At 36.6% G+C, this 72089-nt stretch overlaps 3 protein-coding genes, 1 non-coding gene and 2 pseudogenes across 7 annotated transcripts in view; 3 read left to right on the forward strand and 3 right to left on the reverse strand.

Annotated features, from left to right (window-relative positions):
* LOC143579620 (TITAN-like protein) overlaps positions 1 to 1819 on the reverse strand; it is a 5432-nt pseudogene extending 3613 nt beyond the window's left edge. Inside the window, exon 1 of the transcript XR_013143494.1 lies at positions 1715 to 1819. The product of XR_013143494.1 is annotated as a TITAN-like protein (transcript). The remainder of the gene's footprint in view (positions 1 to 1714) is intronic.
* A 4518-nt stretch (positions 1820 to 6337) lies between these two features.
* LOC143579626 (uncharacterized) lies at positions 6338 to 9544 on the forward strand. The gene is made up of 9 exons (XM_077062874.1): positions 6338 to 6550; positions 6852 to 6927; positions 7049 to 7088; positions 7770 to 7828; positions 7913 to 7950; positions 8087 to 8150; positions 8231 to 8284; positions 8387 to 8488; positions 9301 to 9544. The coding sequence occupies exons 1-9, from the start codon at positions 6366 to 6368 to the stop codon at positions 9355 to 9357; spliced, it is 675 nt and encodes a 224-aa protein (XP_076918989.1). The 5' UTR covers positions 6338 to 6365; the 3' UTR covers positions 9358 to 9544.
* Positions 9545 to 32697: 23153 nt separating this feature from the next.
* LOC143579627 (protein LOWER TEMPERATURE 1-like) lies at positions 32698 to 36167 on the forward strand. Its single transcript, XM_077062875.1, has 6 exons — positions 32698 to 32864; positions 33723 to 33768; positions 33975 to 34083; positions 34211 to 34275; positions 34668 to 34768; positions 35849 to 36167. The coding sequence occupies exons 1-6, from the start codon at positions 32757 to 32759 to the stop codon at positions 35915 to 35917; spliced, it is 498 nt and encodes a 165-aa protein (XP_076918990.1). The 5' UTR covers positions 32698 to 32756; the 3' UTR covers positions 35918 to 36167.
* Positions 36168 to 41500: 5333 nt separating this feature from the next.
* Positions 41501 to 41617, reverse strand: LOC143579634 (U5 spliceosomal RNA). The gene has a single exon (XR_013143499.1). It is a non-coding gene; the product is annotated as a U5 spliceosomal RNA (small nuclear RNA).
* A 1659-nt stretch (positions 41618 to 43276) lies between these two features.
* LOC143579621 (putative aspartyl aminopeptidase) lies at positions 43277 to 48335 on the reverse strand (annotated as a pseudogene). Its single transcript, XR_013143495.1, has 10 exons — positions 48328 to 48335; positions 47678 to 47756; positions 47408 to 47613; positions 46439 to 46508; positions 45903 to 46004; positions 45623 to 45778; positions 44601 to 44773; positions 44421 to 44495; positions 44204 to 44344; positions 43277 to 43515 (listed from the first exon to the last, which is right to left on the reverse strand). The product of XR_013143495.1 is annotated as a putative aspartyl aminopeptidase (transcript).
* Positions 48336 to 50396: 2061 nt separating this feature from the next.
* LOC143579628 (mitochondrial pyruvate carrier 1) lies at positions 50397 to 53198 on the forward strand. Of its 2 annotated transcripts, XM_077062876.1 has the most exons (4): positions 50397 to 50704; positions 50783 to 50837; positions 51417 to 51552; positions 53003 to 53198. In XM_077062876.1, the coding sequence occupies exons 1-4, from the start codon at positions 50612 to 50614 to the stop codon at positions 53037 to 53039; spliced, it is 321 nt and encodes a 106-aa protein (XP_076918991.1). In that variant the 5' UTR covers positions 50397 to 50611; the 3' UTR covers positions 53040 to 53198. The 2 variants fall into 2 exon arrangements, with proteins under 2 accessions (XP_076918991.1, XP_076918992.1); XM_077062877.1 differs by lacking the exon at positions 53003 to 53198 and having other exon boundaries at positions 51417 to 51556.
* The last annotated feature ends 18891 nt before the right edge of the window (positions 53199 to 72089 follow it).

Here is a 72089-nt window from a genome sequence, read left to right on the forward strand (position 1 = left end):
AAATAAAAAGCTAGGCCAAACACCCCCATAGTGTTGAGCATTCTGTGTTTTTGCCAATAAGCTAATGCTTTTTAAAAGCCTCAAATGCTTTTAAATAAGCCAATAAACATTTTTCAAACTCAATTCAAACATGCTCTTACTATGAGACAATGAACCACGTTCCAAGGTTTCGGGATCCTTCAATTTGTTTTTGAAAATTTATTTTCTTAACTTATTTAATTGTTTATATTGATTTCTTTTCCTTTTTTTATGTAGTTGTTTGATAAGGGTGTTCTTCTTAAGGTGGCGGGGGTTCAAGTCTCCCCAAAGACGAAAGTTTGCCAAAGCAACCTTTAGTGTGGGGCTCATGGATGTTTGTTATTCAAAAAAATATAATAATAATAATAATAATAATAATAATAATAATGCCTATATTAGTCCTATTTTTTATATAAGCTAGGACCAAGTGAGTTCAAAACCGAATGTATGAATCCAATTTACTTTCAAAGTAAACATTTATTGTCAAGAGGTTTATTAAAAAATTATTGACCAATGGGTTAGTGGTCCATCAGCAAAGCAAAGTCTTTAAACACCTTGGGTTGGAAGAGTTTTTTATTACCATACACAAAATAACACCGAGTTACATGGATAGTTCAGGTGCCGAAACATTAAATTACCATACACAAAATAACACCGAGTTACAGAATCAACTTTCATTACCTAAATAACATTTTTTTGTCACTAATTAACTTGAAATAGCATGACCGACTCGATAGGGTGCTCAATTGTTGTAGTACATTACCAGTCTTGAGTGAAATGGGTTCGAAATGATGCTTATAGTCTCCTTAATAGTAGTTTTATATTCGTTGTTAACAATCACATAATATATTACAAGAAAAGTTACGAAAATAGTCAACTTAACTTTTTATATTATTATTCACCAAAATAGACATAAAAAAGAAAAGCCTCTGGGCTAAATTCTAAAAAAATTTCAAATTATGAAGCAATACTCTTTTATGTGATTTGAGTTTTTTTACTATTAAAATTAAATTTCCAGATATATAAATCAAATTCACGTGAAAAGTGTGATCGAGCAGTTGCGACATGAAATATGCTTGGGACCATACTATATACATGCGATCATAATCGTTCCTTTACACACATTCACGAAAATAGTTTTTTTCTCCCAACTAATCGGACGTTTTTCTTCGATCTGCACTACCACCACCACTCCACTAGTGGAGTCTGTGCGTATGCCGCCTCCGTCCTCTTCGACTCATGTTGGAACTATGCTAATTCTTATTACCTCTCACCGGCGGAGAAATCTGAATGCCGGTGTATTAGATCTATAGGTACCAGTTTTTTTCCCAATAGATTCACCTTTTTTATTGTTAAATTTCCCACGACCAAACGTTTAAATTTGTGGGCCAGTAGGTACGAGACAAGGCGAACTGCATAATAAAATACGATATCATAAAAAAAACTGAGATTGATACAGTGGCTAATATGGGTATTTGAGTATTAAGATGTGCGGACAAATCTTAGTTTGCAAAATCAGGTTTGCTAGTGACTGTTGTTGTAGCTTATGACAGTGTGATTGTAACAATAAAATTATGTATCAAATGGCAGTTTGCAATATTAGGTATTACAAAGCTAAAGTTGCATTTTGGAATATGACAGTTTGTGTATAGAAGTATGAGTTAGAGTTCAGTATGTGTAGCTAAATAGAAATCACCTTAAGCTCGATTATATGTTTAGATCGAAGAAACATCCGAAGCGCCTCGTATTTCATGATACGCAGATCATGATGAACACCAAGAGCTTTATGCTCCAATGCCATTGCTCAAGAAGTTGCCTATTTTCTTGTGTTTAGTATGATCTCCGCGTAAACCTTCATCACCTCCATTTTCTTGCAAAAAAAATCAAATATCACCAAACGATTTTAGATTAAGTCAAAATAAACCTGCAGTTCATCTTCAAAACGACGAATCCTGTTGTCAATTAGCATCTCTGCAACCAGCGGCTGCGTAGGAGTCTGGAAGGCGTCCATGGAAGATGTGGCTCAGATAAAGGCTTCCGTCGGAATATAGCCGACATTATCTGAGGAAGACTCGGGAATATCAGTAGTAGACTAATGCATAGTCGGCGTAGGAATCATGAAGGCATCACTAGCATCCATGGACGATGTTGCTCGGACAAAGGCTTCCGCCGGAAAATAACACGTGAGGGGGGTAAGAATAAATATATGTATTTATATATTTATATATGGTCATCATTATCATCATTTATATAATAACATATCAAAATAATTAAACTATACCTTATTATTATATTAGATAGTTAATTGTTGATTGACCATATTACCATTACTTGCTAATAAATAGTTTCCCCGTATATAAATATATCGAGAGAATACTTAACATCATAACAAAACCCTAAACACACACACGAAACAATTTCCATGTGCCTCTCTCCCAATATTCAATTTTACACAAAACTCTAATCCCCATCATTAACATACATGGGAAACTCGATCAAGCTGACTATCTTATCGTCAGGATCATTCTCATCAACCGTGGTTATTCTCTTTGTTGTAACATGTATGTTTTATTTATATGTTTATCATATTATTCATGTTTTTCAATTACAAACGTGAAGAACTGATCAACAGGTTGTATCAGAGCTATGTTGATTAATAAGTTCTTCACGTTTTCCATAAATATGGATCTAAACCCGAAGACATGGACTAAAACATGATAATCCCTAATTTTGTTATATTATTCTTGAACTTAATAAATTGGTTTTCATATAAATTGTTTAAAATCTTTGAACCTGACTTCATTATTAAGAATATGTTAAGAATGATGGTGTTTTTTTTTTCGGTGATGTTCTTCGTGTTCCTCATGGTTTCCGAATAATAACATGTATGTCGGTTTAAAATTTGGATTAGGATGTGTTTTGTTTCTATTTTTTGCTAAACTTTATCTCTAAGTTATTTCAAATCTGATTAATTAATAAAAGTTAGATTTTTTTAAAAACAACTAAATTTTGGAGATAAAGTTATTCTCTTAGAATTTTGGACTGAAATTTTATCGTCTAAAATTAGTTTTTGGGTTTTTTAATGTTCACCGAGAACTCATAATTTTCAAGATCTCATAACACTGAGAACTCATAATTTTTTAAGATCTCATAAAACCGAGAACTAATACTACCGAAAACACTAAAATTACCTAGAACTCCTAATTTTCGAGATCTCATAAAACAGAGAACTCATAATACCGAAAACACCAAAATTACCGAAAATTCATATTTTATGAAAACTAATTTTTCCGAACACTCTTAAATCTCATAAACAATTTACTAAAAATTTTTTCGGGGCTCTCGCAAACAGTTTACTAACTGTTGATTTGCTAATAACTAATTAAATGTTTTTGTACACTTAAAACTTATAAAATTTATAAAACAAAAAAGGATTCTATCATTTAATCATTATTTCCCGCTCCTAATTTTATTTCGCCCTAAAAAATAATTGCAGTTGGTCGAACTAACAAAAGTCAATTAGTTAGCATGGTAGCTCGTGACGTTATTCTATAGAATGGCCAACTACCTTATTTCACAACTCACAAAGACCGGTCAACTACTTTATCGCCTTCATCACTACCTTCATGAACATGTTCCGCTGACCAAAGGAACTTTTTAGGCGCATTCGCTACGTTGATTACCTCCGGACATCTTGTAACACCCTTGGCAAACACAACATCGTCCCACTCTTAGGCTATCCCACATCGGCCGTGGACAAGAGAGATCATTGGTTCATAAGTAATGTTCTGCCTCTTAACATCACCAACGCGTTTTGGGCAACCAAAAACAAATCCGTGAGCTCTTCGTGGGCAGAAGCGGACAATATTGGTGGTGCAAGAGGCTGGGGTGTTACACATCTATCAGCACTGATCCAATACCAGCGACAACCATTGCTGCTTCAAGAGGTTTTGCTCGTGGACAAGCATTCCCCGATGTTGTGGCTTCTTTACGAGCCGACTTAGCCGGAGGTCTCGATAGCCTTTCTGGCATTTCACATAATTGTCATTAATGTTATATTGAATGTAAAGTTATATTTATGAATTGAATCTTTCAAATGATTATTGTTGTATGAGTTCGTTATTTTTTAGATTTTTTAAGAAAGTTTTTGACTTATGGTAACGATTTGTGTAATTTATATTGATTGTTTTATGTTATTAAATATGATTTTTACATACTCGTTAAATAAGCCTGAACATTAAGAATAGTTTTATATGAGTAGTTAAGCTTTTCAAGTTGAGCTCGAGTGGATTTTAAACTCTCGAGCCAAGCTCGGACTTGTAACATGAAGGCTCGCTGAGCCATTGACCCAAGCTCAAGCCATGTTGACCTTCAACCACCGGATCGGCTCGTTTACAAATCTACTTGGAGATCTTCCAAAAACTATGGTCAACATTACCATGTATCTTTATAAGAAACGAAGATCTTTATGTAATATGTTCTATGTTATGAAAAATTGGCTAAATTCCACAAAGTAAACAAACAACCCACTGCAATTTTTTAAATAGGAAGTGTAAAGATTTAATGTTATGATGTTTGATGGCGGTTCAGTTTTTAGAAGCATTAGTATCAAGTTATCAACTGTTAAATTACTAGCTATATGTTATTATAGGTTAAAACACTATGTGAGAAGGCAAAATAGATACTTATGGGCGAAAACAATGTTCAGGTGTGAGTTATTTATCGCATATGTATTATAAAATATGTTACACAGAGTTTAATAAATATATCTTTTATTTTTTTTCATTTTCTTGTATGGACGAAGATATTATTCATTTGAAACTGTAACGGTAAGTTGAAGCTGAAACATGTTATTTTTATATAATGTTTTATTGTGGGACAATGGGAGTCTAGCTTTATAATGAATCAATGCTATCTAGTTTACACATTGTTTTCTTATCTTCTGATGTTGTGTACTTTCTGAACAATGTTCATAAAAGTCATGCATATTAAATTTATTGGCCTATAAGAACTAAAACTTTCTTTTTAGTAGGATTAAGTTTGCTATCAAAAAGGGGTTGCAGCGCTGTTTTTTGCTCTCTTAGGTTGTTCTATATGGTGGGGGCATCCTCCACAGTGTCACGTGAGCACTGGGGGTTTCGAAACCCTTCTCCATAACACCCACTGTGATTTAAAGTTCCTCCCCCCCCTCCCGAGCGCCCTCCCTGTGGTGTGCAGAGGCTTCGAAGCCCCATGGGAGCCCTCAATAGTGCCCATAGCATCAAGTCTTACGGCTTACCTGTCACTTCATTGTAAATTGTTTGGATATTTTTATTAACAGAATAACGATTAGTTCGATAAAAAAAAGGTTAAGCTGAAAAAAGGAACGAGTCCAACATGTTAAAAGTCGACCAAAGTTTATTTTTAATGGATGAAACCTGTATGCAAGATTTATTCAAAACATTATAATGTTGCCGAAATTATATGGATTTTATATGACCATTTCGACTCATATAAAAGCTCTTTGTTTTAATAAAATTTATATAAAATTCATAAATGATGAAAGTTGAGTGGTTAGAAGACTATATATCCTAAATAAGATATTATACGGTTTTTAGCATTTAGCAAATTATAGATCTAAACTATTAACTACTTTGATCAAAAACCCAAATCTATCCCTAGGTTTCTTTAAAAACTTGCATTTTTATAACAACCCTACATCAATAAGATAAACCAAATAATAAAGAGTTTAATAAGATAACAAAACTAAATAAACTGTTAGGACACAAAAAGAAAAGGCGAAGACGGATTAACCAAATTGATATAACCGTATCCAAAACCATAACCTTTTAGACGGTAGTGTTGTGACTGTGCAGAGCTACACAAACCAGTTTAAAACTCAAAACCCGTTTGGGTTAAAACGTTCGGTTTGGTTAACAAAAGTCAAAACCGGTCTACGAGCGGTTTCGGTTCGGATTGAAACTAGTTTCTTACCATGTTATGATCGGTTTCGGTTCGGATTTTGATCGGGGTTTCAGTTCGGTTAACCGGTTTTGGTGGAGAAAATTATAAACCGGTTCCAAATCGGTTTCCACATAATCAGTTACAAATCAATTCGATTTCACTTCAATTTTCAGATCAGTTCGGTTAACCGGTTTATTTGCCCACCTTTATGACCGTGAAAAATCAAATAACCGAAAAGCCCAAACAAGCCCAATAGCTAACTTATGTAAGAAAAAAAAGGCCCAACACGAATGTCACACTTTTTCCCGCTCTTTTTTCATCCACACCTACCATTTTGGCGGCAAAAGTTCATCTTCAACTGAGGCGCCACCGGTGAAATCCGTCATAATCGTCGAACTCCGGCCATGAATTCAAGAGAACTGACTCTCATATCCACGGCGGCTGTCGCCGGCGCATTGGCCTCTGCAATCGCGATTCGTTTCTTAGTAAACCCTAGCAAGAAGCTGCTTTCCGATACCTCTAATTCAAAAGATGTGTTGCAGAACAATTCATCTTCAAACGATCCTTACGATCCGTCCAAACGAAAGGGGTAAAGTTAATTAACTTCTTCAGATAAAGAATATTTTAATCGTTTGTTCAGGACTGTCTCTGAAAATCGTTAAATAAAATTAGGACGAAGGCGAGACAAAAATTGGGCCTCTTTTAGTAAAAAGAGTTTTATGATTATGATTTGGGTTGTGATTTTATTTTATTTTTTGGTTATAAAAATGGGCTTAAAACATTAAGAACTGACTTTTTTATATAAAAGAAAATTTGTGAATTTGTTTTTAATTGAGAAATTTGAAGGACAGAGAGTTATTAGTGTTGAAATTGTATCGGTTTCGATGCAGGTACTTAACGTGGGATGATTATTTTATGGCGATTGCGTTTTTATCAGCTGAGAGATCCAAGGATCCTAACAGGCAGGTTGAATTTCTGCCCTTTGATTAGTAGTGATTATGGCTACAAAATCAGACGATTATGTTGAAATTCTAATTAGGGTTATGATTTTTGGATGGTTTTTAATGCTGTTAATATTTTATTGTAGGTTGGAGCATGCTTGGTGAGTCAAGATCGTATAATACTTGGTAAGAATTTTTGGACAAATGTTTTTATTCTTATGTTTTCATTAGATATCTATGTAATATATATGTTTTCACTTGAAGTATGATACTTGTGTTAGATTACGTGTGTCCATTATTAAATGAACGGGCCAGCGGGTTGGATAACGGGTCAAGTCTGGACTGAATTAAGCAAGGAATTCATCAAAAAATAATAATAACAAATAACTAAACTGTGAAGATATTGGGAAAATTTGCAAAACTATTATATGCATCATATGAAACACATAATTAAAGCATAAATGAGAATTTATATTAAGTTTGAATTTTTGAAGTTGACTTTTCAGAAATTTTATTTTGAAATATGGACTGTGACTAGTTTTACACAAAGGAATTTGAAATTTTAAAACCCTAAGTTTGTTATAAAAGGGCCTATTCAGGTTATATTTTTACTTCTAACGAGTTAAGCGGGTCAAAAGTTGTTCAAAGTGTAATTCTAACTGCATAAAACTTCCTTATTCGTTTTATTCATCAACTTGTTTTATCGTTATAATTTTTTTATAATCATATTTGACTATTATTATTATTATCATCAAAAAAATTAAAATTTGAGGTTGATCCACCCACCAAGTTTTGACCCGTTTGACCCGTCCATTTAACCATGTCGATGCGATTTTTAACTAATTAATAATTGTGATCTATAAACAGGCATCGGCTACAACGGGTTTCCACGTGGCTGTTCTGATGACAAACTTCCATGGTCAAAAGTCAGTATTATCTAAAATAAATTTTATTATTATCTATTAATAATTTATCATAAGTTCATCACTAATCTCGTTTTATTCTTTCAGAAATCGAAGAATGACAATCCTTTAGAGACAAAATATCCGTAAGTGATGTCAGCTTTCTTATAATAACATGGTTTAAGAAGTTTTATGCGTGAAAAATACACTTTTCTGTTTTACTCGATTCACCCTTTAGAAATAAAACTTGAAACAAATTGACCCGTTATTTTCATGTTGCAGTTATGTTTGTCATGCTGAAGTTAATTGCATACTGAACACAAATCATGCATCTGCTGCAGGGCAGGTTGGTCCAACCTTTTTTTGTGAAAATATTTTGTTAGAGTATGAGTTTTTTATTAGTTATTGTTTTTTATAAATGTGTAGAGGCTCTATGTAACAATGTTTCCATGTAACGAGTGTGCAAAAGTTATCATTCAGGTGAGTTTGAAGCCCTTTTCTTAGCATGCATTTTTTTTTCCTATCTTTTGTTTTTTGTTGCATTTTTACCAATTTACCCTTTTGACTTTTTGTTTATTGCAGTCAGGGGTTTCTGAAGTTATTTATTTTGTGGAAAAGAGTTTGGAGAATTCTGATGTTATTTATGCTGCTTCTCACAAACTTTTATCTCTAGCAGGCATAAAAGTAAGCTATCCTTAATTACTTATATAGTTCAGCTGTTTAACTCATTTATTTTTATATTTTTTAAATGTCATATCATCATCATCATCGTACTCAGTATATCCCACCAATAGCAATGCTATGGTAGGGTCTGAGGAGGGTAAGATGTAGACAACCTTACCTCTATCCCATAGGGATAGAGAGGCTGCTTCCGGTGAGAGTGTGAGACCCCCGGCTCGATAGTAGTTTTGCATCAAGCCTTGGACATAAGGCACATAGCACTCAATCATCGGGACACCGGCTGATTGGTGCATGTGCCCTTGTCTTTCGGCTATCAACGCCACCACATGATGCCTGATTAACCTTCCGCCACTTTTAACGTTATTTTCATGAGATTAGTAAAATAATGTCAAAATTAGTGCAATTTTACTTTTGCCCACCCGAGGGTTCACACATAACATACATTTTTTAGATGTATGTTATGTAATAAACTAATAACTTAACTATTTTGGTCTTTTATGTCAACATGTGAAAGTTCAAAAATAAATTGACATAATTCAAAATAATTGCTTAAATAAATAAAATTGTATGTGAATTATTAATTTTAAAGTATTAATATGTAAAAAAAAATATTAAATACATGTTTTTTTGTAAACGGGCCATGTCCGTGTCAACCGGCAAATACAGGCGTCATGTTTAGGTTCATCTGTGACATGTTTTTCAGGTTCGTGTCGGGTTTGACCCGACAATCTACAAAAATAACCCGTTTACTTGTTTAGCAGCTAATTATTTAACGGCTTGTATTAGTTGCTGACAATTATTTTTTTGAATTGCAGGTTAGAAAACATCAGCCGAAGATGGATCAGATTTTACTAAGATTTCTCGAGACTTAGAATATCGTTTTACCTGTATGCTTGTCTTTTGTTGGTGTTTTTTTATACCATTAAATGAAGTAATAATACTTGAACTGTTAGGTTTTCAAGTGATTTTAGTACTTTTATAGTGATGTGTTGTACTCATGTTAAATGTGTGTTAAAATATTTTAACTGTGTTCATTGAATCGTGTTAGAGAGCATAAAAAACGTATTTTTTTCCCAATGGTGTTCAAGCTCAACTATTCATGCCGCCAATTCGACTAACACCTTTAACTTAAACTGATTAACTATATAAATCAAAAGGCCAAAATATAAGTAATAAGCTTGATTTCAACCAATAACTGAACCAAACCGACTCATGCTCACTAACCTATTTGAGCGGCGATATGTTTATAATAAAATACACATTTATAAATCATCAATCATCTTTCATGAAACTTGACAGAAAAAATGTAAATTATCTTACTTTCAATGTTTATTAACAAGATGTATATAAAACAACATAAAACCTTAAACCACAAACATACACCACAAGGATTTAAACATTTTCAAAGACGAACAGACTACATCTAACAAGCCTACCCACACAGATTACTCATTCCCAAACCACCCGACAAAGATTAAGAATTAGAACAATAATACTACTACAAGGTAGCAATTTCAGCACACACATTTTCAAATGTCTCAATTTTGAGCTAACACGGCTCACCCTTGCCAAATCAGTTCCACAAACCGACTCTAAAATCTTGAGCTAGACATCATCTTACAGCACAGGAATGCACCCGTAAACTCTGCAATACCTTTGTCCTAGGATTGTTAGTCCTAAAAGCATGGGCTTAGTGACGGTTCACCCAAGGATTCTAGAAGACTCTCCATCATCTTCTGAACGGGAGTTGCAGGAATCAACCATTTTCCCCTTTTCAGAACTAGTGTTTCGGGCTCTGTCAAATGCATAGCACCGAATCTACAAAAAACCATGAACGGAATAAATACCATAACAACTTTATAGTTTAAATAAATTTCTAAGCTAATTAATATGCAGCAGTATACTTTCATTAATTTTTAATATCCAAAAACCATATGAGTTTTCGTTACGTTGTTGTAGCTTGCATTTAGATCCTAATCAGGCGAACTTTGTGACAGTGATTAGCTATTCAACATATGAACCATGTAACGATAAATCTTAAATAAATCTTAAATTTAAGATGTATAGTTACGGGGTTGATATGATGAATTGGTAATCACAGTCACAAAGTTTGTCCAGTTATGGTTTCAATGATCGCCATATTGTATATACACGAAGATTGATTAATATTAAGAGTTGGAGAGTAAAAAGAGTTCAGAAAAATCACCTGAGTTATACGACCCGTGGGATCCGAAGCACTTGGCCGTCCGAAATGGACGACCAATGCCCATAAGGACTAACATTAGAATTTTCTTTAAAGACTTTGCTGGCCACAAAAAGATCATTTGGAGGTGTAAGATCATCCGGGAAGAGTAAATAGTTGTCGAATGCGGTAAATATTCCCATTAAAGAGAAATATGTAAGCATGACTAGAAATCATGGGGAACTATGTTTGACAAATAGTCAAGAAACTATTGTCAGGAAAACGAACAAGGGAAGAAGATAGACAACCGAGGTGAGGAGAGAAGACGAAGTGCCGTTTTAAATAAGTTAATATCTTTAACGTTAACCAACGGCTAATTTTTGAAATTCAAACTAGAATACGTTATTTTCAAAAAAAAAAAATCAAAATATGATCATTGTATGCATAATTAATTACAAATTTTAAATAAGTTGATATCTTTGCCATTAATAGGCCAACGGCTATATGTTAGAAATATAAACAAAATATGTTACTAATTCAAATTGCTTAGGTTATTCAAACATCATATAGGTTATTTGGACACCAGTCACACCTATATGACTCGTATAGGGGCTATACGAGTCGTATATGTGCAAATGTATGTTTGTGTCTGAGTATGTCAGATGTTGTCCCCTTGTATCGTATAGCCCATATACGAGCCGTATATGGCTATATGACTCGTATAACACTTATTTGACTCGTTTAGTTTTTTTTTTTAAATTACTTTAAAGATACAAAATATTGAAAATAACAGCCGAGTTGATTATAAAAAAAAAACCTACGAACAACATGAGTGTTTCGGGGTATCGGCTTTTTAGATGTCGTCATACAATCCCATCTGGTTGACACCTATACGAGTTATCTAAGCTTTTGAACTATAGTTGTTATACGGGTCGTATAGACCCTATACAACTCTATCTATACGGGTCGTATAGACCCTATACGACTTGTATAGGCCATATGTGATTAGTGAGCTCGTATAGGGGTTATACGACCCGTATAGACCGAATGTCACACCCCGACCAAAGGCGGCGGAACATGCCGGGGTGCAACGATTGCTCATAAGCGTATGACACTATTTAAAGCGACAATATTTAACAAACTCATTTCATTTCACAACATCGAAAATGTCACATAACCAAATATTCATAACTCAAAATACAACAAAATATAACAAAATATAGCAAATCAAATATTGTTCATTTTTGCTAATATCCTAACGGTATTTGGGATGTTTTCTTCACTGAACTCCATAATCAACCTAGATGCAAACCTGTAACATTTCATAAAATAAAGTTTATCAACACAAATGTTGGTGAGCAATTCATAAGTTTGAACAATAGATATATAGTATGAAAAGCCACAAAACTAGTATACAAAACCATAAATAATAGCTATAAACTTGGATAAATAGTTATCGCTAACAAGTTAGCGACACCCAACTATAAGGGGTTGCCAAATAGTTTAGGATTTTATAGTTATCGTTAATTGCATTACGTTAACGACACCTTGCCATGAGGGGTTGCCAAATGGTCTAGGATTTATAGTTCCACCATCCAAAAGCGATAAACACATAGTCAAATAAGCATAGAACACCAAATCGAGCAATTATTCAAATAAGGTATACAACAACGTTTGTGGTTTAAGACCCAAGTATAAAACATTTAGTTTAGATAAGTTGAAATGTCACCCCCAAAATAAGAGATAGAAAACGGGGTATGAAGTTACTCACGTTCAAGTAATAAACTTGAAAGATTGATTATTTGGAGATTTGCCGGAACCACGAGTTTAACGTATGAAGCCTAAATAAAAGAAAGTCTTGGATTTAGAAAGGTTGTCTTGAAGATCTTTAAATAAAATAATTGTTGCAAAAACTAATCAATTAAAGTTCAAGGTTTAAAATGTAACTATTTAAGAATTTATAATAATAACCCTTTTAAAAAATGTAAGTTTGCTCAAAACCGGGTTAAGTATCTAACCTTAATATTTACTTAACCAATGTTAAGTAATAAGGTGGGGAAAATGCTAAAATGCAAGTTCCATTAGGCTAAAGATACTAAAACGGGTTTTTAACGAGTGTTCGGGTTGTCGGTTCGGGTCTTCACAAATGGTCAAACCCAAAGTCAACTTTCCAAAATATTAATTGTTATGAGATAACTCATTAAAACATACTAACACTTAACCAAGTATGTAGATCTATTGTTTAGAACTAACAACGCACGCTAAGCGAGTGTTCGGTTTTGTCGGTCCAAACTATGTTATGAGATCAAGTTGGATCCAACTATTCCAAGTACTTAAGAAAATAATTAAAATCAGTTTGTAAACTATTTTTTAAAGAAATATATAAGTCTTGATAGCTAAAAACACACTTGTGTGTCTTAAGCGAGTAAAAGTCGGTATAGTTCGGTTTGGTTCGGTCTCCATCTCACAAATAGTTCATAGATGGTTTCTACATGCCCAAATATCATAGAACTTGTATATTGGTTTATAAATGAAGAAAACTTAAATTTTACAACAAAAAAAGTTAACTACAAGTCTTTTAAGCAAAAGTTTCGGTTTAGTTCGGTTTCCATCTCCCAACGAGTTCAAAGATGGATTCCATATGCTTAATATCAAAGAACTTGTAAAAATGATTTTTTGAAACTCAAATCTAGCAATAAACATGTTTAAACAACTATTTTAACAAAACTAGTAAACAAAAGTTCGGTTTCCGGTTTGGACTAGTTTCGGTTAAACCGAGGTTAGTCTTATACAAACCCACACCATGGAACTTGTAAATAAGATGAACAAACTAAAGGGTTAGAAGTTAGTCATAAGTGATATGTATAATAAGTTATGTGTGTGTAAATATATATCAAGAACACGAAGTCCTCCATGAAGCCTTGCCTTATGACATTCGAAACTTAACCAACCAGAGTCGGTGAAGTAACAAATAAAGGAAACAAGGGGTGTGTATTATATATATGTTGTACTACCATATTCAAGAGTTATTAATGTTAGATGAACAAGTTAGAATGAAAGACTATAGTTAGTTTGACTTGAGAAGTCAAAACTTCAAGAATACATAAGAAATAACAACCTTGAATCTATGGAGTTTTGAGAGAGTTTTTGGAGATGTAGCAAGAGTAAAATGAAGAAGATGGGTGTGTATATATAGGGAAGGAGTGAAGAGTTGGGTATAAAGATTCTTTTATGGTTTGCATAAAAATGGGTATGTTTAAATGGTCAAACAATGCATAATATAAAAAAAACCAATATTTTATATATTTTAAATGACAAGATCCAATATTTTATATATTTGAAATGTTCGGGTTACAAACGGGTCGGGTTTACATAACAAAAGTGACCCGAAATTGACGAATGTCACACCGAAAAAGTTGTCACAATGTCCCATTCGTACATCTGTCAAGCATGTGAGGGCTACACGAGCTGTATAGAGTTACTAACATACCATGGGCTATAAGGGACATATAATATTCAAAATATGACCGTTGTATATTTTGTCCTCGTCAAAAATTTATAGTTTTCTGTATGACGAGGTAGCCGACATATTTAGCAAGTACATGAAATACTAGGTGTTCGGTTAATAGAACAAACTATCTTCATTAGATTATACTTTGGGAAATTATAATCTTATCTTACTATACTAATAAAAAAAGTAATGATGCTTAGTTGTCCTAACCACATTCAATCGTAGCATAAATCTTCTAACCTCTCTACTTCTTAATCCATGTTATCCACGAGTAATGGGTGAAAATAGTTTGACCCATAACTTACCACATTTTCAATATATTTGAAGATATTATGTACACATTAATGACCATTTATAACAATTTAATATCTAAAATATAATTAAACTTAATGTATGAAGTTTTAATTATGCTATTTTATTTAAATTTTCAATTATGTGATTATTTAAATTTGAATCTTTAATTTAATATTCTAAACATAATCATTTAAAATAAAACTTTTAAACATTAAAACCATGATTATTTATAACTAAAAAATTTGAAGTCCTACAATTCATGTTTTTTGCTCAAAAGTTACAAAACCGAGTTAGATGCCGTCAATTCCTTCTTTTTTTTACTTCATAAACACCAATCACATAATCAATTTCAATAAAAGAAATATGATCGCATACAAAAACAACTTTTTATAGTAGTTACTTTCATATGACATGTATCAATCATTCTATGTACTTCTAATTTTTTGGTTTTAATATTGTTGTGAATCTGTTTGGATTTGTTTTATTGCTTCTTCGAACTCATAGTGGTATTAAACTCATAGCATTATTTAATTCGTGTTTATGTTTCCATACGAATGTAAATTTGAGATTCTAGCATTTTTATTGTTTGTACTTTGTACTACATATTTCATTTTTTTATCTTCAATTTCCCGTCTATATTTAAAATTATGAACCTTACTAATTTTGTCATTTGACAATTCCCGTGTAATATACGGATTTTAAAACTTGTTTCTTTATATGATAAAAGCCTATCACTAGCCATTTTCATTACAAAAATAGTTTAGGAAAATTACAATTTTGTCCATGGTGAAACAAAGTCATAAAATCGAGTAGTTCTAGTACTGCCTGACTTAATCTAAAAACTTGTTAATGAAGATAAAAATTAATCGATGATGAGCATGATAGTATTTACACAAATTCTTTAGATTTATTTGCAAATTAACATATATGGATTGGACCAAAGCATTATACATATAAAAAGTAATCGATATGAACCAAAAATACAAGTAACAGTTTAGCCTCAGCAATCTCTTAAGGAAAGTGCATATATATAATATACTATGAAGAAATAAAGTTGAAAGGAATACTATTTATTAGTGAAAGGATAAATAAATAAATAGATGTGTTTAACAAACCAAAGATCAAGGAGCATATGAAACTTTAAAGCATAAACAAAAATGCACCGAAGCCTAGATATCTCGAAAAGCATATAATCCATATATAACACCTAAGATCATCTCCTATAGGAGATTATTGGTCATTCTTTATGCCTACTTAGCATTCTTTCTCCCACGTATTTATTGGAGTGTTAGATTCTTGAGCTACAAATTCTTCCACACGAATTTAAAAGAACGAGTTCTTTATAGGAAGTGTCAAATGGGTAGGAATATGGGTTGGGGCCATGGTTGGATTTTATTTATATAAAAAATAAAAACTGTATTCAATAATCTTTGTTTAAAATACGTAGATATTATATAGATTTATATATATGTACACATTAGTAATGATATTATAAAATATATAAATACTTTATAAATTATAAAAGTAAATATTATAAACGAAAATAATTGATTATCTTATATTTATTTTAGTATAATTTATTAATTTTTTTTACCATCGAACACGCTTTCTACTCTAAACCTACTAAATATCTACATATAGTTTATTACTTTCAGTATTTAAGTTTTAAAATATATTTTTTATTATTTTATTCAACCCCCCCCCCCCCTCCTACCCAACGACTATATTTTCAAACTCCCCGTAAAACACTATATTTTCTATATATATACAACCGTATATTATTCATTATTCCAACATCTTCATTTTTTTTCTAATTTCATCCCCCGATATGTCTTTTATCTCTTTTTTGCTTTCTACACAAAAATGAGTTCAACTGGTAATGGAAGTTTGCCCATTCACCTTCCGATTAGCCATTTATAGATGTTGTGAATGTGGCTTTTAAAGAAATGATGAATGATGATGTCGACAAATAATTTATGGAAGTAACGAAGGCTCATGTTGCTAAAAGTTCTCAAAGCACGAAGAGAAAACGTAGAACTACACAAAGGGATCGTGAAGATGTGGATATGCGTCTTTGGAACGACTACTCTTAGATCGGTGTATCCTGAAAGTTAAGTTAGACAACGGTTTCGAATGAGCAAACAACTTTTCAGTCGAATTGTTGAAGGCGTATCCAATCATTCCCCCTATTTTCAACAAAGATATGATTGTATAGACAGAAAAGGTCTTTCGCATATACAAACATGCATTGTTGTCATACGTCAAATGGCACAACAACTCAACAACTGACCTATGTGATGAATACATACGAATTGGTGAAACTACCGCTTGCCGAATTGTAACAACTTGGGTTTTCAAATTTATAATTTAAATTCGTAAACCAACCCGTATTTTTAGGCTTTATTTTTTTTATTAGTTTATGTTAATAATATAATTAGTTTTAATAAATGATAATTTAATAATTAGATATAAATAAGCAATATCTTATGAAAACCGAAAACATTAAGCTGCGTCTTTTGTCAAAGGTCGTTGAAAGCTTTCGTTTACGTGTGTGTATATATATATAAGTATATTTAAAAAGTAATAAATCATCATTATTTTATTAAAACCCGACACCATTATTGGTGTTTTCTCGTCGTCAAACTTATTTATAAATTTGCTTTTATTAATGTTATATATGTGTGTATCATACTTTAAAAAATTGTAACAATCGTATTTTAAACGTATTAATTATATTTATAAAATTAGATTTTTGTTAGATATCCCAAGATACATATTGTATTATAAATATATATTTTAACGTTGGTATTAAACTATTTAATATAGTACAAGTTTTATTTTTAATGTTGTGTTTTCGTTAAAGATTCTAAATTATCAAACTTATTATAAGTAAATAATTAAACGTTTATTATTATATTATATCATAACTCATACTAGTTTAAATTAATTATACATAACTTAGATTATATGATAAGCAAACAATTATTTTAATTTAAACAATGACTAATACTATTGTTTTTATAACAACAATTACAGAAGGAATCAATCGTCTGATCTATACTAATTACAACATACCCTAAATAACATAGAAACCTTAAATCTATTATACGCATTATCTCATTTGTTAATAACTCATAATATTAAATTATGTTATATCATTTATAATTAATTTATATTACCATTATTAACTAGGAATTCCTGACAGTATTTTTCGAAGGATTTATCCTTCTCACATCATAATCATTTGTCTTTTGTTCATCTGATCATGTGAGTAATCACTCCCTTTTTTACTTATTTTTAACCTTTTTGGGGACATATGCGTATCATATCATATTTATCTATTATCTAGTATTTAAAATCGCAACTATTTAATCCTTCTGTGGGTATCAATTTATGCCTAACTTGCTATTTGCATATTTGCTTTATTTGAACCGCATTCGGAGAGGTCCAACATATTCTCAGTCTAGTATGATTATACGACCGTCGTAGTGGCCGGCGCCCGACGCATTGACAATAGTTTCACCGACACCTCATTTTTGGTAACCAATGCCCATTCGCATGGCAACGGTTTAGCTCTTTCTTTATGTTTGATTGTTTGTGTATATGCTATGGATTAACTGTTTATCTCACAGGAACGGTTTGCATCTTTCTTTATATATTATATATATTATTACTGTTGTGTCTTAAACTGGTGTTTTACTCACTCAACATGTGTTGTTGACAAAAATATTTTTTATACGCATTTGCAAGTTATCAGCTTTGTTGTTGGTACATGTTTGTCAGTAGTTCATAGTCTTGTAATTGTAATCGAGTCTGTATTGTAATTGTGTATTTGATTATGTTTTTGTTTGTGTAACTAGCGAAGTTGTCAACAAGTTCGCTCAGGCGAACTTGTTGAATATGCGAAGTTACAGACAACTTCGCCTGTGGCGAAGTTGTCGTGTATATATTGATTGTTACAGCCGAATCGTCGGGTGGAGGAGTTTAGGGTTTCAGTCAAGTGTTCGAAGTCTGTTGGTACATGTTTGTCAGTAGTTCATAGTCTTGTAATTGTAATCGAGTCTGTATTGTAATTGTGTATTTGATTATGTTTTTGTTTGTGTAACTAGCGAAGTTGTCAACAAGTTCGCTCAGGCGAACTTGTTGAACAAGCGAAGTTGTCAACAAGTTCGCTCAGGCGAACTTGTTGAATATGCGTGTGGCGAAGTTGTCGTGTATATATTGATTGTTACAGCCGAATCGTCGAGGGGAAGGAGTTTAGGGTTTCAGTCAAGTGTTCGAGTTTAAGCAGACGTGTTTGCTAGTTCCAGTGTCTGTAATAGTGACTACGAGTCACGTGTTCGGTTAATAATATTACGTGTTTGATTCATTGCTTGTGTTATTCTATATCTACACTCGTAACCTACTTACGCAGGGATTCCGCACCTGCGTTGTTAGAGAACATCCCGTGTACGATCCGTCCAGGAACCTACAATTGGTATCAGAGCCATCGGCTCGATTGTGAGGTTCGGGATTTCACGCGGGTGTAGTTTCGTCTCGTTTGACCTATTCGCGAGACGTATTTTTGTTGGGATTGTGTTCTACTAGTGCTTGACAGTCTTTTTCAAGCCTTAGCATTGATCGGGAGCTTCTGGTTTGAAGAAAACAGATCTGGAAAAACTTCCAGGTTCATCGGGCGAACTTGCTGATCTTCAGGCGAAGTTGTTGAATTCAGGCGAAGTTGCCGTCACTGGAATTAGGGTTTTTGGCGAAGATATAAAGTTTGGCGAAGTTAACCACAACTTCGCTCAACTCATAAGTTCGCCTTAGCGAAGTTATCCGCAACTTCGCTTCACACTTAAGTTCGCAGATTTCATAAGTTCGCCTTAGCGAAGTTATCCACAACTTCGCTTACTACCCAAGTTCGCTCAACTCATAAGTTCGCCAGAGCTAAGCGAAGTTAACTTTAACTTCGCCAATTCAAGCGAATTAAAGACCTCAGCGAAGTTCTCTGTTCAGCGAAGTTGACCTTCAAGCGAAGTTATCCTTAACTTCGCCTACTGAGCTGTTTTAATATTTTCTTTTTTTTTTCAGGTTTTTCAGGTTTTACAAGGATGTCATCGATCAACATCTCCGATTTGGTCAAGATGGAAGTTGAGGCAGGGTCAGCAACTAAGGCCCCGAGGTTGATGAAGGGAACAGACTTCGTGGCATGGAAGGATAGATTCATCCAGTACATTAAATATCAGGATGCCAAAATGTGGGTGTGCATTCAAGATGGATACGTCCCTCCAACCATGCAATACGAAGGACGTGACGTGGTGAAGAAGTACAGTAAAATGGAGGACGAAGAAAAGAAAATGTATGAGGCCGAGAGCAAGGCCCATGCAGCGATAACAATGGCACTTCCTCAAGAAGTTCTCCATACGTTCCGAAAGTACACTTCTGCAAGAGAGCTTTGGGATGCTCTGGAAAACAGATTCGAGGGGAACGTAGGTATCCGTGCCTCAAAGATTAAACTCTTGAAGACCCAGTTCTCCGTCTTCAAATATTTGAAGAATGAATCTTTGGATGATATTATCACCAGATACTATCATCTAATGACAGAGCTTAGCAATTATTCGATTGCCTACCGAGAAGAAGAGATCGTCGAAAAGCTTCTCGATGCTCTCCCACCGAAGTGGGAAATGTACACCGTCCTTATGAGGGAAGACAGAGACTTTCCTAACTGTGATTTGGAAACTGCAGTAAACAAGCTCAGAACTTATGAGCTCAATATGGTTCGAAAAGAAACACCAACAGACCAGATACAAGACCCTGGTATGTATGGTGCAAAGATTAACTCAGGCTCAAGTTCGAGACCTGAATCTGCAGCTTTTTACTCAAAAGGGGAGTCAGGTCCCGACTTTCCTCATGATGGAAACGTTTCTGTAAACACGAATGGTGATGTATGTTTCGTTGCTGGAGGATCTAGTACTTCAAAGCCTCAAGCATCCACAAGTAGTTTTTCTGTAAATGCATCAAGCAATAATTATACCAAGATGCCTATGAGTGTAAAATCTGCTGAAGAGCAGTTTGCAGTCTATGCTTCATTTATTGCTTCCTACGAAAACTACATCCAGGGGAAGATTGTGGACCCTGCTGTTCTGGATGAGGATTATGACCAGATCGATGCTGATGATCTGGAGGAGATGGACTTGCAATGGCAAATGGCCATGATAGTGAGGCGAGTCAAGCGTTTCATGAATAAAACGGGGAGAAAGTTCGTTGGTGGTCGGCCCGGGTTCGACAAGTCCAAGGTAAGGTGCTACAATTGTCAACAGTACGGGCACTTTGCCAAGGAATGCAGAAATGAGAGGGTTGAACGTGGACAAGGTCGACCTACACAACACTCAGGAGTTAACAGAGAGATAAATGCCATGTTGACCAGAGAGGCAGGAGAGTACAACTGGAATCAACGCCCAAGTGGTTCTGGTGAGCAAGCAAACATGGCTGAGTCTGAAGCTGAAGAATGTGAGAAGGTTGAAGAAATTGAGAAAACAAATGAAGAAGAAACCGCTTTCATGGCAAATGACAAAGATAATCGCTCCGAGGTAAGTCCTACAACTATTTGTACTAGTTGTGAGAATTTGTCTGAGCAACTTAAAACAATAACTGATCAGTATGTCCATTTAGATGCTGACTTTAAAACTATCAAAGAAGATCACCATTTTACAAAAGCAAGAGAAACAAGTTATAAAATTAAAATAAAAGCATGTGAAAAAGACATTCAAAGCTTAAAGCTTAAACTTGCTGAGAAAATTGAAATAATTGATCTTAGTTATGAAGTTTTGGAAGAAAAAACTAAAGTGATTGCTGATCGGGATAAACAGATTGCTGACCACCAGGTAAAGGTGGTGGAACTGAACCGCAAACTTGAGCAGTTCAGGAATTCCTCGGCCATCCTTGATCACCTCGTGAGTGATCCAGGTACCTCTGCAAAGAGGGGAGGAATCGGATATCACGAAGTTCCACCACCCTTTAACCACAATTATACTTATAATCCAAGTGTTCAGAAATCTGTTGATTTCGAAGTTCCTCAGACAACTACTATCAAAATTACTAGTGTCGAACCAAGTGTTAGCTGTGGCGAAACAAGTTCGCCTGTTTCTAGTGTGAATTTTTCTGTATCAAGTCCAGTCTCATCAGATTCGGATATGTTGTCCGAATCTGGTCAGACAAAAGAGAAGGTAGGTTTACCCACCGATGGAGATAAAAATGAAGTTTCTAAAAAGAGTTCTCCACTCAATCCGTACGTCCCACCTTATGTGAGACGAACGGCTGGTAACACTGCCTCTACATCCAAACCAACATTTGACAAGAAAATGGAGAGTAGATGTTGCTTTAGATGTAACAAGTTAGGACATCTAGTTGCAGATTGTCCTTTGAAACCGAGATTTAGAGATGTGAAGCCAAATAAAAATGAGAATAAGCGTCATTTTGTTCCTGCTAAAAATGAAAACTTTAAAAAATGCCAAAATGTAACGAATTCAAGTTTTCATAAAAACCAACCTCATTTTTACAACCAAACCACAAGAAATAACACTTTCTATTCTCAAAGGTTTGGAAGGCATTACACTCAATCTGCAGGGAGATTCCCTAACAGGACGTACAGAAATTATCCTGATGCTAACTTGAGAAAGCCAGGATACGGGATGTATCGATCCAAGACCAATTGGTCTTGGGTCTCAAGATTCTAACTCTTTGTTTTATGGTGCAGGAACAGTTGAACAGGGCTGCAAACAATCTTTGGATTGTAGATAGCGGCTGTTCCAGGCACATGACAGGCAACAAACACTTGTTGCAAGACTTAAAACCTGTTCAGGGAGCTAGAGTTAGTTTTGCTGGTGAAAGCGGAGGAAGAATAACTGGGAGAGGAACTGTGTCGAATGGGAGAATGACACTTGAAAATGTAAACTTTGTGGAGGAATTAAAGCACAATCTGCTGAGTGTGTCGCAGATCTGTGATAAAGAATACACTGTCCATTTCACTAAGAATGAAGCGATTGTATTGAAGCCTGGTTTTCATATACCAGAAGAATGGATAGTAATGAAAGCTCCACGTGAAACGAATACATACGTGATGGATATGAGGTCTACTGAAATGGCCACCGGAGAATCATGCTTAATGACAAAGGCAAGCGAATCTGAATCAGAATTATGGCACAGGAGAATGGGACATATTCATCTTCGTAAGATGAACTACATTGTCAAAAATGGGCTTGTGATGGGCGTTCCCTTAAAGAGTTTTAACTTTGAAGATAAATGCATAGCGTGCAAGAAGGGAAAACAACACAAGAAAAGCCATCTCACCAAGACGATCAACTCAATTGCTGGTACTCTAGAACTACTTCATATGGATCTCTTCGGTCCGGTGAATGTACAAAGTCTAGGCGGTACTTCTTACTGCTTGGTGATAACTGATGATTACTCGCGATACTCGTGGGTATATTTTCTGAAAACGAAAGACGAGACGACTCAGATGGTAAAGAATCTCATTACAAAAGTCGAGAATGTCATGAGTAAATCAGTTAAATTCATCAGAAGCGACAATGGGACAGAGTTCAAGAACTTTGAGATGGAAATCTTTTGTCTACAGAAGGGTATTGAGCATCAATACAGCGCTCCGTATACGCCACAACAGAACGGAGTAGCTGAAAGGAAGAACCGAACGTTGATTGAAGGAGCCAGAACTATGCTGGCAGACTCAAAGCTTCCTGTGATGTTCTGGGCTGAAGCAGTGGCTACAGCCTGCTATGTTCTGAATCGGGTGTTAACTGTTAAGAGACTTGGAAAAACTTGTTACGAGCTTATGCACGGTAGGAAGCCCAACTTGTGCGGTCTTGAACCATTTGGTTCTCCTTGTTCGATTTTGAAGACTAACTCGAAATTTGGTGAAGTAGCCGATGAGGGAATCCTAGTCGGTTATGTTGTTGGGACTCCCAACAGACGGGTCTTCAATACAACAACTTGCAAGGTGGAGGTGGTTTGTAACACCGACATTACTAGTTATCAACCGCCAAAACCAAGCAATGGACCTGCTGAGCTTTTTGACTATGTTAAACTGTTTAAGTCGTTTAACGTACCTAATTTGGAAATTGCTGAAGAAGACGAAAGAGTTGTGACGAAGATGATATTTGATGAGGAAGAGGAGCTAGTGCAACATCAGATGACAGAAAAATCTCAGCCTTCCACATCAAACTCTATCGATACCCCTGCATCCTCAGCTGGAGATGAGTTTATTAATCCTTTTCACTCTCAGCCTGAAACAACCATTGATGAGATCTCTTCAAACTTGGAAGACAATTTGCATGTCAGTGCTGTTCCGACCACTAGAATTCACAAAGATCACCCACTGGAAAATGTTATAGGTGATGTGTCCTCTAGTGTACAAACCAGAAGTAGCTTGAATGAGCACACCTGTGTTTATACAAGCATTAAAGATACAGGTATTATGAATGAATGTTTGTACTCTTGCTTCATAAGCCAAATTGAACCGAAGAATTATCAAATGGCTTTGAAGGACAGTTCGTGGGTCGAAGCTATGCAAGAAGAGTTGGCTCAGTTCGAGAAAATGGAAGTTTGGACTTTGGTCGAAAAACCAAAGAATGTGCATGCTATAGGCACGAAATGGGTGTTCAAGTGCAAGAGAGATGAAAAGGGGATTATTGTGAGAAATAAGGCGAGGCTGGTTGTTAAAGGTTTTAATCAGCAAGAGGGTATTGACTACAATGAGGTTTTCGCTCCTGTTGCCCGGTTAGAAGCGATTCGATTGTTTTTGGCGTTTGCTGCTTTCAAAAAGATGAAGGTGTTTCAGTTGGATGTAAAGAGTGCGTTTCTTAACGGGAAAGTTGACGAGGTTGTGTATGTTGAGCAACCACCGGGTTTTCCTGACCCAGACTTTCCTGATCATGTATACAGGTTGAGCAAGGCGTTATATGGTTTACATCAGGCACCTCGTGCCTGGTATTCAACGTTATCGGACTACTTGCTGGAAAATGGTTTTGAAAGGGGTTTGATCGACAGTACGCTGTTTGTGAAGAGAGAAGGATGTGACTTCTTACTGGTTCAAGTCTACGTGGATGACATCATTTTTGCTGCATCAAGAGTATCCATGTGTCAAGATTTTGAGGCTGTCATGAAGAAACGATTCGAGATGAGTGCTATGGGTGAACTAACTTTCTTTCTAGGATTGCAGGTTGATCAGAAGAAAGATGGGATGTTCATTCATCAAACAAAGTATGTTCATGATGTGCTGAAAAGATTCAAGATGGAGGACAGTTCTCCATATGACACTCCAATCTGCATCAATCACAAATTGGGAGCTGAATCAGATGGTGACACAGATGTGGACCCTACTCTGTATCGGGCGATAATAGGTTCTTTAATGTATTTAACTGCTTCTAGGCCTGATATAATGTTTTCTGTTTGTCTTTGTGCTCGCTTTCAGGCAAACCCAAAGGAATCTCACATGAAAGGTGTGAAGAGGATTTTGCGGTATCTCAAGGGCAAGCCGAAACTAGGATTGTGGTACCCAAAGGGAGGAGACGTTGAACTGGTGGCATATACTGATTCTGATTATGGAGGTTGTAATCAGAGTCGGAAGTCAACAACAGGAGGCTGTCAGTTTCTTGGAGGAAGATTAGTTTCCTGGCAGTGCAAGAAACAGACATCAGTTGCAATTTCAACTTGCGAAGCTGAATACATGGCAGCATCCAACTGCTGCTCTCAGGTTTTATGGATTCAGCAACAATTGCGCGACTATGGTCTGAATTTCTTACTCACTCCTATTTTAATTGATAACACTGCCGCCATCTCAGTAATTAACAATCCCGTGAAGCACAGTAAAACTAAGCATATTGACATTCGTCATCACTTCATACGGGATTGTGCTGAGAAGAAACTGATCAAGATCGAAAAAGTTGATACACTTGAAAATTTTGCTGACTTGTTTACAAAAGCGTTTGATAAATCCAGATTTCAAAACCTAATTGAGCTAAATGGGATGATCAATCCCGAGTAACCATGTCTTTGTTTTTGATTAAAAAAAAAAAAAAAAAAAAAAAAAAAAAAAAATGTGTGTCTTTATTGCTTAAAATTAGTCGGTTACCTCAGTTTGATGGACATCTCCTCGGATATGTTTTGGTCCTTGTTTTCGACTTAGGAAATGAGGATAGCCATTAACCGGAAGACTGAAAGTAACTGGGGCAGTGTTGACATGTTTTTCTTTCAGTTGCTGAAAATTAGTCGGTCATTCTTAGTAAGAAGGACACATACTTGTATGTGGTCGGTCCAGCTGATCCAATGGATCTTCAGGATAGCCGTTTACCTGATGACTTTGACATGATTGGGGCGATTGAATTCAAAATTTTTTTAGGGAAATGAAATTACTTTTCAAGTCTATTACTTCGTAAGAAGTTCTTTGCTGTGTTTAAAAGAAAATTGATCCAACCTTGGAAAATGATATATATACTGACTATGTGTGCCTAACTAGTGAAGTTAATAAGCTTAAAAGGCTTTAGAACAGTCATTGTATGTCATGGTAATTTTAATGGTGCGTAAAAGTAGATGTGATACTAACTTAAATTTACTCGAATTTATGTGGAAACCTCTTAAGAGTTTTGTATGTCTTCATACATATCTTTTCGAAGGATAGGCAGAAAAGCAACTACCCAGTCATACACGAGCCCGTGAGTGTTCTGATTCCCGTGAAGAAAGCATTTAAAGACACTGCAGTGATCCAGATTCGGGACTTGCAGTAGTTTAGTACTCCGATGAAAATTCTTAGGTTTGATTAAAAAAAAAAAAAAAAAAAAAAAAAAAAAAAAAAAAACATGTATAATTTTTGTACTTATGAGAAATAGTGACAATAAACACGAGAACCGAAACTTCTCAAGATTTCTCAAGTTTGGAGTAAGAAGAAAACGGGAAGCAGACAACGAGTATCTACAAGTTAATCAGACACTATGGGTCGAAGTCAATTCGGGGTGACTTGGGTATAGCCAAATACGCTTTGAGAATAGATAGAAGGCATCATTACCTCTGAGTTGTTGCCAACTTAAATTTTTGAGCTTAACTGAACCTTAATCCGTATCACAGAAACAATGAAAACCATTTAAGTTATTACATGCTTACAACCTGTTTCTCTATGTCATAATACAGCCAAACACGGATCCAAGTGACAGTCACATAGTTAGTATGATTCCTGTTCGGATCTTTTCTAAAACGTAGTGGTCCCTGACTAGACTGAAATTTGATCCCTTATTTCGTTAAAATTTTATAAGTATTTTCTGTTTTTGTAGTTATATTTTTATTGTTGGTTACTGGGTCTTGATCATTTTTGTTTAACTCTTTTTGGTAACTTATAAGGATATATTCAAGATTTTTTCAAACTGAAAGGGCTGTTTTTGTAAATATCGGGCGAAGTTGTTGAATCGGCGAAGTTGTACTTAACTTCGCTTAGGCGAAGTTAAGAATAACTTCGCCTGAACCAACTCAGCCCTATAAAAGGGGTTTTCAACAGTGAAATTTTTTTTATTAACTTTTTTCCGGCGAACTTATCCTTAATTCCGGTTAACCTTTTTTTTATACACTTTCGATTTCGATCTTTTGTTCCTTGTTTCTACTATACTGAGTGGTATGTGTTGTCGATTTCATTCTTTCATTCACTTTATACTTTTACCCGGTTAGAGACCTCGGGTCGTCTAACCCTCGAAACCAAGTTTTTTCGACCTCTCGTTACGTGTTCATGGACGATCTTTTCATCCATACACCTTTGAAATATGTTGTTCTTCATGTTTCTATCGTTTAATCGGTCCGAAAACATCGGATTTCGACCTCAGAATCCGAACAGTCGCCGATTCTGTTTCAGGCGAAGTTATGGTATTGGCGAAGTTAATCTCAACTTCGCCAGACGCTTAAGTTCGCCTAGGGCGAAGTTATCCACAACTTCGCCTGGGCGAAGTTAACCACAACTTCGCCGTGGCGAAGTTATCATCAACTTCGCCTTGACAAAGTTATCCACAACTTCGCCCTGGCGAACTTAACTGTAACTTCGCCGTGGCGAAGTTATCCTTATCTTCGCCTATATCCTTTTCTTTTAACTGTTTTTTTTTAGACGAATTTACTGATGATGCGAAGTTGTCTCCAACTTCGCCTCAACTTTAATTTCGCCTGTGTATCTTACATCACAACTTCGCACTTGCTACACTGCGAACTTGTGAGTTACGTAAAACGTCTCTAACTTGATTTGTTTTGTGCAGATATGGCTGCTGTTGGAGGTGCTGGAGGTGATGATGGTGATGAGCAACGACAATTCTTCCCAGCTCATAACCAATACATCACTTTGGATCCAGACGCACGAGGCGTTGAAGACTATAGGGAGATTATCACATTTCTCCAACGATCACGAGTTTTTCACGCGATCACTAATACACTACCCATATCTCTGCCCAACATTCAAGATTTCTGGCAGACGGTGTATTATGATTGCAGACCGGAGCCTCCAGTGATGCGAGCAACTGTCAATGGTCATGCCATACAGTTTTCCTCGGAAGACATACGGTTGGCTCTGCAGTTCGGTGTAGAAACGAGAGACGACCCAACGGAATTCGTAGCTCCTTTCCGTGACGGAGCATACTTGAGAATGGGTTATTCGGGTCCGCTGGGGGACTCGCAGAGGAGGAAAGGCTTTCTGCTGGACCAATGGCGCTTTCTGATGCACGTGTTAATTGTGTGCATGTCCGGCAGGAAAGCAGGAACAGACGGGATGGGTGCGACGATGCAATCTGCCATGACGGCCCTGACTTACAATCGTCGTTACTCTTTTAGTCAGATGATTTTCTATGAGATTGATCGTCAGAGACGGGCGACGGCGCGAGAACGATTTATCATGTATCCGCGATTTCTTCAAATGATTATCAATCATGTCGCTCCGTCTGTACCGCAAAGACGCCCTATCAGATACGTTGAGTGCGTAACAAAACGTATCTTTGCTCAGTGCAGAACGTCGAGCACTCGAAGCAACCCTGAGCGGCGTCCCAGGCATACTCCACTTTTCGGGTATCTCATTAACCCGGAGTATGTTCCTGCAGGAGGGGACGAGTTCAGGGATCCGCAACCACATCAGGCGGCAGCACCTCATGCTGTATCAGCTGCGCCTGTTGTATCTTCTGCTGCTGTGCCAGCTACTATATCTCAGGCTGTGTCCACTGCTGAAAACGTTGATCTAGATGCTGCTTTTAGTGGACATGGTTTGTTTGATATGGATGTCTCGGGTCCTCAGTTTATGGATGTTACCAGAGCAGCTACTTCGGTAGCTGACTCTGATCTAGACGAGACGTTTGCTGAGGCAAGAAGACTTATGGTGTCTCGTGAACGGACTACGGGAAAGAGGCCGAGAACGGTGGGGGAGGATGAGGATGAAGTGGATGAAGAGGAGGCAGTACAGATTGTGCTAAGACGCTCAAGAAGAGAACAGAGAGGGATAGGTTCGGGAGCTGGAGAATCTTCAAGACTAGTACGTTTTGCTCCACCTGCCTTATCTGGTATGTCTCTTATTCCTACAACTGCACAGGTTTCAGCGATCGAGACGTCGGCACCAACAATTGTGTCCCTACCACCTCAACCGCTTAATCCACCGGTGGTAGTTGCACGGTTTGTGGAGTCGACAATCACCTCTACTGCAGGGTTACCAAGTGTACCACCTGCGGTCACTTCTGCTGATGTTCCACCAACTCCATTGCCTACTTCAGATACCGAGAGGATTCTTTCGCTAGAGCGGATTGTTGCTGAACAGTCAAAGACTATTGACCGCCTAGTGGAATCCAATCAACTACAAGCTGCCCTCCTGGTAGAACATGGACGAATAATAGATGCCTTCAAGGATTACTTGGCATCTCAGGGGGAGAAGACGTGTAGGGGCGATGAGTTGAGAACGAAAAGACGAGAAGATCATGACGATGATCCCAATGCACCTTCAGGTGCAGGTGATGAGCTGCCAAGAACCTCTCAGGCTCTTGGAGCTTCCACAACTGAGGGGGAGTCTACAAATGCAGATGATGATGATGTTGGAGTTATGGGTGATGATGCTGATGTTGAGGACGTTATCGATGCTTTAAAGGAGTTGGATGATGAGGAAGACGATGAGTTTATGGATGATGACGACGTGTTGCCCGTGGATGAGATTGAGAGGATTGGGGAAAAGATTAATGTGGAAAATGTGTTAGAAGAAGGTGAGATAATGGATGATGATGTTGAGCATGACATTCCCGAAGTGGAAAAGTCGGGTGTTGGTGATGAAACGGTGTTGGATGAGACGGTGTGGGAAGAGCAGCCTAGATGGAAGGAAGAATATGCTCATTGGTTTGTCAAGACCAAGAAGCCTGCTGTTCCAACCATGTTCAGAAAGAGCTACAACATTAAAGGGTATGCAGAGGCGAAAAAGGGGATTATTTGTTGGATCTATGATGAACAGCTCAAGTTGTTTGTGGTGAAGCGTTATGATGGCGTTCAATATTTCAAGAGAATGTTGAGATCGTTCAACACATTGCCTGAATGCGAAGTAAAAGATTTGGCCAGGTTGGGCCTGATAAACCGAAACAACGACAATATGGCTAGAATGATTGAGAAGATAATGTGGAAAGAAGGAGTAAAAGAAAAGAAGTTTGAGTTGCTAAAGCCACAAAAGGGAAAATTAGTGAAGGATACAGAGAGAGGTATGAGAGCAGATGGTAAACCGTGGATGGTGATGAAGTACAAACCAGTCCGATGTATCAAGGAGGTACCCATGAAAGCTATGCCTCGAGATGTGCTGAAAGATTTGAAATGGTGGTTTGTGGACTGTGAGACTGCAGAGGCAGTAATGGAGGACGAGGATGAACAAGAACTGCTTCGGGTTTACGACCCGATGCATCTTGTTAACCTGTCGCAAGCTGATCTGGAAGTACTCAACAACAAGAAGATCTTCTACATTCCTGCTTGGAAGGATCAAGCTAGGAGATATCAAAGTGTAGTGACAGTATGTGTGAAAGAAGGGGCGCACGCTTAGAGATGCAGATTACAAGACTCGAGTTTTGAAGAATCAAGATATGAAGCTACTGCCAAGGGGGAGTCTGTTGGTACATGTTTGTCAGTAGTTCATAGTCTTGTAATTGTAATCGAGTCTGTATTGTAATTGTGTATTTGATTATGTTTTTGTTTGTGTAACTAGCGAAGTTGTCAACAAGTTCGCTCAGGCGAACTTGTTGAATATGCGAAGTTACAGACAACTTCGCCTGTGGCGAAGTTGTCGTGTATATATTGATTGTTACAGCCGAATCGTCGGGTGAAGGAGTTTAGGGTTTTAGTCAAGTGTTCGAGTTTAAGCAGACGTGTTTGCTAGTTCCAGTGTCTGTAATAGTGACTACGAGTCACGTGTTCGGTTAATAATATTACGTGTTTGATTCATTGCTTGTGTTATTCTATATCTACACTCGTAACCTACTTACGCAGGGATTCCGCACCTGCGTTGTTAGAGAACATCCCGTGTACGATCCGTCCAGGAACCTACATTTGTTGTTTAGCAAGATGAAGATAACGTAGAGATGCTTTTTAGGATACAAACTTAATTAATTATTGTTGTAATTTCGTTATACCTGATGTACTTAACTGTAAATGTTTTATTTGAAATTATTAAATAGATATGGAAACTTATAATTTTGCATGATAGTAACCTTTGAAAGCTGTGACAATCAGCTCACGCCCCCGCACTTCCGCCGTAGGTTGGGGTGTGACACGAATGTCTTCAAAATTTTTGTTAATGTGTTATCGAATTTTGCTCAAATGAGTATCCGAGAAGACCAAATGCTTCCGGCATACAACATTTACTAGAAGCACGTTCATTAAAGCACGGATTTCCCGAAATGCTAGGAAACATTGATTGTATGCATTGGGCTTGGAAAAAATGTCCAGTGGCATGGAAATGTCAATACATGGCATGGAAATGTCAATACACATGAGGTCTTAAATTTTATAATCTAAAAGTCGAAGTCAATCAAGCAAGGCAAATGAGCAATCACTAGCGATTCATATTTAGCTCGTACTCAACTCATCTACTACTATTCTTAAATGTTTGGGAAATGTCAATACACAACTCATCTACACACCGAATCAATTTTATTCTTAAATTTTATGAGATAGCATCAAGTCACAAGCTATTTGAACTCTCAGACCAAACAACTCTCAATAACAGTTTAAAATTTGTTTATTAACTTCATCAATTTCCCAAACACATATTGTCAAAATAAAATAATTTTTAAATAAAAAGAAATTGTAATAATAATTAAACTAAACTCTCTAAACAAACATCATATATAATTCCCTCTTCCTCGGCACTTGTGTAGTCATGTATCCTCTTTCACTATTCGACGACGCAATATAAAAAGGATGTTTCATACTATATTAAATGATACAATCTCATGTGAACTCAATTCGGATTACAAATTATTATAAAACTTATAGAATCATTACATAACATTGCATGGTGAGCCACGTAAGCCTTAAGCTGCGAGTTAGTTGGACGAGCCCGGGAAGGAAACTTAGTCACGAGAATCAGGAACTTAGGACAAGTAACAATCAATTAGATTTTATAATCTACATAGCAATCTTCGAACTTTGTCAAGTCCCTAAGTTGTGAGTTAGTTGGACGAGTCCAGGAAGGTAACTAAGCCACAAGAATCAGAAACTCATGACAAGTAACAATCTCTTAGACTTTATAATCCACATTGCAATCTTCAGACTTTGCCTAATCTAGTCCATAAGTTGCGGGTCTATAAGATGATATATGATCACATGAGTAAATGAACTAACGAAGACCAATCGGAATTAGTCAATACTCTCTCTTTTCTCTTTTAAGTTGATTTAAAAGTTAAAACACGGAAAAAAAAGAACGACACGAATCAAATTTAAAAACATTGAAAGTCTTGTAGCTTAATATAAACTATAAATATTACAATCTAGAAACTAGAGTTAATTCGATTCATTTACAAACCAAACCAATTGCATATTGAACTCAACAAATTATTCTCAACAACATTTTTACAATTTGTTTGCTAACTTCATTCATCAATTTTTCAAACACATATTGTCTAAATTAATAAAATTTGTAAATAAAAAAAAACCTACTACTTAACCTAAATAAACATCATATGAATTCCATCTTCCCGGGCACTTTGTAGTCAAACAATTTCATCTCCACCGTCCGCCGGCGCTAAATCAAACCCGGCGCCATGGACGGACCTGCAACTCTCTCCAAGAACCCCAACGGCGCCTCAAAGTTCCTCATCGATCTTCCTTCCAAAGACCTCTTCTCATCACCCGTCATTTCTTCCAATTTGGTACTTCAAAAACCCTAATTTTTTTCATTTTTTTAAATTATCGCAATTCAATCGGACCCTTTTTACTTCCGATGGCGTAGAATCCGAATCCAGCTTCGGATTTGATCGATGACGCTTGGGTAGTTTGAATTTGATGAAATGCAACTCAATTTTTGATAAAAACCCTATTTTTTCTCAGTTTATTTTCATTTCTTTAAATTATTACAATTCAGTCGGACCCTTTTCACTTCCGACGGTATAGAATGCGAATCGTGCTTTGGATTTGATCAATGATGTTTGGGTAATTTGAATTTGATGAAATGTAACTCAATTTTCTGCAATTAGGCTTTTTTTATTACGATCATTGTTAATTCCGTTTTAATCGATAAACCCCAAATTTTCTCTATTTTTTTTTCATTTCTTTAAATTATCGCAATTCAATCGGGACCCTTTTCACTTCCGTTGGTATAGAACTCGAAGCTAGCTTCAGATTTGATAAATGGCGTTAAGTTAAGTTGAATTTTATGAAATGTAACTCAATTTTTGTAATTATGTTTGAAATCGTGATTCAAATGAAATTCGGGTTTGATTAATTGCATTAGATTAAATTGAATTTGACGAAATGTAAATTGTTTTCAATTAGGGTTTTTTAAGCACCCTCCAAATTGTTGTAATTTTTTAACTTGTTAAGATTATTAAGTTTTTGTTTGACAAGAAATGAACTTGATTGTTAAAGATCTATTGTTTTAAACTTGTTATTATCAGTCATAAACACCTGCCAAATTGATACACATAAATTTAAAAATGTGTGAAGTTTTAAATTTGTGGGACATTTGATATGTATTTATTTTTGGTTGTTGAATATATGTGATTACGCAGGGCACAATGAAGGTCTATGTACCTGTGAAGGACACATCACCTCCAGGTCAGTATCAAAAATCTTATCTTTTTACCATATATTCAAATGACACAATTCTGACTCTCATTTGATTTGCTGTATTAAAATTGCGATGCACTTTTACGTCACGTGTGGATAGTGAATTGTGAATGTGATAAGGATAATGACAATAAAGAAATATTGAATGTGGCATGTTTAACGGTAAGAGTTGACTCGATGTTTTGTTTTCTCAGAAAGCCAACTTATAAAGACGGATCAAGTGAACATACTGATTAGATCGCTTGTGCTTAAGCAACAAAGTTCAAAGGGGTCAAAGAGTACTGGTGAAAACTCAAGAAAGAGGTATTTTATATATGTTACATGTAATCTTGAATTTTAATGTTTGACACACGTCTTCAAGATGTTAAGTATTTAGTTATTTGTGTTTATTGCTTATTGGTTGATAATCATATTACTATTCTACTTATAGGGCCCCGGAAAAAGCAGCTGATGGCAGGGCTTCAGCTAAGAGGACGGCATCTACAAGCCAAAACGGTACGTGTTAAGATTCAGGTCAAAACTAGTAATTTTATAAGTACGAGTCAAAACTGATCCGAAACACAATTTCCATAAATTGTTAGCGTTTCTACAAAATCATATTACTCCATTAATAGTTGATAACTTTTTTAATAGCATGATTTTGGAGGGTTATGCATTAAAAAACACTTTGGGTAACATTTCAATTTTGGTACGCTTGACCTTTTTCTCTCAAGCTAGGTGTTTTTTATTTTGCTTGTTTGACCAAATAACCGGAATTGACCCGTTCATAAGTAATGAGTTGAATTGCAACTGTTACGTAAAATTAAATTAATTGATCTATTCATTTGGTAATATGGTGGCAAAAGTTTTCATTATGATGCATTTAGTGACATTTCTTCATCATGTAGACGGGTCAAGAACAAAGTTACCTGAAAATCTTCAAAGTTTGACCGTTGAGAGGCTTCGAGCGCTTTTGAAGGAGAGAGGTCTCTCCGTCAGAGGTAAGAAGGTATGTATAACTTGCATTATACAATTTTTCTTCACACTGAAAGATTTAAGATTCTTTACTGCATTTAAACATCACATGAATTATCTATCATTTTATTGCATACAATAATCACTTGAATTTTTTATTCGTATTATTCAAATCATGGAATTGATAAACATAATCTTGTCTTGACACATAAGATTTAGAACTTTGGTATTATGTTATGTTATAGTTACTTTATTTTGAATCACCAGTTTCATAATTGTAATAGATCGGTAATGCTCCCTCCAAATTAAGAAACATTGATCAATGTACAGTTGAAAACAAGTCGAGTAAAGTCGCATTTAATTTCAAGGATTAAATGCTTCATTATGCCAGAAAATAACCTAATTTAACATTTTGAGATAGTGACTTACATGCTATTATACCCACGGGTGTGCATATATCGGCCCATCATATTAAAAAGATCCAAACTGTATTTTTATATTGGTTTTCAAAATATTGGAACTGATGATAACTGGGTTTGGATTTGGACCGGACTGGACACCTTTTTTCAGATCATGGGCAGAGAACTGGACCATACAAGTTTTCGGTTCGGTTATGTAACCACTTCTTTTTCTAGGGGTGTGCAGGAAACCGAAATAACCAACTTAAACAAAGAACCCAATTAAAAACCGAGAGTTTGTTTTATTTTTTTAAAAAACGATTTTTTGGTTGTATTTTGGTTTTGCTATCAACTGAAAAACTGAATAGGCTGCAACCAAACCGGAAAAAAAAAACAAACGATTTTAAGTCGTTTATTAGAAATTATTAAATGTCAGTAGTCCAAAAGTTTGAAGTCCAAATGTGCAAAAATTAATCAACCAATCATGTTAGTCAACAAAAATAGTTAGGCCCAAACTTTCAAACTCAATCATTATAATGGACCTTTTTTCTTTTGGCCCACAATTTTCGAGCCCAACTGGTAAAACTGAAAAACTGAAACCGAACGAAACCCTCAAGTCTGTATTTGGTTCTAAGTCTTCTTTTCGGTTCCCTTATTTTCTATTCTTCATTTGATCTCGCAATTAGATTAATATGATATGGTGTTTGTGGTGATAGGATGAGCTGATCGGACGGCTGAGATCAAGTGCTGCTTCAGCAAGCTCATCTGCAGCCAACTCGTTGTAAGGTTGTGAGTCAGTATGTAATAACATATATACCTATATTTATATATTAAGTGCACCCTCAAGACTCTTACTGGTCCCAAATTACTTGTGTTTTTTGGTTGCATCAGTGAAATTAGTTGTCACTTTAACTGTTATTTAATTAGAAGTTTTGTGCATGTGGATTCTGGATGTGACCTACTACTGGCACATGGGGTGTACTGTACTGTTGTTATCTTTCTAGTTCATTTTGGTAATACAGTTATTTTGATTCTCGTGTGATGTTAAGTTTAGCCTTCTTAGACCGCGGGGACTCAGTTCAGAGTAGATGTCAATCAAAGCTCGGGCTCGTTTATTATTTAATAATCAAATTAAATACATTTATAATGATAGTTATTATATAAATACACATAATTTTTATTCTGGTTTTAGTATTTGTTACATGGCATCTTTAATTTAGCTATTTTTATCGTAGCACTATATATAATAGTAGTTAATATATAAATACACATATAATTTATAAAATAAGAATTATATAAATCATAGACTCGTTTAGGATTGCGAACTAGCTCTAGAGTGGACTGTTTATTAAACAAGCTTAGGCTTGAGCTTGGGATAGTTTACGCTCAGCTTAGCTCAAGCTTTTTTATAGTCACTCTCAGTTAGCGGCGTGGATCGTCTGGTCATAAACGTACAAGGTATTGTAAAAATAACATAACCTAGGGGCGTCAATATATGACACGACTTCAAACAATAAGGTTTTCGGTTTGTCATGTCTAACCCATTGTGTTCGGGTTGACTTCTTTTAACCATTTAGTTAAAACATCTTTGCCCAACAATTCATTTATTTACAAATTGATAAACAAATTTAAAACATTTAACCCTGTGATGGTTCGAGTTGTACGGCTCTAAGTGTGTGCAGGTTAGGATTGTTTTGTTCACATGGATAAAACTATAGGCCGTATTTGATATTTCTGCTAAACTTGTCAATCGGGTACTATTGATACGACAAGGAAAACACTAGTGTTTTTATACCGATTTGTTGCTTTGACAAGGGTATTGTATTTTATTTGGATTACCGATAAAGTAGTTTAAATATATGCTTGAAGTTAATAAAAGATTAGTTTGAACCTTAGTCACTTTCACGTATATTATCATATTAACATATGGTCTACTTTTTTAAGTGTATAATGTGTTAGGCAGGATTAAAAAATCTAAACAAATACTATTCAATTTGCTATCTAGTTCTTGGGTGGTGTGTGTTTGGTAGTAAGTTTTAAAATTTAATAAATAAATGAAAATATTCAAATATAAATTTTTTTTGGTATTATAATAACTAAATGTATAAATTGTATCTTATATTTAAATGAACAACGAAAACTGATTCATACACTACTACTTATGTAATAGAATATAAAATTAAGGTGGTTTTGTTTTATGAATGTTATTCTTAGTTGATACTTTTAGTGGATTAGCAAACGAAAAGTAAAACAAAATCACTTATGTCCTGGGACCAGTGATTAAGTGGCAGAGATAAAATTTCTTAAATATTCAAAGATTCTTAGTTCAAGCTTACCACGTGATGGAGCACCCATCACGCGTGATGGGTTTATCAACACCGCCACCACTGCCTTATCAAGCTTGATGGAGGAGCTTTGCGTGATGGGCATCACGCGTGTGATGGGGTGAAAACCAAGGAATCTAGCCGTTGGGGTGACCGTTGGATGAGGGTTGGGAAAATTAAAAAAAAACATATTTTACCTATATAAATAACTACAATATATCTTCAAAACATACACAAATCCAACTCAAAAACTTCCCCTTCATTCACAACAAAAAAATATGGCATTTCCGAATTACTCACATCCCTTAGACACCGATAGCTCTTCGTATTCGGACGATGACATTCTCGAATGGTTCCCGTTGCTATATAACGAACTTGAAGGCCCGAGCCGTCCAAAGAAAAAACCCACGATCTCTAGCTACGTGTATGCATGCATCATATTACACAATATGTTAATAAAAGAAGATGGAAATGCAATTTCTCCAGATTGGGTACCGGATCCTCCGACTCAAGTTCCCGTTCCCGATGATGTCCAATTAGACTTGCGGGATGAAGATATTCATCATCGGTTGAGATGGGATATAGTTGAGCTTAAGGTTCTTTAGGTTTGGAATTTCCGGATTCAAACGAGGAGTAGACGTTAATTGTAACTTTTATTTTTTATTTCTAATTTTTAAGTTGAATTATGTTCTATTAAACTATTGTTTTTATTTTTTAAGTTTTAGTAAAATATATATATTTTTTTAAGTCGCAAAAAAAAAACAAAACAAAAACAAAAAAAATTCCATCACACACCACCACACCACACCACCACCCTTAGTAAAAAAGTAGTAAAAAACCATCAGATGTGATGAATTTGGGGTTGGTGATGAGGCACCATTTGATTGGGTGGAGTGTGTGATGAGAAACTTCATCACATCCACCACTCCTCCCCCCTTAGAAGTACAAAAAATTCGTCTTTCAAAGAAAAACAAAAACACAATTCACTTATTGAAACAAAAATGGCATTTGTAAATCATTGAAGCCTCCCTAGCATAGATATAGCCGGTTTAAGATATTGTGTTTCCGTTTATTGTTTAAAAATTTGGGTTTAACTATTTAGATGACGGTTTAGAGCTTCAAATTAACAAGTTGTGTAAACTGAACTTGCCATTTAATATTTATCGTTTCTTGTATGTATAATGTGTTTAAACCATATCATATAAATAAAAGTAGTTCAATCTGAACCTATCAACCGACACAATTGATAACCTTAATAAAACACACCAATAATTTTTTGCAAAGAATCTTTGTTTCTTACAAGGTAATTGTAGATATTGGGAAACACAATGCTTAATTGGGTTACCAATAAATTGTAATTTTAACATATTCGTGAACTTGATAAAAAAAATTAGTCTGTACACGAGTCATTTTCACATGTATTATCCTATTATTCTAAGGTTTACTATTTTACTCTGCAATTGTATAATGTATTAGCCATGTTTCAAAACTCAAAACAAATACTATTCAATTTATGATCTTTATTCTTATTGTTAGGTAGTGTGTGTTTGGTAACAGTAAGTTAGTTGACCTTATCCAATGACACATGATGGTTAAAATCTTAAGCTCTTAAGTTCGAAACCTAATTCAAATGGGTTTTCCTACGGTGGTAGATTTCTTCCTTGATGGTGTTCTTGGGTGAATCATGCCTGGAGCGTCAATCAATATAAACGGTTAACATCCCGTATTGAAAGGCTCAACCGGGAATTAGGGGTGGTTTCAAAAAGCTTAAAAGAACAGTAAGCTTTAAAGTTAAAAGAAAGAGTAAATTGCGGTTTTCGTTCTTGTGTTTTGTCCAAATATGCTATTTTAGTTCAATAGTTTCAAATTTGCGATTTTCGTCCCTGTGATTTCATTTCACTTGCAATTAAACCCGAACACACTAACGCCGTTAAATTTGATCGTTAAACTCATCAGTGTGCCCCTTACGTGAGGGGCAATATTGTCCTTTTTTTCCCGAATACAACCCACCCCCTCCCGTGATGTGCTTGCGAATTAGGGTTGAGGTTTATTTAGAGAGGAAATGACAAAACTGCCCCTCACGTGAGGGGCACGTTGATGGATTTGACGATCAGGCTTAACAGGGTTAGTGGGGAAGAGTTTAATTGCATGTGAAATGAATCCACATAGACAAAAATCGCAAATTTGAAACTATTGAACTAAAACCGTAAATTTAGACACTGTTAATAAAAAAATGAACGAAAATATAATTCACATGTCAATTTTACAGTTACATATCAGAAACAACTATTTTGTTGTTTACCTTTGTCAAACGAAAATATAATTCACATGTCAATTTTAGACACTGTTGTTTACCTTGGGCTAAAATTTTGCTTAATAATACATTAAATGAATGTTTAAATACATGAAATGAATGCATAACTATATGAAATGAAGGTTTAAATATATAAAATTGAGATATTAGTACATGAAATGGAGATATAAATACATAAAAATGATATTATTAAACTATTAATGCATATAATACATGAAATAGAAGGAAAAAGGCTTGAAAATATTAAAATATGAAGAGTTCAGTTTGGTCCGGTTAATTTCGGTTAATTCAGTTTTCGGTTATATTGGTTCAGTTTTCATCAGTTTTTGGCTCGGTTTCGTTTAACGATTCGGTTATTGCTCACCCAGTCACCACTATCCAATAGGCAACATAATCATACTTGGACCAACTGGACAAAAGAAAATAAGCTAGAAAATATTCCGAACTATAAATGACATAAGTTACAGTTTAGAACCAATCCAATGTTTTCATGGCCGACATCGAACTGGTGGTCTTACCAGTTCACTGGTCTGACCGGTTAGGTTGTTTTGACCGGTTTTAAAAAATGCATAAAACTGTAATTATTTAAAATTATTGAGTATTGAAAATATAAGACTTATATTTAAGTTAAATATAAATTTAATAACTACAAAAAAAGTATTATCTTCGCTTACCTAAAATAATAACACTGTAAAATCCAAATGACAAGATCATTTAATAAAACAAAGAAAGCGTATTCAGAGTAAAAGTAAATTGTATATGAAATAAAATAAAAATCAAGCTTAGTAAAACGAGTAAACCAATCATATTTTAGTATCTTTTAACTTGGTTTGGTCTCAATATCCAAACTGGGCCTTCGGTTAGTGAATGGTGGGCCTGGGTACAAGAAACTTATGCATGACATTGGTATGCAGTTATGCACTTCGGAATTCGGATAATGTTTTGTATTTAATTTCTCCCTATTTATATGAGTTTTAAGGGCTGAGTTTAACTGCAAATGTCATGAATTATATATGGTTGTCTACATCTTTAGGAAAAAAAACTATTAAATAAATTCAGTTTTTTATAACATAATGAAAATCCTAGAATTTGGTTGTGTATGTTTGCAGATAATTCATATATGAGGTCTATAAAAATTTATGGATATGTTTACATCAAAAGGGGACTAGTGTCATCTAGACCCATCGCTGATCGCTTTCGCTACATGTGAAGTTATTGATGAAGACTTTTGATTCAAGAGCTGTCATGGGCTTTGGCATACTGAATGTGACATTCATCGGTGAAATATAAATAAACAATTATATATGTAACAATTTAATAAAAGAAAATAAAAAGAAACAAGAGGGAAATGCGTGCAACCACCTCAACCTTTTTGCACTAACAGAATGACATTGCTTAGCAAGTCCATTTCCTGTATAACCAACTATTAGATGAGATTGACCTAAGTATATGAAGAGCATAATGGACAAAAATCTGATTTGAACTCAATTCTGTAACTCGAGTTGACGAGTCTTTATATATAATGCATATTAAAGTTTGTTAGAACACAATTCAAACTTGAATAATTTAAAAAAATATGCTTTAATTTCAAAACTTTACGTTATGTTTAATTAAGCAAACACAAACTGCAAACTTTAATTTGAGAGCAAGTACATAAAAAGCTTAAACCGAGTTTGAAAAAATAATGATTTTGGAGGTATAAACTTTATACTGAAAATTGGTTAAAGCCCTTCCATAACAAAAGATGCTCTCCAAAAATATATATATATGTCATTCAATGTAATGAGCACACGATATTATTTAGTGAAAAGCAAAAGAATAGTTCACTCTGTGCTCACCACATGGCTGCATACCTTTAAACATAAGTTAACTGCCCTTTTTATGACCATCTTCTTTTACCTTTGTTTTTCTTACCCACCCTACGTGGGATCAATAAACCTTTAATCAGCTTGCGTTTTGTTCATCTTTGCCAACTTTCAAACATATGTAATTGGTTTTCAAGCATATGGACACCTTTAGTCTATCATATTCTAGTTTGTAAGTAACATGAACACCACAATATTTCATCTCTTGAATGATGGTTCTCAAGATTGCTCCAAACACGAATCCATCATGATTCATGAACAATTAGAAGAGTTGGCCCAAGGTCATAAAATAAAGACTAGCGTGGAAAGATATTCAAATTAACAACATAAAGAAAGGATGAAATAATAGTACCTTTCTAAAGGATCAATGATATATTTTATAGAGGTGGCAAATGAGTTGGGTTGGGTGGAAACGGGTTAGGGTCAACAGGTTCGGGTTAGAACGGGTCAAGGTTGGAACGTGTCAAAACGGGTTTGGGCCAAAACTCGTTTAAGTGATTTTTCATTTCTTTTCATCGCGTAACAGCTCGTTTAAGCGATTTTTCAGTTCGTTTCATCGCGTAACAGCTCGTTTAGGAGATTTTTCAGTTCGTTTCATCGCGTAATAGCTCGTTTAAGCGATTTTCCAGTTCGTTTCAGCAAGTAACAGCTCGTTTAAGCGATTTTTCAGTTCGTTTCAGCATGTAACAGCTCTTTTAAGCGATTTTTCAGTTCCTTTCAGCACGTAACAGCTCGTTTAAGCGATTTTTCAGTTCGTTTCAGCACGTAACAGCTTGTTTAAGCGATTTTTCAGTTCGTTTTAGCAATTAATAGCTCGTTTAAGCGATTTTCTAATTCGTTTCAGCACTTAACAGCTTGCTTAAGCGATTTTTCAGTTCGTTTTATCACTTAACAGCTTGTTTCAGCATGTTTTTGTTTTGTTTTTGTCGACTTTTCAGTTTCGGTTAATTTGTCGATTTTTTTTAACGAGGACAATGAACGAAACTTTTTAGTTTTTTTACATTTTTTTTTTGTTTTATTTTTTGAGTTATGATTTTTTTATTAATTTTTTTGAATTTTTTTTGATGGTTTCTATTAAGATCAAAGTTCCTTAAAAAAAAATTCAAAAAAAACAATAAAAAAATCATAACTCAAAATATAAACGAATAACGAAAAAAGTAAAAAAACTAAAATATTTTTGCCGTTGTCCTCGTTCATAAAAAAAACGACAATATAACCGAAACCGAAATGTCGACGAAAATGAATCAAAAACCAAAATCGACCCGTCTAGTGCGAAAACTCGAAAGAAACCGAAACCCAACCCGTCCAGTGCTAAAACTCGTGTCAGCACGAAAGCTGATCCGAGCCGAAATCTAAACCGATATTGTTCCAATCTAAAACCCGTTTCAACCCAAACATGTCACTTTTCCTTAAGACACTAACCCACATCGACCCATGTAGTTAAATTTGTCAACCCATTTTGACCCAAAAATAAGAATGTGAAATTTCAAGTGACTCATTTTGACCCATTTAATTAAAACCAATGACCCAAATCAACCCATTTGAATTCTAAAACAACCCAAATTGACCCATTTAGAATGGTTTGGGTCAAGGTTGCCACCCCTAATATTTTAGTATGAAAAGTTTATCAAGTAGAATAATAAACCACTTCGATGAACCTAAATGTCAACTGCAACCTTGGCATCAAGACATGTGAACTCTTCATAAAATCTATTCAAATGTTCATATGAATGCTTCACATCATCAACCGCACACATCTCTCTTATGCTATGCATTGACAATTGTGGGGCCCCAACATCAACGGTTCGAATCCCAATTCCACTAGCCAGGATCGGCCCGATGGTTGAACCACACGCCATGTCGTTCCGTACCACAAAGTCCTGTTTTACATAAAACCTTTTGTTCAAGTGTGTGCGTGCGCGCATTATTAGAATAATAATAAATGTACAAACTTATTGGTTATTTCATCTTGATCTTCAATAGAGGTGGCATTAGTTGATACGAGCCAGGTTGGGTCATAAACTAGTTGTGTTCGGGTTGACATGTTTAACCCATTTAGTTAGATAGGTCGACCCACCAACCTGTTTAGTAAACATGTCAACCACCAGCTCGTTTACCGATTAACACATTTACAACTTGTGTATTAACCGCCAACCCGTTTGACACGTTTAGATAAATGGGTTAAACGAGTCGGGTTTGGGTTGACCTATTTAACCCGTTTAATTAAACAAGTCTACCCGCTAACTTGTTTAGTTTAACACGTTTACAACTTGATTATTGCCCGTCAACCCGTTTGATATGTTTAGATAAACAAGTTAAACCGGTCGTGTTTGGGCTACACGATTTTAAGTGTGTGCACGTTAGGGTTGAGGTTTTTGACACAAATAAACGAGTCATGTTCAGGTTAAACAATTCAACTTGTCAACCCACCAACCAGACTTAAACGTGTGAAAGCCGCCCAAAGAGTATTCAAATGCTTACAACACCATAATCGCTTATTAAAAAACAAATTATTAATTTACATACTCTTTATAATCTTATTAAAGTTTAAAAGGTTAACGGGCCTACCTGAACAGGAAGACTGTGTTTGGCTGCTATTTCTCTAAATATAAAAGCAGTAACCGCATTCGTGGCGTATCGTTGATTTGCATTGTGTTTAATCACAAGCCCAGAATGTAACTTTGGTTGATGATTATCTTCATGTTTATCCTGAGAGAAAAAAAAAGATAATACATGAATTAATCTTTGTATAAAAAGAATAATAATGTAATAAATACACACAAACCATATAATTTGGATGCAAGGCATGTGCCATGTCAGCAGACACCAGGAAGCTTCTTTGGATGGCTTTTTCTAGTAACTGCATATCATTACCGATGGATTTATATTATGTGATTGGTTATAAAGTCGAATTACAGATTAAAAAGAAAGAATTAGGGTATGAAATTATTATTATTATTGTTACCTGTGAATTTGAAGAAAAGAAAGTTGTAATGCGGGAAAGAGCATCAAACATAACTGGAGATCCAGCTCCTTGTGCTGAATTAGATCCAACTTCCTCATGATCAAACAATGCCACCATTCTTATACCATCTCATCTTCAAGACTTTTTTCTGACTCTGTGGCGTCTATTAACGCCTAAAATTTATAAACAATTTATTACAAACCCAAAACCGTAGTACACAATTACGTGTGTCTGCTGTGTGTGTGTAGAAGATCAAATACAAAGTGTTTTTGATGTAAAACGTGTAAGTGACCCCCGCCTTCGATCATACTAATAAATGGTAGAGACGTTAGAGGTGTGACATGGGTACAAGGAATTTTATGGCTAGGACAAAATAGGAAAAGCCTCCATTGTTGGCTTTTAATCTAGTTCCACCATTCTTTTAAACGCAAAAACTTTTATATACTTTGTTAACTTTTTTTTACATTATACCATAAAATCGAGCATCTTATTCTCTTTAATTTAAGTACGGTATTTCATTACCTTAAAAAAAATCAACTTATTTTTAAAACGTTGTGTATTGTGCATATGAGGTGTGTAATTATGTCAATTGTTATTATAAGCATATGTTTCATAATTATAAACATGGGTTGCGTAATTATAAGCAAACGTAGTGTGAACATAATATATGTCGTGTAAATATTTTTATACGCTATGCAATATGTTGTGTAATAAATTTATGTATGTTGTGTACTATTGTGCGTAATTAGCTATATATGATTGTGCAATTATTTAATATTTATGAGTAATTGTTGCAGATGCATATACCCCTCACCCACGCGTCATGTGTCCGATGTTGGTGGCTTTGTACCTTCACACGTTAATTTCGCTTTGTACATTAACTAACCTCTCTCTCTCTATTCATATATATATATATATATATGAGTGTGTGTATATGTATATGTATATGTATATGCACATACACACATGTACATACATGTTTCTTATGGAAACATGCACTAGACAAAAACAGTAATTCTTACCTTCAAAGAGCAAAAAGACATACAAAGATTGTCAAGCCTTCCAGAAAATACAAATTCCTTCATTGCACCAGCAATTACACTTGGTTGAGTGTCACATGCTTGTAATTCAAAATCACAAATGTCATCTGGTTTACACCCAACTTCAGCTGCAAGCAGCTACATTTAAGAAAATCCAGCAATTAGTATATTCAAATAAATAAACTTGTAACAAATCTCAATGAGTGTTTGAATGCCTGTGTTAAAACTGATTATGTGAAATTAAATAAATAAAGTGAATTACCTGCAAAAGAAGAGAATGATGCTTCTGGTTACCAGAAGTATTTGGGCTTTCATTGGGCTTCCCGTCTGGCCCATTATCAGTAACCACTTTATTGAGCTCAGCCTAATAAATATCATCATCATCATCATCGTACTCAGTATATCCCACCAATAGCAATGCTATGGTAGGGTCTGAGGAGGGTAAGATGTAGACAGCCTTACCTCTATCCCATAGGGATAGAGAGGCTGCTTCCGGTGAGACCCCCGGCTCGATAGTAGTTTTGCATCAAGCCTTGGACATAAGGCACATAGCACTCAATCATCGGGACACCGGCTAATTGGTGCATGTGCCCTTGTCTTTCGGCTATCAACGCCACCACATGATGCCTGATTAACCTTCCGCCACTTTTAACGTTATTTTCACGAGATTAGTAAAATAACGTCAAAATTAGTGCAATTTTACTTTTGCCCACCCGAGCTCAGCCTAATAAACATATACCAATTATTTGACAGAATGTGTCACTAATATATATCAAATAAAATAATTAAAATGATTACCTTAACAGAGGTTGCTAACATGGGGGCCAGATGACTTTGTGTATTCACCTTAAATCCATCATTAACGCTCCTACCCAACAAAAGCCAATACAACAATTACAGTTTAAAATTTTTGACCCATTTACAATTTACTTGAAATTTATGAATGCGTAGATTGGGTTAGAGGTATGAGCGGGCCAAGCCGCTCATGAGCTACTTGAGATCGGCTCAATGTAAGCTCCAATCGAGCCGAGCTTTAATGAGCTCAAGCCTAAAAAACAACTTGTTTAATAAACAAGCCAAAGCCAGGGCTTCACTTATTGAGCTTGAGCTGGCTTGTGTCACAAGCCTTAACGAGCCTATTATAAATATTATTTATGAAACTTTTAATTTAATATGATAGATATATATAAATTAATATACTTATTATGATATATAAAATGATGATATATCTAACTAAAATATAAAACTTGTAATAAAAATGTATATAAGTTTTGCTACCGATAGCCTTACTACAAGTGAGATTTTACCAAGTACGTTTGTTTGTTTGTAATTAAAATACATACAAAAAAAATAATTATAAATGTATATAAATTAAAAAACAAATGAGCCGAGCTTGAGCTTGAAAAAACTACTCACAAGCCAAGCTCGAGCTTTAGAAATTGAGCTCGAATCTAGCCGAGTTCGAGCTCTCATATGTTAAACGAGCCGAGCTCAAGCTCAAGCTCTCGTAGGTTAAAAGATCCGAACTCGAGCCTAGTCAGGTCGGCTCGGCTCGTTTACACCACTAGCTCAAGTTAAGTTTGTGTTAAAAGGTAAAATATAGCTGCTAAGAAAACAGGGTCAAACAGGATGAAATTTAGCTGAGTTGCATCATAAGTAATTTTCTGCAATCATGTTTAGCAGTTAACACACTAATCATTTTAATTTCAGTACAAAAAGTGTTTCGGGTCAATCACCCGGCCCATATCGATTCATACGAAATATTACCTGTCCGCCAGGTGGATTACTAGGTTTGGAATTCGCATAATAGGCTCGTTAATTCTAACAAGCTTATGCGAGTATGATGCACCGTCACCTTTTCCTTCTTTAATAATCATTCTTCCAGCAATGGTCAAATCACGGTCAAACCATGTATGCCACATACCACTTGCATATGTCTGAACACCAACTTCCAAATAACCGCCTTTTGATACCTAATCAAGATATAATAAATATCACATCATACCTCTTAACTTCTGTCAAAATTAAAGAAATTACCTTTGAAACAGGCTTTAACTTAAGACAAGGACTGTCGGTATGTGCACCAACTATGTGGAACCCGTTTCCAGCAACATACCTAAACACAAAGATGAAAATTAATATTCTAAAAAAAGTTGATGCACATATAGTGTCTTCCAAAGGCCTTTGATTGAACTATGGTAAACTACAGTTATGAAACCATGGCAATAATTTAATACGTATATGTCCCAAAATGAAGAAACCCAAAGATTTACAGTAACAGGAAAATTAGTATCCAAAACATCGAAAATGTTTTGACGTGCATCTTGTGAGTTATTATGTATAAGCATGTTTATTAATCAAGTTTAGCCTAAATATAAGCATGTTTATTAATCGAGCATGAGCCCAAGCCCGAGCTAGCTCGTGAGCCTAAACAAGCCTATTATTTATATATAATATTTATCTAGTATACTAAATATATATTTATATCGTAATCATTGTTATGTACAAAATTATGATAAAAATAAATAAACAATATATATATTATGTAATATAAAAACTATAAGTAAAATAACAGTTAATTCAAGGCATCAGTTAATATAATCAATAGAATAGAAAGGATGTTACCGACGGCGTGGAAGGCTGTGGGAGAAGCGTTTAAGAAGTCGATCAGATCATCAGCGACTGACTTCGCCATGGATTTGATCTCGGTCCTTGACTGATGAGTGACTGTGTGCTATTTGTCATTTCTCACCAGTGCTTTATACCGGTTTGAACTAGCTACCTGTTTTTAGGGGTGTTTGGATGAGTTTATAATTTTGTTGTTTTTCGAGAAGAAAAAACAATTTTTAAAGAGCTTCATTTTGAAGTTTTGGAGCTCTTGTTATTTGTGGGACCTGTATATTTAAAAATGACTGATAAAATTAAAATGAGTAAACCTGTAAACGATGTGATAAACCTATTTCACACTTTTGTTTTTTAAAAACTTTGTTTAAAAAATCAAGTACTTTTGTATTATTTTTTATTATGGATTAGCTTTTAGATTATTTTTTATTATAGTTCATGTAATTTTGAACTTTTTTTTAATTAAGTTGCATTTATATGAAATTACATGGTAAGTTATTCAACCCGGTTGAACCTACCGGTACAACCCAATTCAACTAACTGTACCATTTTTTAAGCTAAGCGGTATAAGTAAAATGTCAGTTTTTAATACATTGCTTCTTACACAAACATAAATAGATCTTTTCATAAAAAGAAATTTTATGGGAAGGAATTTTGCCTTTAGGGTCTGGATTGAATTTGATCCTCACAAATGCAAAAGTCCATAAATAGGATAAGCATTGGTGTAAGGGTGGGCGAACTTTTAAAAATTGCTTATTTGTTTTTTCTAAAAACAAAAGATGTTTGGTAAAACTTCCGTTTAAAACTTTAAAACTTCAAATTGGAGCCTTTTAAATTGTTTTAGCTTTTCAAAATACACATAAGCAATTTTAATAAGCTCAGCCAAACACATCCTAAGAGAAATCAAATTCGGGTAAAGAGACTACGCCGAACTAGCGGTAAACAAGTGAGTCATTGTTTTTTAAAAGATAGCAAAAAGTAATTTTGGGGTTGAGTATACCCACACCATTAGACCAGACCAACGATAAGTCTCCATGACTCGTAGTCTCGTATGCTTAGGGTTATACGCAGAGTCAATACTATTTTGGACGTCGGGTTTGTTACCGCGTTTACCTTAAAAAGACCTTTTGAGCATTGTAAATTTGCAGGTCTATTACCACACTTATTTGAGTTGTGTAGGGGCTGTATTTGTACAAATAAAACTTGTTAGGGGGTTCACACAAACATATTTAACCGGATGAAAAATTGTGAATCCCAGTCAGTGGTCTTCGAGCTTTCCTGGCATTGCTTTTGTCGGCGGCTGACGGTAAGCATTTGTTTTATTATTCTCCGGTCATATTTATTCACTCGATTCTATATTTCACTTTTGTTATTATTATTATTCGATTATCAGTTGTTTTGGAAATTAGGGCACACTATCAACAATCCTTTTAGTTATTTTACTCCGATTGCAACTTGTTCCTATACCATTCATTGATTAGGTTTGTGTTAATGTATTTACTGTTGAAATTAGTGTGGAAACTATGTTTTATAGGGTTTTGTTGGCGATGATATGCTGCTGTAGTATTTTGCTAGGGTTTAATCTGCAAATAACCATCCAATTAATTAATTGCAGTTTTTTTAGGACTGTATTAAGATTGTGTTTTTTTTTTACAATTGGAGATGTTAGTAGGAAGTATGTAAGCTATGAATGATTTTATATATGAAACTAGGAAGTATGTTTTTGTTTTTATTTTGAAGGTTTTAACTAGTTTTATATTATTAGTATCACATAAATGGCTCATGGTAAGAATCTCATTGTATGTCAAGTATGTAACACAATACCTTATATTCTTTAACAAGTACTTTCATATTTTAATCATAAGTGATTGGAACTCAGCGTTTCTTTAATATAGTGTACGGTTAAGTTGCGTGTTGCTACTTGAATAAAATAGAAACAGAAGTCACAAAAGATCATTTACTCAAGTTGGACTTCATGTCTTTTGTGTTGTTTTTAATGGTACATGATTTGTATATTGAAAAAGTATAAATTTTTGTCTTTTATATCAACAATTGTTGCTGTCTGTTTTTTTTGTAGACTTCTTGAAAAAGTTTGAAATTTTTAGCCTTTCATAATTTCAATCTTCTTATTCCAGCAACTGTTGCATTATGTGACATACAGTTGTAGACTTTTAGTCATGTTAGTGGCCATCATTTTTTCTTTTCTTTTTGCAGTTTTCAATATCTGTATGATGTTACCGTATGCTCATATCCAGTTTCATCACACGCATTAGAACTAATGAACTATTTATAATTTGTTTTAAATTGATCGTTTCAGTGGTGCTTAAAGTTTTATAAGCAAGACTATATATGGCTTCTTTTCGAGCATTCTTGAACAGTCCTGTTGGGCCAAAAACCACTCATTTTTGGGGTCCTGTAGCCAACTGGGGATTTGTTGCTGCGGTACGTTCATTACTATATCATTAATAATATTATCACAGAATTTTTCATTATTATTTTTTGATTGGTTAAATATGACAGGGGCTAGTGGACATGCAGAAACCTCCAGAGATGATATCTGGCAACATGACTGCAGGTTCACTTGACTTAATAGTTTATCTCTATTTGGTCAAACATGTAAAACAAAAGAATTTTAAAAGAAAACAAGTGAAATGGTCAAACAGGTTGAAAGTTATTGGTCAAATTGGCTGAATGAGCCGAAACCAGACCAACGTGTATTATTTTTAATGCATAAAACCTTCTAAATCATTTTATTTAAAAAATAGGTTATCGTTGAATTAATATATAGTTTTCTATCTTTTTTGAGAACACTTATCAGTCATTAACAAAATTAATTGGCTAAAAAGTCCAGGCAGATAAAGATTAAATGAATGTGGTTATAAAGATTAAGCTTTTTATTTATCTGTCAGGGTATAAAATAATTAAAGAAAAAGGTGAAAATAAAAGGGTCAACTTGGTCAAACAGTTGAAACTTGAAAGTAAGTTAGGTTGCTATGAAACAATATAAGTTTCTTAATCTTATTTGACACACAAACTACCCATACAATTATATATTCGGATAAAAAGTGGCATTTTAACTTGTTATTCAACGTGCCTGACAAGCCTATTTAGTAAGATAACTAATTAACGAACTACCCTCACATTTTTTGTGCAGCGATGTGTGTGTATTCTGGATTATTCATGAGGTTTGCATGGATGGTGCAGCCTCGTAATTATCTGCTTTTAGGATGTCATGCTTCAAATGAAACGGTTCAGTTGTATCAACTTTCACGTTGGGCAAAACATCAAGGGTAAGCTACTTTGATGAAACAACCATTGTATTTTTTTAGATTATTTTTGTGCATAATGATATTACAATGCTTGAGTACTCTTTAAAATGCCTTTCCAGTGTATTAAAAACGGTTTGGTTTCACCAAAAATTGTGCTAGACATAGCCGGTAAGGGTGTAAACAAGCGGAGCTGGAACTCGTTTAGTTTAAGAAAGCTCGTGTTAGAGCATTCACATTGGAATCCCTATATTATCTCCTACCATATAATTTAAGAAATAGTTTAGGGTTTTTATCAAAGTTTGCACTCCATCCGATCTCCTAAAATATGGCATAGAATTATGGATCGAATAGTGATTTCTATGGATTATTATTCACTCCATATAGTCATTCCATATATTTTTTGTTAGTGGAAGAAAGAGAAAGCATAATATAATTGGTATTATTTACTTGAACAGAGAGATGTATAAGAAATCGGATGTAAGGTTTTCTTAAAGATGAACATATTGTATGGTTAAGATGTTTTTTAGTTAAATATATGGATGAAAATAAGGATTCCAACTATAAGTATTTAGTTAGTTTATCTATAGACATATATAATTGTTTTTTATGTATTTATAATTATAATTTAGTATATTTCAGAGTATATATTATTTAGTTATTTTTATCATAGTGTTATGCATATTAATATTTACTATTTAATTATGTACTTTACATATATAATACAAATAGTTATATTTGTAGTATAACAATTAGTTTGTTTTGACTCATGGGCCTGGACTCCTAGTCAAATTTGATATGTGAAGCTCGGGCTCGAGTAGAAACGGGTCGCGCAGCGGGTTGGCAGGTTGAACTCAAAACACAACACTAACCTAAAAAGCGTGTTACACACATGAACTTGAAGATGTTTATTTGTGGGTTGACATGAATACAGCTTGTTTAACCTGGAAAGAAAGTTATTTGACTTATTTCACATGTTTGTATTCTAAAATTCTAAGTTCACATGGTATATTTATTTGTTTGAAGAATTTATGTTTAAACTATGTCATTTGAATTTAACGTTTAGATTTTGGTATAAAAAATACCCAGATAGTTTAAGACTTAAGTTATTACACAAGACACATTTTTAAAAAATTCAAAAAAATAAATAATGGGCCAACCTGCGACGCCGGCTGACACGAACACGACACCTTTGGCTAAACATGTTTGCTAGTTCGACTCGAAACTGGCCTGAACCTGTTTAGACTATATCGAAACTCTCGAATTTCATGTTAGGTTCATGTCGTGTCAGAAATTCACACCTCTCGTTTATTAAACGAGCTCTAATCTAGGCTCATGATTTTGAGAATCTCATGGATGGCTCAGCTTGTTTACACCTCTAATAGCCGGTCCTGGCTCGGTTTTTGGTTTTAGTGGCTCTACGGCTTCAACTCACTTCTACTTACATCTCTCTCTTTGTTTGTTTTTACTAAAGGTATTTGCAAAATCAAGACAAGTCTGCATCAACTTGAACAGAAGCTTTTATTTTTGTGTGATAATTTTTACTTTTGTTCTGTTTACTTCTTTGAAGTTTAATGTAATGGTTGGTTTGAAAAATTTAAGCTGGTTTGACAGCTGCATTACTGTCATTCTGTGTTTTATTTAATAAAAAGCAATATTTCTTGAATTAAAATCAATAAAAAGCAAACATGTTAAGTGAACCATTTCTTTAATCTGTTGTTTTCCCTTTAACTTGTTCAAAATGCAAGAAAAAGAGGGAGGCCATTTAAAATACGACCGTTTGGGTTTATAGAAATGGTATTTAAGAGTTTTCTCAAACCTTATCTAGAAAGGGAGAGCCTTTCACGTTACTGTTTGAATATATGTATCTCGAGTACGTAAAGGATGTTTAAATAACGTCATAGTCCATTCATTTGACATTCGGTGACAAAAGTGAGGCTTAGCTTAACATCAAGTAAATCACATATGTGAAAGAGAAGTGAGGTCGATTTGAATGTAATTGCTGGGCGTACTATCAATTCCTAGAGTTTTCACATAACCAAGCTAGTGTTCCATGATCATTATTGGACATGATAATGAGGAGATGGCCCGACTAGGAAGAAGTCTTGTGTAAACATGCATTGTCATCTATGCTTACAATAGTCAATTCAAGGACATTAGTCTACTGATGGTTGGAAACTCAGTATATTTTACAATGGAAAGTTCAAAGTGAATAATTGTCTATCCTATGCAAGATTCAACCAACGAGGTTATATCATGAATTTTGGGCATTTAGATCGATCTCCATTTATAAGGAAAAATTAATAGTGAAAATGAGTTTTCACTATATTTGGACATTAATAATAATTATATTTATATACTAGTTTTTATCTCCCGTATTATGGAGGTTGTTTTATATTGTTTGTTCTAATATTTATTTATTTTTTGAATTTATATTTTTTTATTATATAAAAGTTAATAATATACTTATGGTTTGATGATAAATTGTTTCATAAATAAATGAGATATAACCCGGTTTAAAAGCTATATGGTTTTGATAAGACCCAAGACCCGTTTATTTTTTGTTACTATAAAATTGGTTTTTTTAATTATAAATAATATTTATGAAAGTTAATAATATACTTATGGTTTGATGAGACCCAAAACCCGTTTATTTTTTTTACTATAAAATTAATTTTTTAATTTAGATAATCTATAATATATATATATAAATGAAGACATAAAAATCCTATGTGTCGCGATGTGGTCGCTCCCCCCCTTTTTTGGAGTCACCAGATTTGCTTGATTTTTAAATGGAGACTTCTCATGCATTTGACCCTATTTCATGGATACGAGTCTTACCAAACCCAGATATTTCTTAAACGGGTTATAACATCTCATTAAATTAAAAATTATTCTCACCAAATTATTGATGTAAAAATCCTATAAAATAGGATATAATAATAACTAATATCTTATTTCTTTTAAAAGAGATATATATGTATATATATTATTTACATTAAAAAACCAATTTGATAGTAAAAAAAATAAACGGGTCTTGAGTCTCATCAAACTATAAGTATATTATTAACTTTCATAAATATTATTTATAATTAAAAAACTAATTTTATAGTAAAAAAATAAACGGGTATTGGGTCTCATCAAAACCATATAGCTTTTAAACCAGGTTATAACATCTCATATATTTGTGAAACAATTTATAATCAAACCATAAGTATATTATTAACTTTCATACAATAAAAAAAATATAAATTCAAAAAATAAATAAATATTAGAATAAACAATATAAAACAACCTCCGTAATACGGGGATAAAAACTAGTATATATATATATATAATATATATATATCTTTTTTAAATAAATAAGATATTAATTTTTAGTATATCCTATTTTATAGGATTTTTACATCAATAATTTGGTGAGAAAATTTTTTTATTTAATGAGATGTTATAACCCGTTTAAAAAATATATGGGTTTGGTAAGACCCATACTCATGAATTCGGGTCAAATGCATGAGAAGACTCCATTTAAAAATTAAATAAATCTAGTGACTCCAAAAAAAAGGGGAGCGACCACATCACGACACGTAAGATTTTTATGTTTTCATTTATATATATTATAGATGAGTTAAGACAAATATAATTAAAATAATCTCACATTTTTTGTATTGGCTAATAATAGTCCTACATCAGTTATTTCCCTCTAGTAGTCCCATATTTTCCATCTTTTTGGTTTATAGTCCCCCGTTAAAAATAGGTAACGACGCTATTATAATGCTGATGTCGCTTGATGTGTTGGCCTGTGACGTGGTTTTTCTAATTTCGTTTTTGCCTTTTGTCATATTACGTGGATTCCCTCATTTTAACCCCAAATGGGAGATTGGAGCCCTAATTCCACATCTGCAACAAAATTGAGAGCATAAAACCCTAAGATTGGATCCCAAATGAGTTCATCCTCTTCGTATGCCACATATCAAGCCGAGAACCCTAAGATTTTTAGACTTGGCACCAATGGACATGTTTCCTGTAACCATGAACTGGTTGCAACACGAAGAGATCGTGACTGTTGCTTTATTGGAGATTGACTTCCTCATTCATTTCAGGCTTTTAGAGGATATAATTTTGGGTTCATTCTTCCGGTTGGAAATATGAAGGGATTTATGAGTTATATGGGTTAAATGCTCAAAAAAGATGAAAAATGTGGGACTACCGGTGGGAAATAACTAAGGTGATATTATTGTTGTTCAATACATAAAAAGTGAGATTATTTTAATCTAATTTGCCTTAAATTAATAACTATTTCTGAGTTTGTGTTCTACTTAGTGATAGCATCACAACGGTCCAAACCCCATCCAAAATGTAGCTATGATGGATGAATATCAATGTTCGAAGACATATTGTTGACACAAGCAAAGATGATACATTTTTGAAGAAACTAATTAAGCTTTTGTCATTCTATCCCACATTAGTGGGATGACAAAACTTGAAGTGACTTATAAGGAGAGGCTTTACCTATATATTGTTTTCTTAACATGAGACATACGTCGACAACCCAAATAGCTTATGAACTTTTTTATCTTCAATAACTTAAAGAGAGTAGTAATCTCAAATATCATTTTGTTATGATTTGTTTTTTCATGAATCAAGAACACCGTCAAGTGCGGTACTCTCTTGGGTGAGAGAGCCATATTCGGTTATACATCTACTGTTTCGCTTGTTGTATCTTGACAGTCAAACATGTTCGTCTAAAAAGAGACGCAAAATCAATTTAAATGAACCCTTGTTGAACACGAATCCTCATCCAATGCTAACAGATTTAGTTTGTTAAAGTATTGCAATCAAGAACAAACCCACAAACTCCATTAGGAGAAGATAATTAATAGGTTGAATCATCTTACGTGTATGTAATTTTTATTTTCTTATATTCAATTCATTCGTTTATGTACGTCGTATTATACCATTATTATTTTTCTAGTATTATTTTATTTATTAAGTCATGGGGATGGGGCATCTTGTCTTATGAACTTTTAAACAAAGACACACCAATATGCAAGTGAAAAGCCGCACCTAGTTAACTGGTTTAGTGTTTTACATACTAACATACTAGGAGCAATCTAAACCACCCTCTTTAAATTAGCGGTTTATTTATGTACACTTGTTAGATAATGTGTAGTAGACCGTTTTGAGAAGGGAAGGGGGGGGGGGGGGGGGTCAAAACACGAGAACACCGTCCTGACCGTTTTAGGGGCCACCATTTTGTACACAACGGGTCAAAATAGTGATTGAGTAATGATTACCTAAGCATTTTACCACTAGCTACACCCCTTTTACAAAATATTTTAATACTAACTGGGATGAGATGTGTCGTAAAACACTTAAGAGAGTAATGTGATTATTATATTACTCCACTACATGTAATATAGTTTTATATAGTTTTGGAAACAATGTGTGGTCCAATTTTTTCGAGTGACCGCATATCTAGTTTTCTGCAACAACTAGAAGTAGAACCCCACTTTCCAATATGATTTCATCAGAAACCCTAACTCTCATTATTCACAGACAAGGTATTACCAGGCTACGTGTCCTTCCCTACGTTCAAAAACTCGACACTTACCTCGTACTCACTGGTTTACTTCCAGTCACTGGACCCACATAGTGACTTCCAAACCTGTGGCCCACCAAAAGCACGTTTCAGTTTCCACTAGTCAGATCTGTGTGCTGTACTTTCCAACCAATGTCCTCACTCTTCACTCACTCTTCACACGTGTTGCTTCTCTTTCCCACAACCCAAAATACCTATATTATTATTATATAACCTAACAATTACAATGCTTACAAATTATTAATATTAATCCAAAATGAATACTAGATACACTACTGGTGTAAGAGGTTATGGTTCTAGATACGGTGGTGGTGGTGGTGGTGGTTGTGGCTGTGGATCTTATGATATTTCGATGGTTAACAGGATGATGCTTAAGTTCAGACCCATTGCACCCAAACCGGTGGCTTCCGGGTCGGGTTTCAGTGACCCGAGAGTGGTGAACGTTGGTAGAAGTGGAAGAAGTAAGAGAAGGTACGTACGTTAGAGTTAATAATAATAATAATAATAATAATAATAATAAGAGAAGAGCACGAACGTCGACTTCATCGGAGAAAGTTATTTCCAGCAGCGGAGATGCGGTGGTGACGCTGTCGTTGACGCCAGAGACACCAGTGAAGGTTTACAAATGTGTTATGCTTTCTTGAGATTACTCACGTAGGAATATACAATACAAAGGGATTCATGTAACAAACTATCCCTACCAATATGGAAAGGAAATCATTCTAAATAATACAAATATAATACTCTAATACGCCCCTGCAGTTTGAACGTGGTTTTGTCGAACACTCAAACTGGACCGAAAATTCTGAAAGAGCTCCCGTGGCAAACCTTTAGTAAATATATCAGCATATTGATATGGAGCCGGAACATGTAGTACACGAACTTGTCCGAGGCGTACCTTCTCGCGAACAAAATGGATGTCTATCTCAACGTGTTTGGTTCTTTGATGTTGAACCGGATTTCCAGACAAGTATACGGCTGAGATATTATCACAATAAACGATAGTGGCGCGTTGAAGAGGCACGTGCAGTTCCAATAACAGATTTCGAATCCATGAGGTCTCTGCCACCGCATTAGCTACCCCCTGTGCTCGGCCTCGGCACTAGACCGAGAGATCGTGGGCTGACGTTTGGACGACCATGAAATCAAGTTGTTACCCAAATATACACAATAACCCGACGTTGAACGGCGAGAATCCGGACAACCACCCCAATCAGCATCAGAGTAGGCTGTCAAAGTTGTCGGAGAGGACAAGGAGAGCCGTAACCCATAATCAATGGTCCCCTTCAGATATCTCAATATACGTCGTAGAAAAGCAAGATGCGGTTCCCGTGGAGCATGCATGAAGAGACATACCTGTTGGACGGCATATGAGATGTCAGGTCTAGTAAACGTGAGATACTGTAACGCACCAGCCAAACTGCGGTATGATGTGGCATCATCAATTAGGAGCCCGGAATCAGCCGTTAATTTCGAACCAGTTTCAACCGGAGTAGCACATGGTTTGCAGGACGACATAGAAGCGCGAACTAGTATATCTAACCCGTACTAAGATTGTGAGAGAAACATACCAGATTTATCACGGGTGACATGGATACCCAAAAAATGATGTAATGGCCCCAAGTCTTTCATTGCAAATTCAGAAGAGAGTGATCGAATGATGCGATGTAAAAAATCCGTAGATGAGGCCGTTAAGACGATGTCGTCTACATACAGTAGTAGATAAACCATAGAGTTTTCGCCTCGATATACAAACAACGAACTATCACAAACACTAGGCTTGAACCCCTTGGAAATAATATAGGAGGAAAACCGTTCAAACCATGCCCGCGGGGCCTGCTTAAGGCCATACAACGATCGTTTAAGCTTGCATACAAATTGCGGTACACTAGGGTCCACAAAACCGGCAGGCCGGTGCATATAGACTGTTTCTTTTAAGTTCCCGTGGAGAAAAGCATTTTTGACATCCAGTTGATGGATGGGCCATGAGCGAGACAAACCAATTGACAACACTGCTTGAATAGTAGCCGGTTTAACGACCGGGCTAAAAGTCTCATCACAATCAACGCCCATCGTTTGTGATTTGCCATTTACAACCAATCGGGCTTTATACCGTTCAAGTGAACCATCATGTTTATATTTATGCTGAAACAACCATAAACTACGGATAACCGGTTGTTGATGTAACACCCCGACCAAAGGCGGATTATACATCGGGGCGCCACATATTGTTTCATTACTCGTGACACTATTGGGTGTCAATATTTAATAAATACATTCATTCGCGCAAACGCAAAGTATAAATAAGATAACATAAATCATCACAAATTATAAATCATAATATTCGAACAGCAATAACTTGTCTTGATACATTTTAATCTAGGTCCAAAATAAAGAAAACTTCCTACGTGTCCACAAGCTCCAAAACAGCTACTGCAAACCTGAACATGTGTTAAAATAAACGTCAAACACTTGCGTGTTGGTGAGAAATCAAGTTTAATACAATACATAGATAACAATAAATCTGCGCGCAACATGTGTATGTCTGGGTTTCAACAAGGGTGTAATCAGATCGGGACCAACTCTAAGAGACAAGACTGCCAGTGCTCACAATTGAGCTCACAAACAAGACTAACTGTGCAAGTGTAACAAAAGAGAAAATCATAAACGATAGTTCTCCCGTGTTCATCTAATGGTACCATGAGAACTGCGGAATAGACCGACAAGACGGTTAATGATCCACACATACAAATAAACAGCCAAGTCTACGTCCTCAACACATGGGATACTGCGCGACTAAAGTTCATAAACAGTTTAAGACTCTAAGTTTGTATGAACACATGAACATCCCAAAACGTTAAAAGCAAAAAGGGATTAGGTACGAGATTACTCACTTGATAAACGATGCGGTGTAAGATAAAGCAAGAACCAACTTTAAACAAGCACAAGTTAACCTATAAATAAGATTATTGTTTTAACGATCGGTTTTAAGTCTTGATTATAAGTTAGCATAATTAATAAGTAAATTATTATATATATATATTACCGGAAAAGCAGGGCAGAACAGGGAGGAAGACGGAGGCAAGAGAGGAGGGAGGCGGCTGAAGAACAACGGCAGAGAGCAAAAAGGGAGGAAGAGAATAAGTGTAGTGTGTGAAGTGTTAAGAAAAATAGTACTATATATAGGCAAACCCTAGGGGACACAAACCCTAGAAAAGATCTCCAAAAGTAAAAGAAAAGATATCAACAGTAAAAAGTTCTGAAAAATAAAGATATCAAAAGATATGGTAGCAGGGAAAAAGAGAGGCTGACAGGATTCAGAAAAAGGCATGGGAGAGGACAGATAAAGTTACTGGTTAAAACATGGCAAAAGCAGATCTCAAAAGATAATGTCAGTCACTTTTTCTACCAACCAATGGGGTTGGTACGCATGCTGCGCCGAAAGTAACTATTCAGACATTAGATAGGTTAGGTCAACAGCTCAGAAGAAAAGACATTTACAAAAGCAAACGGCTAGAATAAACAGAAGATACAAGGGTTAAGCGCGGGAAGGCTGAGTGCGCGAGCGCGAAGGCTGGCACAACAATCCTTAGCGCACTGCGGGAAGAATCACAAATCCTTAGCGTGCTGCGTGAAGAACTAGAATTCTAAGCGCATCGCGGGAAGAACATACATTCTTAGCGCATTGCGGGAAGAACATGCATTCTTAGCGCATTGCGGGAAGAACATGCATTCTTAGCGCGCTGCGAGAAGAGTTCTCTTCACGCATCGCAGGAACAAGATGTCTTCACGCAGGCTTCCATGAAAGGAGTCTGGCGCGTGGAGCTGCAGACATCCTTAGGCGGGAAGAACCAAAGGACAAGCAAAGAGTCTAAGAGGGAAACAAGGCGTAAGGGCGGGACGGCGACAAGAGGGAAAAGAAGGCGGAAAGAGAGAAGGAAGAGGGAGGGGACGGCGGAAAGAAAGAGAGAGAAAGAGGCGGGAAGGAAATATATATTATTATTATTAAAAATAAAATATAAGTATAAATAATAAAAGAAAGAGATCGGGTCAGAGAAACGGGTACCTGGGTCGGGTCGGATCGGGCAGATGTCACAGTCTCCCCTACTTTAAGAAATTTCGTCCCGAAATTTATCTCGAAGTAGGTTGCGCAGAGAACAGGTGCGGGTACTTGATCTTCATTTGATCTTCCCTTTCCCATGTAAACTCGGCTCCGCGCTTGGACTCCCAGCGAACTTTCACGATAGGGATACGACTGCGCTTGGTTTGCTTAACCTCGCGATCCATAATCTCAACAGGCTTCTCAACGAAATGCATAGATTCATCAACTTGAACTTCATCAAGTGGAATGTGAAGGTTCTCGTCAGCTAAACACTTCTTGAGATTGGATACATGGAACGTTGGATGCACATTACTGAGCGCGGGCGGCAGGTCAAGTCTGTAGGCAACTTTTCCCACACGCGCGAGAATCTTGAATGGACCAACATAACGAGGAGCAAGCTTACCTTTCTTCCCAAAGCGGACAACACCTTTCCAAGGCGACACTTTGAGGAGAACAAGATCACCAACTTGAAATTCGAGAGGCTTTCGCCTACGATCTGCGTAACTCTTCTGTCGGCTTCTGGCAGTCAGCAGATGATCACGGATCTTGGCGATTTTATCGGTTGTCTCTTGAACAAGTTCGGGTCCTGTGATTTGAGTTTCACCCACTTCGCTCCAACAAATCGGGGAGCGGCACTTACGACCGTAAAGTGCTTCAAATGGGGCCATACCAATACTGGAATGATAGCTGTTATTATAAGAGAACTCGATCAAAGGCAGGTGCGAATCCCAATTACCTCCAAAATCAAGAACACAAGATCGGAGCATATCCTCAAGGGTTTGAATAGTTCGCTCAGACTGACCGTCAGTCTGAGGATGATATGCCGTACTCATGTCCAAGCGAGTTCCTAGCGCAGATTGGAGAGATTTCCAAAAGCGAGATACAAAACGGCCATCGCGATCGGATATGATGCTCAAAGGAGTACCATGACGGCAGACAATTTCCTTGACATAAAGCTGCGCGAGATGCTCAACACGGTAGTTTTCACGAATGGGCAGAAAGTGAGCAGACTTAGTAAATCGATCCACTATCACCCAAATGCTATCATGTTTGCTTGCTGTCAAAGGTAACTTGGTAATAAAGTCCATTGCTACACATTCCCATTTCCACGTAGGAATTTCTGGTTGTTCGAGCAAACCAGATGGGCGTTGGTGTTCAGCTTTTACTTTAGAACAAGTCAGGCATTTAGCTACGAACACAGCAATATCCTTTTTCATACCGGGCCACCAATAAGTTATGCGCAAATCCTTGTACATCTTATCAGCGCCAGGATGAATAGAATACCGAGATTTGTGCGCTTCACTCAGGATATCAGCGCGAAGATTCTCATCAAAGGGAATCCAGATGCGATTGAGATAGCAGAGAATTCCACTCAGATTAGGGACAAAGAGTGCTTCCGCGCCACACGCTAACTCGGCGCGAAGGTTACCATTACTGATGGATGCGCGCTGCGCGTCGCGAATGCGTGATTCAAGATTGCTCTGAATCGGCGCAAAGTGAAGCTGCGTGCGCGGCAAAATACAGTTAAGCTGGCAGGGTTTTCGGCTGAGCGCATCGGCTACCACATTAGCCTTACCAGGATGATACCGGATCTCACATTCGTAATCGCTGATGAGTTCGTTCCATCGGCGTTGCCTCATGTTAAGTTCCTTTTGATCAAAGATATGCTGAAGGCTTTTATGGTCAGTGTAGAGGATACACTTAGTACCATAAAGGTAGTGTCTCCAGATCTTCAAGGCAAAAACAACTGCACCAAGTTCGAGGTCGTGAGTTGTATAATTCTTTTCATGAACCTTAAGTTGCCTTGATGCGTAAGCGATAACCTTGCCTCGTTGCATAAGAACACAACCGAGACCTTGGTTGGATGCATCGCAATACACGACAAAATCATCATTACCCTCAGGTAGCGCAAGAACAGGAGCTTCACACAACAAACGCTTGAGCGTTAGAAAGGCTTCTTCTTGCTTCGAGCCCCAAATATACGGTTTACCTTTGTGCGTCAGAGCTGTTAAAGGCAAAGCGATCTTTGAGAAGTTCGAAATGAATCGCCGGTAGTAACTAGCTAAGCCCAGAAAGGAATGGATCTCAGAAGGAGAGGATGGCGTAATCCAGTTCTTGATTGCTTCAATCTTGGATGGGTCGACATGAATACCCATCTTGTTCACAACATGGCCAAGAAACTGTACTTCATCAGACCAGAATTCACACTTGGAAAGCTTAGCATAGAGCTGCTCGGTTCGAAGCTTTTGCAACACCAACCGAAGATGTTGCTCGTGCTCGGCCTTGGTCTTAGAATACACCAGAACATCATCGATAAACACAATCACGAATTTATCCAAGAAAGGCCTACACACCCGATTCATTAGATCCATGAAAACGGCGGGTGCATTGGTTAGACCGAAGGACATGACCAAGAATTCAAAATGGCCATAACGAGTTCGAAAAGCAGTCTTCGGAACATCTTCATCGCGGATGCGCAACTGGTGATAGCCAGAGCGGAGATCAATCTTCGAGAAACAAGAGGCACCTTGGAGTTGATCAAAGAGGTCGTCAATACGCGGTAAGGGATACCGGTTTTTAATGGTGAGTTTGTTCAACTCGCGGTAATCAATACACATGCGAAACGATCCATCTTTCTTTTTAACGAACAACACCGGAGCACCCCAGGGCGAAGAGCTAGGGCGAATGAATCCTTTAGCAGTCAACTCTTGAAGTTGGCTTGCCAATTCTTGCATCTCAGCGGGCGCAAGACGGTAAGGAGATTTAGCTACGGGGGAAGCACCAGGGACAAGATCAATACGAAACTCGACTTCACGAGCGGGAGGGATACCAGGAAGATCATCAGGAAAAACTTCAGGGAAATCACGCACAACAGGGATATCGCGAAGCTTCTTTTCTTCAGCAGGTTTGACCACATGGGCTAGAAATGCAATACACTTCTTCCGCATGAGTCTTTGGGCTTCGGCGCAAGACATAAGTTTAAGACCGCTGGAGGGTTTCTCGCCGTAGATGTGAAGATCACCATTTTCTCGAGGAATGCGAATCAACTTCTTGGCGCAAATAACTTCGGCGCGATTATGCGAAAGCCAGTCCATACCAATGATAACATCAAAGCTTCCAAGAGGCATAGGGATGAGGTCAATCAGAAAATCGTTTTCGTTAAGGTTAAGCGTGCAATCTTTAATCACAGAGTTAATTAAAACAGTTTCGCCATTAGCCAATTCAACTGAAAAATCTTCTTTTAAATCGCTGCGCGGTCGCGCAAGCTTCTGCTCGAGGGCGCGAGAGATAAAACTTCGATCGGCGCCAGTATCAAAAAGTACAGAAGCATAAAATCCGTTAAGCAAAAATGTACCATTAACTACGTCATTATTCGCTTGCGCTTGGTGCGCGGTTATGTTAAAAGCTCGTCCACGCGTTACTTGGTTTGAAATCTGGTTCACCGGATTCGCTTGTGTGATTTGCACTTGCAGTCTCGGGCACGCGTTCCGGAAATGACTGGGATCACCGCAGTTAAAGCACGATCTGGGTCGTGGGTTTTGGTAGGTTGGTTGTGGGTTCTGCGGGTAGACTGGTGGTGTTGGCGCAATTGGATTGGCGGGAAGGACTCTACAGTTCTCAGCAGTGTGACCAGTACGGCCACATCGGTTACAAAGTCGACACGGGGTTTGGGTTGGGTGGTGAAATCTACAGGTTGGGCAAAAGGGGTGGTTTCCTGTGTAAGGTTTCTTAGTTGGCGGGGCAGGGAGTGCTGGATTGGTTAAGGCATAGTTGTGGACTATAGGGGGAGTTGGGTAGGCTGACAGAGGGTTAGGCGCGTAAACTGGGGGTTGGTATGCGGGTTGCTGGACAATGGGCGGGTTGGTAAGCGCATAGGCTTTGCGCCTGCGCTTAAGGTGGTTACGGTTTGAGGGTTCTGGTTTGGTTTCTGTTGGTTCAGGGACAGTCTTGGTGAGTGTGGTCTTTTCTGTTCCCCGCAGGAACAGGGTTCCTGCTCTGACATGGTTGTCGCTGAGCACAGCGGCCAACTCAATGGCGTCAGAGAGGGTTACTGGGTTTCTGGCCCATACAGAATCTTGAATTTCCATGGGGAGACCCCCAAGGAATTTCTCTATGGCTCGGCGGGAAGGGGTAACAAGGTGAGGGACAAGCAGGCTTAGTTCATGGAAGCGCGTCGCGTACTCGCGCGCTTCTCCGCTGTATTGCTTCAAGTTCCAGAATTCTTCCTCCAGGCGCTTAACTTCGTTGGGAGGGCAGAATTCTCGCGTAAGAATTTCCTTGAATTCCTCCCATGTCATGCTAGAAGCAGCCTCTGCGCCACGCGCATGAGCTACTCCATTCCACCATGTAAGCGCTCTGGATTCCAGGACACTGGAAGCATATAGGGTTCGTCTGTCTGAGGGGCATTGGGTATGGAGGAAAGTGTTTTCAATCTTTTCGAGCCATTGGAGCATCACGGTGGCTCCTTCAAGACCTGTGAACTTTGGAGGGTTACCCGCGTTAAAGGACTTAATGTTGTAACTGGAGGTATTGTTTTGGCTCAAGGCTTGGGCTATCACGGCGGCCATTTCCTGGGAACGTTGCTGTCTACGCATGCGCGAGGCTTCTCTTCTCTGAAATCGGCGAGATAGCGGAGGCATTCTATAAAAGTTTTAATTTTAGTTAATATCTTGGTTTTATCGCAAAGTATAACTTTATAAAGCTTGGTTTCGCAGAGTTAGATACTATCAAAAGTTAAAGTAGATTAAATGACCCTAAATGCAGACTTAATAAAGGTAACAAATTCGAATCAAGAATCGACAATTCATGTATCACCATGACTTTCCGAATTCCCAATTTAAAATATACGAGCAAACGAGTATTGGAGATTGACGATTCATGTATCACCATGACTTTTCAATCTTCAATATAAAATACACAAGAAAATGAGTATTGGAGGTTGACAATTCATGTATCACCATGACTTTTCAAGTCTCCAACCTCAGAACATAATCGTAAATGGAAATTGAAAATCAACTATTCATGTATCACCATGACTTTTCGGATTTTCAAACCCAACAAACGAATATGTAAGAAAAATCAATAAAAATCGAAATTCACAAAAATCGAAATATCGCGGAATAAAACATAAAATCATATACTGCGCAAGCGCGAGCATATTCATAAATAACGAGTAATTAACAATAAGCGCGCAAACATGAGATTTCTCTCATGCGCGAGAAGGGACTCTTAGGTATTCTAGGCCGTTACGTCTAACCACCTATCCTAAAGTCAACGAGCTCTGATACCAATCTGTAACACCCCGACCAAAGGCGGATTATACATCGGGGCGCCACATATTGTTTCATTACTCGTGACACTATTGGGTGTCAATATTTAATAAATACATTCATTCGCGCAAACGCAAAGTATAAATAAGATAACATAAATCATCACAAATTATAAATCATAATATTCGAACAGCAATAACTTGTCTTGATACATTTTAATCTAGGTCCAAAATAAAGAAAACTTCCTACGTGTCCACAAGCTCCAAAACAGCTACTGCAAACCTGAACATGTGTTAAAATAAACGTCAAACACTTGCGTGTTGGTGAGAAATCAAGTTTAATACAATACATAGATAACAATAAATCTGCGCGCAACATGTGTATGTCTGGGTTTCAACAAGGGTGTAATCAGATCGGGACCAACTCTAAGAGACAAGACTGCCAGTGCTCACAATTGAGCTCACAAACAAGACTAACTGTGCAAGTGTAACAAAAGAGAAAATCATAAACGATAGTTCTCCCGTGTTCATCTAATGGTACCATGAGAACAGCGGAATAGACCGACAAGACGGTTAATGATCCACACATACAAATAAACAGCCAAGTCTACGTCCTCAACACATGGGATACTGCGCGACTAAAGTTCATAAACAGTTTAAGACTCTAAGTTTGTATGAACACATGAACATCCCAAAACGTTAAAAGCAAAAAGGGATTAGGTACGAGATTACTCACTTGATAAACGATGCGGTGTAAGATAAAGCAAGAACCAACTTTAAACAAGCACAAGTTAACCTATAAATAAGATTATTGTTTTAACGATCGGTTTTAAGTCTTGATTATAAGTTAGCATAATTAATAAGTAAATTATTATATATATATATTACCGGAAAAGCAGGGCAGAACAGGGAGGAAGACGGAGGCAAGAGAGGAGGGAGGCGGCTGAAGAACAACGGCAGAGAGCAAAAAGGGAGGAAGAGAATAAGTGTAGTGTGTGAAGTGTTAAGAAAAATAGTACTATATATAGGCAAACCCTAGGGGACACAAACCCTAGAAAAGATCTCCAAAAGTAAAAGAAAAGATAGCAACAGTAAAAAGTTCTGAAAAATAAAGATATCAAAAGATATGGTAGCAGGGAAAAAGAGAGGCTGACAGGATTCAGAAAAAGGCATGGGAGAGGACAGATAAAGTTACTGGTTAAAACATGGCAAAAGCAGATCTCAAAAGATAATGTCAGTCACTTTTTCTACCAACCAATGGGGTTGGTACGCATGCTGCGCCGAAAGTAACTATTCAGACATTAGATAGGTTAGGTCAACAGCTCAGAAGAAAAGACATTTACAAAAGCAAACGGCTAGAATAAACAGAAGATACAAGGGTTAAGCGCGGGAAGGCTGAGTGCGCGAGCGCGAAGGCTGGCACAACAATCCTTAACGCACTGCGGGAAGAATCACAAATCCTTAGCGTGCTGCGTGAAGAACTAGAATTCTAAGCGCATCGCGGGAAGAACATACATTCTTAGCGCATTTCGGGAAGAACATGCATTCTTAGCGCATTGCGGGAAGAACATGCATTCTTAGCGCGCTGCGAGAAGAGTTCTCTTCACGCATCGCAGGAATAAGATGTCTTCACGCAGGCTTCCATGAAAGGAGTCTGGCGCGTGGAGCTGCAGACATCCTTAGGCGGGAAGAACCAAAGGACAAGCAAAGAGTCTAAGAGGGAAACAAGGCGTAAGGGCGGGACGGCGACAAGAGGGAAAAGAAGGCGGAAAGAGAGAAGGAAGAGGGAGGGGACGGCGGAAAGAAAGAGAGAGAAAGAGGCGGGAAGGAAATATATATTATTATTATTAAAAATAAAATATAAGTATAAATAATAAAAGAAAGAGATCGGGTCAGAGAAACGGGTACCTGGGTCGGGTCGGATCGGGCAGATGTCACAGTTGAGCCGGGTAAGGCACCAAATCCCATGTATCGTTATCTTTTAAAGCATTATATTCATCTATCATGGCCGACTTCCAATTGGGGTCGGCTAAGGCTTGTTTATATGATGTTGGCACAGGGGAGATGGTTGGTGAAGTTGTAATGGTATTTAAGTTGTATTTAGGACTGGGTTTTGTAATTCCTGATTTGGCTCGGGTTTGCATGTTGTGTGGAGCATTTGAAATACTATGTGTTGTGGGAAGTGTTGTTGGTATGGGATTAATGGGTTATTGTAGAGGGCGTAGGTTGGATGTGAGTTGTGTTGGATATATTGGTTTGGTCAGTGAGTGGCATAGTGGGATAGGGCTGGGCAGAAGGTGGTGGTGTAATCATTATGGGCTGCGTAGGTAAAGGATAAATATGTGGAGCCGCTTCATCCTCTAGAAAGTTGTAGGTGTGGTCGGGTAAAGGAGTGGTAAATGGAAAAGAGGTTTCGTCAAAATCAACGTGGCGAGATATGTGAACTTTCCCGGTGAGTGGGTCAAGGCATCGATATCCTCTATAGTCGGAGGGATATCCAAGAAAGACACATCGGGTTGATCGCGGGTAGAGTTTGTGTGGCATGATGGTGGACATGTTTGGATAACATGCACACCCGAAGACCCGAAGATGATCGTAAGTTGGATGTCGACCATAGAGGGCAAATGTGGGAGTGAAAAAATTTAAACGTTTAGTGGGAAGAATATTATGCAAATAAGTTGCCGTGTGTAGTGCTTCGACCCAATAAGACGGAGGTAGATGAGCATGCATAAGAAGTGGTCGGACGATATCATTTAACCGTCGAATCATACGTTCCGAGCGACCATTTTGGGATGACGTATGAGGGCGCGAAAACCGAAAAACTAAGCCGTGTTGATTGGCAAAATTACGAAATTCGTTATTATTAAATTCACCCCCTAAATCACATTGAAAGGTTTTAATGTGTTTATGAAATTGAGTTTCAACAAACTTGTGAAATTTGGAGAAATTTTAAATGTTTCGGATTTGAATTTCAAAGGATATATTCACACATAATTTGTAAAATTATCTATTAGAACCATGTAATATTTGTAGCCGGAATTGCTAATGACCGGAGATGTCCAAAGATCACAATGAATAATATCAAAGGGTGAAGTGGTAACGGACATGGGATCATGAAAAGGCAAGCGTTTACTATTAGCAATTCGACAAGAATGACAAAAACTTGAACAATCTTTATTACAAGGAATAGAAAATTGACTAAAAAGTAAACTCAAGATATTATGTCCAGGATGTCCTAGACGATTATGCCACGTGTTGGTGATGTTGGAAACGAGACAAGCTGTTGGAATGTTGGTATGACCGGTGAGAGGGTAGAGATCCCCCGTGCTATCATGGCGCGAAAGGATCCTTCCAGTTGGGTATTCATTCAAATAAAAACCAAATGGGTCAAATTCTATAGAAACAAGATTATCACGTGAAAATTTACGAACATATATTAAGTCCGTAAGAACATGTGGGGCTAAAAGAACATCATTAAGGTGAAATGTTCTATTTGGTAAATTGTAGGTGGAGTTGCCCGAGCCAGAAATTGGAAGTTGTTGGCCATTACCGACAAATATATTACCTTGAAAAGTAACGTTAGATGGGTTTTGGATTTTACCTGGATTGGCAGTGAGATGGGATGTTGCACCGGAATCCATGTGCCAAGGCTGCTCATTTGGATTTAACTGGACAGCTTGAAGGGCGGCGCCAAGGTCGGTGGGACATAGTAGGTTGACTGAGTAATTGGGGTTATTAGGTTGGGCTTGGTATGTCATATTAGCCATCTGTTGTGGTGAAGGGATTTGGGTCTGTGAGGAATGACCGGTGGTGGGTTGGTTAGTCCAAGGTGTGGGTTGTTGAGTCGGATGAGGACATGGAGGAAAACCAGGTGGAAAGCTTGCCCACTGTTGTTGGGAAAAAGGGTAGTAGTTGGGCTACCCATTCCAGGGTCCCCAAGATTGTTGCTGCCAATTACCCGGATTACGTCCCCGACTATAAGACCCGCGGCCTCTCCCGCGACCTGACCTGCCACGACCCCGGAAGTGTTGCTGCTGATTTTGGGAAGTATGTGAGCCCATGGACATATTTTGATGTGAGCCATGAGTTTGAGGGGCCAGGTTGGGCATGTTGAACCGTGGCTTGAGTAGCAACCAAAACTGATTGAGATTGGTTTTGTGTAGCACTCTGAGCTTCCATCCGCTGCCTTTCAGAGTCAAGTTGAGTTCTAGCTTCATCCCATGTAGTGGATTTTTGGTTGATAACGGCCCCTGCCACAACATACTCTGGTGGCAAACCATTCACAAGTTGTATAGCAAGTCGCGATTCCTCAAGCAGGTGGTCAACATCTTCAAGTTGGTTGGCCAGTTCTTTCAGTTTCTGACAATAATCTTCAAGGGATGAGCATTTAGCGAGTGTCAGATTTGTGAACTTGGTCTCGAGGGCCGCAACTCGAGATTGCTTATTGCTTAAAAAAATATTTTTCACTCGATCCCATGCTTGTTGAGCAGTGGAATCATTCTCTAAAACTCGAGACAAAAGGATGCGGGATAACGTACCATAGATCCATTGAAGGACTATGGCATCAATTTCCGACCACGACTCGTAAGTCGGATCCGTTTTGGCCGGTGGAGGTGTACCATCTATATGGTGTGAGACTTTGTAACCTATGGCGTGAAGCTTGAACAATTTCGTCCAAGTCGAGTAGGTGATTGTTTCGCCATCGAGAGGTTGAATCTTGTTTTGAATATTGGTGACGGTATAAACTGGATGTAACGGTTTAACATCGGTTGGTGGTGTTTGTGAAGAACCAGTCATTGTGATAGGGGAGAAAGACTGGCGGCAGGAAAAAAAAAATAAATTAGGTTTTGATAATATGTGGCTGTGATACCATGAAGGTTTACAAATGTGTTATGCTTTCTTGAGATTACCCACGTAGGAATATACAATATAAAGGGATTCATGTAACAAACTATCCCTACCAATATGGAAAGGAAATCATTCTAAACAACACAAATATAATACTCTAATAACCAGAACGGAAGATATTATCACGTGACACTACCGGAGAGAGCAGAAACGGTGTCGTTTGTGACGGTGGAGAGGGTTACGGAGACGACGGTGGTGGACGGTGGGGTGGTGGTGGAGTGGGAGGAGATGGGTAGGGACACGTGTCCGAGGTTTGTATCAGACGGTGGAGATAGGGTGGTGTGGACGAATAAAGCGTATAAGGAAATGGTGGCCGGTGGGGATGAAGTGGTGGTGGTGGTTGGGAAATTAGGGGTGGGTGGCCGGCGGCGTTCACGTGCAATGTGAGGGTGGTCACATGCCAGATGGGAGTGAGAGCTTCAAGTACCCTGACAGTGCCGTGTGACGCGTGGAGGATGGGTGGTGGTGGGTATGCATGGAGATTGGATGTTAAAGCAGCCCTTTGTTTGGGTCGGTAAATACAATGTTCACGGGCGTTGGCTTAGGTGATGGTTTTTCTGGGTAGAAGTGCGAGTTTATCTGATGTGATAAATTTAGCCAATAAGTTATTCGAATGATTCAGAGCCAACAAAGTGAAACCGTTTTCTTTTTGTAAATATGAAATGGGTTGTATAAATGTT

The sequence above is a fragment of the Bidens hawaiensis genome, unplaced genomic scaffold, assembly GCF_021521415.1.
Source record: "Bidens hawaiensis isolate Kalapana, Puna unplaced genomic scaffold, B.hawaiensis_p1.1 tig00029887_1, whole genome shotgun sequence".
NCBI classification, from domain to species: Eukaryota; Viridiplantae; Streptophyta; class Magnoliopsida; order Asterales; family Asteraceae; genus Bidens; species Bidens hawaiensis.

What these genes read in the sequence shown, in the direction of transcription:
- LOC143579626 (XM_077062874.1), top strand. Translation starts at nt 6,366, where the DNA reads ATGAATTCAAGAGAACTGACTCTCATATCCACGGCGGCTGTCGCCGGC. An exon ending in CCAAGGATCCTAACAGGCAG is followed by an intron (nt 6,928 to 7,048) that starts GTTGAATTTCTG and finishes ATTTTATTGTAG; the next exon opens with GTTGGAGCATGCTTGGTGAG. An exon ending in TCAAGATCGTATAATACTTG is followed by an intron (nt 7,089 to 7,769) that starts GTAAGAATTTTT and finishes ATCTATAAACAG; the next exon opens with GCATCGGCTACAACGGGTTT.
- LOC143579627 (XM_077062875.1), top strand. Translation starts at nt 32,757, where the DNA reads ATGGACGGACCTGCAACTCTCTCCAAGAACCCCAACGGCGCCTCAAAG. An exon ending in CCGTCATTTCTTCCAATTTG is followed by an intron (nt 32,865 to 33,722) that starts GTACTTCAAAAA and finishes GTGATTACGCAG; the next exon opens with GGCACAATGAAGGTCTATGT. An exon ending in TCTCCGTCAGAGGTAAGAAG is followed by an intron (nt 34,769 to 35,848) that starts GTATGTATAACT and finishes TTGTGGTGATAG; the next exon opens with GATGAGCTGATCGGACGGCT.
- LOC143579628 (XM_077062876.1), top strand. Translation starts at nt 50,612, where the DNA reads ATGGCTTCTTTTCGAGCATTCTTGAACAGTCCTGTTGGGCCAAAAACC. An exon ending in ACTGGGGATTTGTTGCTGCG is followed by an intron (nt 50,705 to 50,782) that starts GTACGTTCATTA and finishes TAAATATGACAG; the next exon opens with GGGCTAGTGGACATGCAGAA. An exon ending in ATCTGGCAACATGACTGCAG is followed by an intron (nt 50,838 to 51,416) that starts GTTCACTTGACT and finishes TTTTTTGTGCAG; the next exon opens with CGATGTGTGTGTATTCTGGA.